At 44.5% G+C, this 72,089-nt stretch overlaps 1 long non-coding RNA gene across 1 annotated transcript; it reads left to right on the forward strand.

Annotated features, from left to right (window-relative positions):
* Nucleotides 1-18,967: 18,967 nt before the first annotated feature.
* LOC129541171 (uncharacterized) lies at nt 18,968-46,906 on the forward strand. The gene is made up of 4 exons (XR_008682777.2): nt 18,968-19,267; nt 35,397-35,666; nt 37,093-37,166; nt 37,850-46,906. It is a non-coding gene; the product is annotated as an uncharacterized LOC129541171 (long non-coding RNA).
* The last annotated feature ends 25,183 nt before the right edge of the window (nt 46,907-72,089 follow it).

Raw genomic sequence — 72,089 nt, forward strand, 5'->3', positions numbered from 1 at the left:
AAAGAACTGGAAATGATATTTACAAAGTGCATAGCCCAAAGGCAGGTACATATTAACTAGGTACTCAAGAGATGGAAGCTATAGTTTCTGGTCTCTCTTCCTGCCTTTGCCTGGTTTCCAGCTCTGGATCAATAGATGCAGCAATTTAGATTTTGGGGTGCTTCTCTGACGGCACTGGGAGGGGGTGAGGGCACCAACTGGAAATTGCAACCTGGAAGTGAACTTCCCTAATCAGTGCTGCAGGATTCCAACAGCTGGTTCTACTTAGGAATCAATTGGAACCTCCTGGGCCCCTTGCTCTTTTTCTGCAGGAGCAAATGCCATCCCACAGCTAAGATTTAGAAATTTGCCACGCCGTATCAGAAACAGATCCAGCCTCCGGCAAGGTCAAGGTTCCCTAGGCTGAGGCCTCAGCTCTGGAGCCTCTCAAACTTCCCAGTGGCCTTGGAGGCAGAGGCTCTGGATTGAGGTCAGGGCTGCCTGTGGTACTGCCAGCAAGCACTGTCCTGTTGCTGGCTGTTAAGAACCGCCACCCAAACTCCAAAGTGCCCAGATTTCCATTTCAGAGAGTGAGTCAAGTTCGGATGTGGAGAGCCCATTAAACAACAATTTTTAGGATATGAGTGTTAGAGTGCAAGAATGCATTTGATTTGGAAAGGAATTGCTTCCTAAATGCCTGCCTTATAATTTCTTCCATCTGTCCACATTTCTGGGGGGCCCTTGAAGGTTTTTTGGGGCCTCTAGAGTGGCCAGTTCTGGCCTTGGGTTCTATAGGTACCAGAGGATGTTGGTGAATAGCCTTTGTCATCACTGCCTGAGGCTTGATGAGTCATTAGGTTAATGAGCAGCAGGCTGAGTGAAGTTCTAGCTCTATCAGCTGTGTGACCTCAGGAAAATCCCTTGCCTTCTCTGAGCTTTCGTTTCCTGATTTGAAGAACCTAGGGCAGGGCTATATGCTCTTAAAACTCCTTCGCATCATATTGATTTTCAGTTCCCAAGTGATCACAGATGCTATAATTGCTCAAAGGATGAAAAATATCAGTTGCTATTCCTTGAGTCATGATAAGTACTTTACTATGTCAATAAATGAATGAATGCAAATATCTATGATTTCTTTTGGGAAAGAGTGATAAGGGAGATAAAGTGGCATTTTGAGCACCCATTATATATTAGACACTAGTCTAAAAGACCTAACACCTTTTGTTTTATCCTCTTTTCACAGGATTGGTGGGTGGTATTTTCACAACTTATAGATGCTCCCAGGTGTTGCTAGTGGTAAAGAGTCTGCCTGCCAATGCAGGAGATGAAAGAGACACAGTTTCCACCCCTGGGTCAGGAAGATTCCCTGGAGTAGGAAATGGCAAACCACTTCAGTATTCGTGCCTGGAAAATTCCATGAACAGAACAGCTTGACGGCTACAGTCCATGGGGTTGCAAGGAGTTGGACATGACTGAGTGACTGAACACAGAGAGGTTAAATAACTTGCACATAAGTAGTGCAGTCAAGGACTTCAACTCAGTTTTGTTACTTGGAAAGGGTATATGGACGTGTCTTCCTCCTGGATTTTGAGCCCTCCTCCTGTGTGTTGCTGATAAGCAGGACGTGCTCAGGCCCAGGGAAGTCCTGAATCAAGACTGGTTCAATGGATAATGCAGATCTCAGTGACCCTTTTGGAGAGGAGCAGGTTCTGCCCAGGCTGCACAGGGGGTGGAGGGGGTGGGAACCGGTAGAGCCCAACCTCCTGAGTCCCCTGGCCTCACAGCAGTTCCCTCCCTGACATCTCTGAGCCTACCCACTGCTTCTGCAGCAGAATCAGGGAGAAGTGTCACAAAAACAAAAAGGAAGAGAGGAGGAGAAGGAAACAGGAGGCAGCAGACTGGGCCCAGCTGGACTAGAGCCTGGAATTATGGGAAGCATCCTTTCCCTTTCATCAGGGCACCTCACCACTCCTGTTTACCCACCTGTGTGGGTAAACCTGGTGCCAGCCTCTGAAGACTCCTGGGAGGAAGCCTCAGGCCCACTTTACAAACTGGGAGATGGATACCCAAATGCACTCCCCCCCTCTCCCTCCCCAAGCCATCTCCCTCCACCCCACCTCACCACCCTAAAAGTTGTGCTGCTAATCCTACGGACTATATCCTGTTGAGAGCAACAGGACAGAGAACCCAGGATTCTTTGCTCTGACTCAAGAGACTTCCCTGACTGCAAGCATCTGAAATTTGGTTAGTCATGCTTTCAGTTTTTTTCAACAAACAATTTCCATGCTCCTACTTTGACTCTGGCACTTCTAGACTCTGCTGCTACTGCTAAGTCACTTCAGTCGTGTCCAACTCTGTGTGACCCCATAGACGGAAGCCCACCAGGCTCCCCCGTCCCTGGGATTCTCCAGGCAAGAACACTGAAGTGGGTTGCCATTTCCTTCTCCAATGTGTGAAAGTGAAAAGTGAAAGTGAAGTCGCTCAGTCGTGTCTGACCCATAGCGACCCCACGGACTGCAGCCTACCAGGCTCCTCCATCCATGGGATTTTCTAGGCAAGAGTACTGGAGTGGCTTGACCTTGCCATCTTCTAGACTCTAGATCCAATAAAATAGTGAACAAAATAGAATGGATGACTGCCCCTGTGGCTCTTACAGTCTAATTGGAGGCTGAAGTGGAGGTAGGGGGTATTTTAGTGTCCTGTGGCTGCTATAACAAGCAACTCAGAACTGGATGTCTTAAAATAACAGAAATTTTTATCCTTTCAAAGTTCTGGAGGCTAGAAGCCTAAAGTAAGATGTTGATGAAGTTGGTCCCCTCTGTAGACTCTGAGGATAATCGGTTCCAGGCCCCTCTCCTAGCTTCTTACTGGCAAGCCTCCATATTCCTTGGCTTGCAGACCATCACTCCAATCTCATCCTCCAACTACACATTACCTTCTCCTCTGTGTGCCTTCTCTCCTTCTCTTATTAGGACGTTTGTCACTGGATTTAGGGTCCACCCTGATCTAGGATGGTCTCCTTTCAAGATCTCTATCTACAAAGATCCTTTTCTAAATGAGGTCACATTTGCCTGGGTCCCAGGTGGACCTATCTTTTGGGGCACTTTATACAACTCATTGAGAGTGGCAAGAATAAAATGAAATAAACAAACAGGGATGTAATGGTGCATGGTGGTAAGTGGTGAGACAGGAAAAGAAACCTGGAAAGTTGTGGAATGAAGATATAGTCTACCTGTTGGATACTTCACTTCTCTGAACCTCACATTATTAACCTTGAAAAATGAGGATATTAATGCCTAACTGACAAAATCAAGGGCTTCCCTGATAGCTCGCTGATAAAAAATCCACCAGTAATGCAGGAGACCCCGGTTCAATGCCTGGGTCGAGAAGATCCCTTGAGGAAGTGATAGGCTACCCACTCCAGTATTCTTGGGCTTCCCTTGTGGCTCAGTTGGTAAAGAATCTGCCTGCAATGCAAGAGACCTGGGTTCAATCCCTGGGTTGGGAAGATCCCCTGGAGAAAGGGAAAGGGAAAGTCGCTCAGTCATGTGCAAGTCTTTGCAACTCATAGACTATACAGTCCATGGGATTCTCCAGGCCAGAACTGGAGTGGGTAGCCTTTCCCTTCTCCAGGGGATCTTCCCAACCCAGGGATTGAGCCCAGGTCCCCTGCATTGCAGACGGATTCTTTACCAGTTAAGCCACAAGGGATCCTCTGGAGAAGGGAATGGCTACCCACTCCAGTATTCTGGCCTGGAGAATTCCATGGACTGTGTAGTCCATGATGGCACAAAGAGTCGGACATGACTGAGAGAATATCACTTTCACAAAGTCAATATTGGGATTCAGTTGCTAGAATGTTAATATCTGTAGTTGTTGATTGAACAAATGACCAAAGTCCCTGGCAGATGTGTATGGGATTTCTTTTTCCACTAGCCTCAAATGTTCCTTCTCCTCCTCATTCATTCGTTCAATATGTTTTGAGCCCCTATTCTGCACTAAACTTCCCCCACTTCCCAGTCCCAAAAAATACTACAGGAAATAAAATAGACAAAAATTTGGTTCCGTCATTTTCATCATTATGATGATTAACTTAAATTGGTTAACTTGACTGGGCTACAGGATGTCCAGCTCTTTGGTCAAGCGTGATTCTGAGGTTGTCTGTGAAGGTGTTTTTGGACAAAGTTCACATTTACATCAGTAGGCTGAGTAACGCAGACTGCCCTCCCTAATGTGGGTGGGCCTCACTCATCCAATCAGGTGAACGCTTCATGCTAGGTCTCTTCAGTCATGTCCAATTCTTTGCGACCCTATGGACTGTAGCCTACCAGGCTACTCTGTCCACAAGATTCTCCTACAAGCATATTGGAGTGGGTTGCCGTGCCCTTCTACAGAGTATCTTCGTGACCCAGTCTCCTGCATTGGCAGGCAGGTTCTTTACCGCTAGTGCCACCTGGGAATCCCTTAAATAGAACAAAAAGACAGACACCCAAACCCCACCCCAACCCCCACCATAAGTGAGAGAGACTTCTTGAGAGACCACCTACTTGATGATCTTTGAACTGAGACATGGGCTTTTTTCCCACTTTATGACTCAACCTGAAATATCAGTTCTTCCTGGGTCTTCAGCCTACCAGCTTTCAGACTAGAACTTACACCATCAGCTCTTATTCCCAAGCCTCTGGACTCAGACTGGAACTACACCGTTAGCTCTCCTGGGCCCCAGCTTGCTGACTGCAGATCTTGAGGCTTGTCAGCCTCCATAATCATGTGAGTCAGCTCCTCATAATCAAGCCCTCTCTCTCTCTCTGGTTCTGTTTATCTAGAGAATTGTACAGTCGCCATAATCTCCTTTGAATTTGTCTAGCATCTTCTTCATCTTTTATCTCTGTTTACCTACCAACAACCTTGTAAAGTAGGCAGAGCAAAGTTGTGAAAATCCCCATTTTACAGAGGAGGAAACTGAGGCCAAGGGAAGATTCTCTTTAGCTGCTGTGCCCCAGGGCTGATCTTGCCACAAGAGGAACATCCTTGTGTCCTTGCAGTCAGAAGACATGTAGGAAGATGGATAAAAACATCATGCTCAAGTCAGGTTTTCTAAACCTCTTTAACAAGGGAGCAACATTTTGATTATGATTATCATTTTTCTTATTGTGGCCAGAGTGGAAAAACTATTACTCTCCTCTTTGATTTTTAATATAGCATTGGTCATCAATTAGAAACCTCTTAAGATTCCCTCAGGGAGAAATCTGAGACTGTTAAAATGTGGGCTAGGAAAGTCTTATGAAATAATATATTGATAGAGGCAAGATCTTTTAGAAAAGCTTCAAGTGGCCTTTAAAAAACAGTCTGGATGAGTCATGGCAACTCAGGTTGAAAGTGATTTTAGAGTTTGTCAGTTCCAGGCCCTTCCTTACACAGCAAGAACACTGAAGCCCAGAGAGGTCAACTGGCTGCCCAAGGTCTACAGCTTAAAAGGAGTATATTGATCCTGTTGCTCAGACGCCTGGACTTCCTATCCAGTCCTTTGTTCATTATTTACTGTGTATGTACGGAATGCAGACCACCCTCCCTACCCCTGCTCCCTCCCCTACACTTAGGTTCATTTCATGCTCACCCTGTGGAGTGGACTAAAATGGTGGAGGAAAGGATATTCATAGCCTTAAAATGCAGTTTAACATTTGTGATCCTGCATCTGTAAGCAAAATATTCTGAAGTCAGGCAGACCTGGGGTTCAAGCCTAGCTTGAGGAAAAGCAGCTATGTGCTTGGCATTGTGCTTGGTGCTGAGAAAATATTGGCAAACAAGATCTTGTCTCTGTCTTCTAGGATTTACAATTAAGTAAAGAGGAAATTTCAATATATGAAATGATGATAATTTTAATCATCATTGTCCTCAGATTTCCTGGGATAAATGAAAAATTTGGATGGCAGGGACCTTTATGAATGCTGTTGACAAAGCACGTCAGGGTGAAATCAGAAATGGCACAAATGAAACCTGCGGAATACGGTCAGGCCATTCCCCTGCTTAAGGTGCTTTGATGGTTCCAAGGATAAAATCCTAGATTCTGAGCAGAGTATTTTTTAAATTCCTTCTGCATGTTATTAATGCCTCATGGCTCAGCCCTCTGTAAATCTCACTTTTTGCTCCAGCCACACAAAGCTCCATTTAGATCCCTCATATTGTCGTTCCTGTCTTCATGCTGTTCTTTCTGCTGAAGATGCAATTCCTCTTCTCCTCTCTGCTTAACAAACCATTGTCTGTCCTGTAAGACATCGCCTCTTCTCAGCATCCCCTCAGACCCTCTGTGTGCTCAGTGGTCTCCTGGACTGCCTCCATGAAAGTAGCAAATACTATCACCTGTATTTTTGTCTGTGCCCTGCTTATGCCAACAACTCCCCGACACCCAGCATAGAATCTGGGGAAGAGAAGGGCTCAACAAATGTTGGTGGTATGAATGAGTGAATAAGTGGTAGTCATTCTTAGCCACCTCCTCAAGCCTTGGTCGAAGCGTGCTAGAAAACACATTAACCAAGCCTTCAGTCGAAGCGTGCTAGAAAACAGAAATCATTTTCCTGCTGTGTCCAAATGGGGATTTGATTTCACCCAGGGTCTAATGGAGCTGTCTAAATCTGTTGCCACCATTGATGTAGGTATGGATCTCTAGGATACCAAGGGAAGCCGGAACCTCCTGGCGGAGGGAGATTTTGAGACTCCATTCTCTTCCAAGAGGGCTCAGAAGTGGTTCTTGTATTGTCAACGTCAAGAAAGGAGAGAAACATCCCATTTCACCAAGTTTGCAATGTTAGACTAAGGGTTTTCATCCTATGGTCCAAGAAGAACCTCCTGTAACTTAACTTTCTCCTGGGATTCTCATGGTTTAATTTAAAGAATGAGTGCTTGGGGCTCAGAAGGACAGGACTGGAGTCTTTGATTCTTCCACATGCTGGCTGTGTAACTTGGGGACAATCTGAACCCTGGTACCTCCTTTGTAACATACCAACCTCACATCATGGTGGACCAGATCCAACAGGAGGTCATCTGGATCACTAGCCCAGCCTCCAGTGCCTCATGCACGGGGGTATGCTAAGTTGCTTCAGTTGTGTCCCCGTGGACTGTAGCCCACCAGGCTCCTCTGTCCATGGGATTCTCCAGGGAAGAATATTGGAGTGGGTTGCCATGCCTTCCTCCAGGAGATCTTCCCAACCCAGGGATCAAACCTGCATCTCTTCTGTCTCCTGCACTGGCAGGCAGGTTCTTTACCACTAGTGCCACCTGGGAAGCCCCCACCCCCACCCCCCCGCAATGCCTCGTACACATCCAGTAAATGTGACTTCCTTCCTTAGCACAGATACTCACTCTTCCAACTCATGCTTCAACTGTTACCCTTGACTAGCCATGTCTGAACTTGGGAAGATGCTTCCTAGAATCTGGTAAGAACAATGGCACGAGCATTTGCATTATAGAGTGGTTGCTATGGGCCAGGCACTGTGCCCACCGTATTCCTGTGGGGAGATGCCGTTGTTACCCAGTATTGTTACCCCCAGTTTTCAAATGAAGAGACCTAAGTACAAAGAGGGTCCAAATCTTGCTAAAGGCTACAAAGCTGCTGAGTCGTGAGCCAGGGATTCTAGCTCTAGAGCCCTGTGGCTCTAATAGAGCTGGTGCACCACACACATCTCAGGCAACTGGAAGTCTGGGTGAGTGGTAGCTAGCTAGTGGTGCTATAAAACCACTACAGTCTCAGCCTAAAGCAAGGAAACGTGATTATCCTGGGAGTTTGTGGAGGTCATGTATTGACAAGTGCAAATTTTCCCATACTTTTGGGAATTTTGAAAACACTTCTAGACACCCCTGTCTCATTGCTTTTACTTTCCTAATGCTTTCAGTCCAGGGATCTGAGGTAGGAAACCCCAACCAAATCTAAACTTCTCATGAAAAAGAACACAGAGAAAAAAAATTAAACAGTTGTAATCAAAGTGCTAATGACCACATTAAGCACCTCACTTGAGTTTAATAAGTAATACATTTTATCAAAAACAACGGCTTAAAATTTATCAATAACCTTCCATGTAGTGTCTCATTTGATGCTACTAAAAAACCATGATTCACTGAGAGCCTACTGAGTGCAAGACACTTTATTAGGCCATTTTAAAATGTTATCTACTCTTCACGATAATGAGAGATGTATATTATTTTCTCTGGCTTATAGAAGAGGAAGTAGGCTCACATACTCCCTAATCTGATCTTGGTCATAAGCCTTTGAGGCTGGCTCTCTAGTGATAACAGATGAGGAAACAGAAGTTCAGAGAGGCTAAGAACTTGCTCGAGGTCACACAGTGAATTAGAGGCAGAGCTGAGTCTCACACCCAGATTTTTCTGACTCAGAATTCTGAGTTTTGAACCACTGTACTGCAATTCTCAAAGTAACCCATAATGTAGGCAGGTATCATATCTGTTTTGCAGTGGGGAAATTGAGGTAGTGAGTTGGGGGTGGGGGGAGTGACTTAATATTCTCCCAGCTTCGCTGTGCTTTCTGCTTTCATCATGCTCTGTAATTGTACACAACAGCTTTGGAGCTATTGGCACTGAGCACAGTGTCGGGATCTGACGAGCAATCAGTAAATGGTAGCTGTTGTCGTTTGCAATGTGGCAGCTCAGCAGCCCATGACCTTGGGGACAGGCCTGGTACCTGCAACCTGGACTGTCTGCATTCCGTTTTCTGCCGGCTTGTGCTTAGACCACAGAACTTTTCTATCATTTCCATTCAATGCCCAGCACGCACCACCCCTAAGAAAAGCCACCTGAGTCTCTGCAAAGACAGCTCCATCCGTGTGGGTGGTGCATCTGAATGGATGTGGCTTGCCGGAGACTCTTGGAGCAGAGACCCAGCCCCTGACTCATGCTGAGCTGTTCCCCATCCGGCTGAGCCTGGCCCAGGAGTGGCCCCCTCTGCCTCAGAACCAAACCTGGCACCGTCTTCTTGGCACAGACCTCCAGCTGCAGCTTTTGGACTCCCGGCTACAGTATTACTCACTCACTGATTCTTCCCCTGGCATCTGCCAGGATCCAGGAAGAGGGTTATGTAGCCTCTCTTCTAACTCAGCTTTTTCTCTGCCTTCTTTATTATTGGTTGAACAGTGGGAGCCAAAGCTGAATTTCTCCCCCATTTCCTCCAAAAACAGTATCCGGCAGGAATCATCTCTGCTCTTGAGAGGCTCGGGAGAAGTCAAGAACCAGTGCTGGCTCTTGGCCTCCAGAGGAAGAGTTAGTCACTTGGTTACCGCTGGCTGAAATTGATCGGGGATGTCACGCGGAGGAAATGCGCTTCTTATGAGCTTAGTAGAGCATGGTCTTCATGGAAAAATGCCCTTTTCAGTGCACAGAGAAAGTGGCAAGCTGACTTCCTCTCGTGGGTGTTCTGACTCTAGTTTCCTAGGTACTGCCATGAAAGATTTCTTTCTACTCACCGCACAGAAGTTTGGGGAGGCATGTGACAAAAATGTGGAGTTGGGAAAAGGAAAATGAGATGTTTTAACACCTTGTCTCATTTTACCACCACACAGCCTATGACCATTATGCCCATTTTTCAAGCAAAGTAGGGTCTAAATTTGTCCTTGCCTGTCCAAGGTCACATAGTAACTGGCAGAGCTAACATATGGACCCAAGTCTGTCCAATGCCAAAGCCGCAGCAGGAAAAGCGGCTCTTCATCTCTGCCTCTCCCTGTGTCTCCTCTTTTTCTCTCTTTTCCGTTTGTCACCTCCTCTTATGCCTACCTTCCAAAAAGTCAGAGATTTTCCAAACGATTACCTAAGACAGCATACTGCCTTGCAAAAAGTAGGTTCTCAATAAGTATCCATTGAATCTGAATTGCTGTGTCATGCTTTTTAAGTATGTTTGCTTTTTTTTTTTTTTTTTTAGTATGTTTGCATTTTCTAAAAGTATTCCTGGAAAAGATAATACCTGACCCCTACAACTAAAAGGTGAATTTCTAGCACAGGGAATCTTTGCGCGGACATTTCTTCTACTGCCTTCTCTTCCCCTCCCTCACTTCTTTCCTTTCTTCCTTCTTTCCTCCCTTCCCTTCCCTTCCTGTTATCTCTTTCAAAACATTGGCACTAACCCAAGTGCTTTGTCAATATTTCCTAATTTAATCCTTTTCACCACTGTATGGCTTCCCTGCTGGCTCAGACGGTAAAGAATCTGCCTGTAATGCAGGAGACCTGGGTTTGATCCCTGGGTTGGGAAGATCCCCTGGAGAAGGGAATGGCAAGCCACTCCAGTATTCTTGCCTGGAGAATTCCATGGACAGAGGAGCCGAGGAGCCTGGTGGGGTACAGTCCATGGGGTCACAAAGAGTCAGACATGACTGAGCGACTAAAACTTGCACCACTGTATGAGGTAGGTACTGTTATTATCAGCAGCATCCCACTTTGCAGGTAAGTAAATGGAGTATGGAGAGCATGGCTTAGATTTCTGCCTAGGAACACACATCTTAAGCATCAGCAGAGGGGATGTTTGAAGGTGGACAGTCAGGTTCTTTAACTGCTGCCAGTGTGCTCTTCTGCCTGTCAAGGTGGGGATAATTTCCTGGAGCCACTCCCATCCCTCGTACCTACCTGACATTGTACAGTTTCCAAGGTATGTTCATGTCTCATTCCATTTAATCCTCAGCATCATTTATGAAGGTCAGACCATCATTCCTATTTGCCACAAAGGAAACTCAAGCTCTGAGAATTTAAGTGACTTGCTTAAGGTCACACAATTGGTAAGGTGCAGAGCTTGGGAACGCAACCAATGTGTGGTCCTTTTATTTCTATGAATGAGGCTGGTACCGGGAGTTAGAGCTGACTGGAGAAAAGACAAAGCTTTGAACAAGGGGAAAAAAAATGCTCAGTGTGTTCATTTTTCTTTCTTGATAGTTGGACACAGGAAATGTGTGTGTGTGTGTGTGTGTGTGTGTGTGTGTGTGTAATAACCATGAAAGTGTTCCTCAGACCTTGAGGTTTTAATAAAATGTGAAAAAAAATTTACCAGCATGTTCTCTTCCCTCCTGGTTTTTGGGCTCTGCATAATTTAAGGAAATGTAATCCATGTGTCTGATTATTCATACTTCCATCATCAAAAAATATTGTTGATTCTTTGAGTAGCGTTTGATGTTCTGGAAACCTTTTTTTTTTTTTTTTGAGGGCAGCAGAGAAGAGAGAAGAATTTTATTTTTTAACGCATCCTTCCTTTTCCCTACTATTTTATTTCCCTGGAAAAATATTTTATGGCATTTGAATAGGAGGTGGACAAGTGGTCACTAGAATATTCTACATTTTCCTATATATGTTTCTGCGTGATGAATCCAGGAATGCAGTTCTTGGCCTCAGGGGTCTGACATAGCGGGTAGGAGAATGAATACTTATGGAATTTCTACTCCAAGAAGCTACTTTACCTTCAAGGTCTTTTGCAGTATTAATGATCCACCAGGGATGAGGTGTAATTGGGTCTATTTTATGGAAGAGGGGAGTGAGGCCATAGTGTTTCCAGCTGAGATGCAAATCCAGTTTTGCCTGACTCTAAAACTGTGGTGCTCACACCCTACAGCTCCTTCAAGAGAACTTAAGGGTGTTTGCCATTCGGTCAATCCATTATCAATTCCATCCCCATCATCATCCTTATATCCTTAACTAACCCCTGCACCCAAGCCACGCCCTCCCTTGCTCTTGCCTAGAGGGAGTGAGAGTCAAGGTTCAAATTCAGTGTTCCCATTCATCAGTATTTACTGCATGCTGATTGCAGAATTTGGTGTGGGGAGCGACAGAGATGAACATGACCATCTCCTCTCTTCTGGAGCACCAAATCAAGCAGGGACAGCCAATGTACACCCACCACTGACAATCCCTCCAGGATTGGGAACACTGCAGCCTAAATGCCACCTCATCAAAGAGACCTTCCTGGGAGGAGCTCAACCTGGTGCTCTGTGACAGCCTGGGCAGGGGTGGGGGTGGGGGTGGAGGGGTGGTGGGGTGGTGGTGGGGGTTGTGGATGAGGTGAGAGGTGGGAGGGAGGTTCAAGAGGGAGGGGACATCTGTATACCTATGGTTGATTCATGTTGATTTATGGCAGAAACCAATACAGCATTGTAAAGCAATTATGCTCCAATTAAAAATAAATAAATTTTTAAAATATGGGAAGGAGAGAAGTGGATGGGGCACAAATGAAGCAAGATTGTCTATGAACTGACCATTTTTGAAGCTGGGTGATAGGGGGTTTTCATTATATTATTCTGTCTGCTTATTTTTATGTTTGAAATTCTCATAATAAAATAAATACTAAAACATATATATTATGAAAAAAGAGAGAGACCTTCTCTGGCCTCCCATCTAAAAAAACCCTCTACACTCTATCACTTCAATCTGTTGTAATTTGCAAAACAGCACTTTTAACAAAATGACATTTTTCTTGTTATTATACCTATTTGTTTGTTAATATCTATCTCTACTCCTCTCCCTTTCCCACTAGAACAGTCCCTGGTATATAGAAGGCACTTAAATATTTGTTGAAGGAAAGCTTGTCTTTTTTATCACTGAATCCTTACATCCTGAAACAGACGGGGCTTTTAATAATACTATCCAGGACTTATTGAGCACATTCCAAGAATTCTTTGAATGATTCTACATGTGTTACCTTGTCTGGTTCATCTCACTTAGCTTTACCAGAAACCTCTGTGGTAGTTGCAATCATTACTCCCATTTTGCAGATGAGGAAACTGAGGCATGAAACAGCCAAGATCCCACAGCTGACAAGAGGTGGGGTTGAATTACAAACACAGGTAGTCTTGATCCCAGAGCTGGGTTCTTAACCATGATTCTAAATGTTTAATAAACACATGTATGATTGAAACAACTACAGCTAAGCAGAATGTGGGACTTAGAAGGCCTTTGGAAGCAATGTGCTATGTGTAGAGAAGAAAATCAATGCAGTGTAGCTGACAGAATCAAACTGTTGATTGAGCTCAGTCATTGGTTGGGTAGGATAGAAATGTGTGTATTCCAGAGTAGAGTCCAGAATTAGAACCACAGTGAGGATGAAGGAGAGATTAAGCACAGAGAAGAGAGATGGGTGAGGTGGAGTGGGCAGTAAGGCTGAAAAGGCCCAAGGGTCCAGAAAGTGGAGGGCTTGGTATGGAAACAGGTTGCCAGGGAATGTTTCCGCACGGGGGAGCCTCCTGTTTTAGGCTGTGATTAGCCTTGTGTTTCTTTTATTCATTTACTTGGCTGCACAGGGTCTTAGTTATGGCACGCTGGATCTTCATGTGTCATGTGAGATCTTCATTGCAGCATAAGGACTCTCTAGTTGTGGCATGGGGGCTTATTGCTCCTCGGCATGTGGGATCTTAGTTCCCTGACTAGGGATCAAACCTGCGTAGCCTGCATGGCAAGGCAGATTCTTAACCAATGGACCACCAGGGAAGTCCCCAGGCTTCTGTTTCAACTCCAGTACAGATTACATGTCATATCTCAATTAATTGTTCATCTCAGGAGTCATCTCAGGAGGTCTCCATTACTGTTTCCATTGTACTCAGGACCCTGTGGATGCTCAGAGAGCTGGATTTTCCCAAGTTTGTGTGTGTTCAGTCACTTCAGTTGTGTCTGACTCTTTGAGACCCTAGGGACTGTAGCCTGCCAGGCTCCTCTGTCCATGGGATTCTCCAGGCAAGAATACTGGAGTGGGTAGCCATGCTTCCTCCAGGGGATCTTCCCGACCTGGGATCAAAAGTGCATCTCCTGCATTGGCAGGTGAATTCTTTGCTCACTGAGCCACCTGGAAGCCCCTTTCCCAAGTTTCAGTTCAGTTCAGTTCAGTTGCTCAGTTGTGTCCTACTCTCCGCGACCCCATGAATCACAGCACGCCAGGCCTCCCTGTCCATCACCAACTCCCGGAGTTCACTCAAACTCATGTCCACAGAGTTGGTGATGCCATCCAGCCATCTCATTCTCTGTGGTCCCCTTCTCCTCCCACCCCCAACCTTTCCCAGCATCAGCTTTGTTAAATGGCAGAATTAGAGCTCTATCTCCTGCCTACCCAGGCTGTAAGCATTCCTACCACTTCAAGGAGAAAGAAAGGATGCCTTTTTTTTCCATGCTTTCCTCAACCTCCTGAGGGAAAGGGAGAGAATTCATGACTCCTCTCCCTTCTCAACATTTGAGGCTGCTTCCTGGGGACAGAGTTTCTGATGTGGAGGGAGGGGTGAGAGGGTGGGCATGGTGTGGTTGGCTGGGGCCTTAGTGGTGAGAGAGCCTGGTGGAGGAGGGGAAAACAAGAGGAGAGACAGCAAATTGTTTCTGGATGGAATTTTCCAGACGGGGCCTCAGTCAGAGAACAAATGTGCCTTCTGAATTTTCACTATAATTGTTATTGACCTTTAGTGCAATGAGCAAAATTGCTCTCCCGTACCCCTCCGCCCCCACCCCTTTTTACCAAATTGTTTTCTCTGACTTTTCAAAAATGAAATTTGGCCAGCCCAGCCCCAACTGCCGACTGTGGGAAAACAAAGCAACTCCTTATGGCCCCAAATGGAGCGTTGGCAATTAATCCATTGATCTCAGTAGAAAACCCTATTGTATCAGGGCCCGCCAGGAGAAAGCTGCATCCTGCCCCTCTCCCGCCCTGCACAGAACGTTCATTGAAGTCAACCCCCAAATTGATGGCAGGATATGGCCCTAAAAGCCTCCAAATTAAAGGGGCCCAGAAAATAATGTTGGCTGGGCAGCGGAAGCCAGGCTGGAGGAGGTGGGGGAGAATGGGGGAAGGGGCTGGGCTTCCTCTGGAATCCATGGGTAGGAGCAGAGTAGCCGGGTGTAGAGTTTCTGGTCACCCTTGACTCTCTATGCTCTTTAGCTTGCTCTGCAGCCTCAGACCCTCAGACGTCTCCTCTGCTGATTGTTTGGCTTTTTGTTGATGCTGTTGCGTGTGTGATCAGTCATGTCCCACTCTTTGTGGCCCCATGGACTGTAGCCCTCCAGGCTCCTCTGTCCATGGGATTCTCCAGGCAAGAATACTGGAGCAGGTTGCCTTTCCTTTTCTCCGAGGGATCTTCCCATCCCAGGGATCCAACAAGTGTCTCTTGCATTGCAGGCAGATTCTTTACCTTCTGAGCCACCAGGGGAGCAAATAAATACTAAACAAACATTCAAAGGATGTTAAGCCTTCAAAGAGCACCTACAGTATCAGTCTTGTCCTGTTGGTAGGTGTTATTTTCATTTTACAGTTGGAGAAATTGGGGCACCCCAAGATGGAATGACTTGCTTAAAGACACACAATTAAGTAGTTGATTCTGATCCAAAGAGTGTAAGCTCTAGGAAAACCAGGATACTTTTTGTCTTATTCAGAGATACAGCTCCAGTGTCTATAGACCTGTATCTAAACTGTGTCTAGTGTGGTACTGGCCATGTAGATGGTGAGCAAGAAATATCGGTTACATAAATGAAAAAACTGTATTCTGCTCTTTTCTAGGATATGTGGGGCTCTGATTCTTCTCTGCCTGCCTCATTGCTATATTGCAATTTATCTAGTCCTTACATTTTTTCACTAATCTTTCTATAAGGATCTTCTGATAAATCCCCCATAAAGTTCAGTTATAGGAGGGAATTGAGTTTCTTCAGGCAAATAAAAGAGGTAAACTTACTTTAATCTGAAAACCAGAACTATAATAGTCTTCAAATTTCCCATTCTATCTTGGCTTCCAAGGAGTTCAGAATTGAATTTGGTGCTTCATTTCATATTTTCCTTGAGTTAGATTTTGAGTAGAGTTTCTTCATGAATTCTGTGGTTTCAGTTCTTTCTCTGATTCAATTTTTGAATGTTGAGAAGACAGTCTAGTAATAATAGTGCCCACGATGTCAGTAGGACTGTATGATGTCCAGAGCCTCCTACATGCCCAAGATCTCTTCTGGGAAGCCCTAGCCAAGCTCAGACTTGACTATAAGTTTCATTATTCTCTAGACCAGTAGTTCTCCATTTGAGGTGGGGGTGGGGGTGGGTGATTTTGCCCCTCCAGGGATGTTCGGTAACGTTTGGAGGGATATTTGATTGTCACTGGCATTAGTGAGCAGAGACCAGGGATGCTACTTAACCTCCTGCAGTGCACAGGATGGCCCCACAACAAAGAATCATCTCGCACCAAATGTTGATATTGTCAAGGGTTGATAAACCTTAATCTATACCTGTGAACTGTCATGAAGCACCTCGTGGAAAGAACTTTACCATTTTTTTCTCCTTTCTTGGCTGAGAGCACTCATGGAAAGCCTTTGGCCAGGCTTCCCATATATTCTCTTCTGAGCAGACTTTCTACCCCCATCCCCCCACCACCAGCTTCTGTCTTGCTTACACATGAGAGGAACCCAGACAAATGAGGGCCCCATCTTATCCATCTTCCGATCTTCCATTTTTGCACAGTTTGTAGCATGGAGACTTTTCTATTTAAGGTACAAGGTGATCTCACATCTTTGGCACTGAGAGAAGAGAGATAATTTCAGAATGAAATAATTTTCTTTTTCTGATTGCCTTCAATTACACAGTCCCAAAGAGGAAGTTAATAAAAATATAGCTCCCCGGAGATCTGTACTGATAAGTTTTAAACAGAGTTTGAGTATTTTTGCTGTGTTAGCATCATTGTGATGAAGGCATTCCCCATGTCCGCTTCTGCCATCCTGTGTTCTCTCAGTTGACTGTCAGCAGCAGCAGACGTTTGGGCCAAGGGACAATTTTACTGCCAACAAGCTAGATCCATCCTGGCACCCTCACAACCTCTAAGCTATCATTTTTCTTCCTCACATCAAGCTGTCTAGTCTAAATACCCGGGCATCTGCCTTACTTTCCCTGCTTGACACCTCAGGTCTTCCTGGGGCAAAAGTTAGACTTGAACTCGAGCCTCATGAGCTGGAACCCTGCTGCCCATTCTCTTTTCCTTGGTGTGGGCAGAGAGAGGGAAGGGGCTGGTCTTGCTTTCCCTACTCATCCTCCACTGACTGGGTCCTTCCTGCCATGAACCATGAATGGGATGATTTCCACAACTCCATGTAGTTACCACCCATCTGATTTTCAGCATTACTTGTGACTGTGTCCCAGTGAGGGACAGTACCTCCTTGGTACTGCTATTGGGAGAGGTGAGTTCAGGCTCACTTAATCAAGTTGACACAGACACCAAATCATTCCAGAGCATTTAACATTTTGGGCAAAAGTACTGTATGACAAGCACTATGCCCACTGTTGGGCTCACAAGATTAGTAATTTCCCATCACTTGCTCACAAAGAGAACAACTGGAAACATACAGTGCCCCATGAGTAAGTGTTGTGATTGAAGTGAGCACAGGGGATTGGTGCCTGGAAGGTACCCATCTCAGGCTGGAGGATGTGGTCAGGGAAGCCTTCCTGGAGGAGGAGATGCCTGAGCCAGGTTTTAAAGGGCTTCTATTGGCTCAACTTGGTGGCTCAGCAGTAAAGAATCCACCTGCAATGCAGGATCTGTGGGAGATGCAGGTTTGATCCCTGGGTCAGGAAGATCCCCTGGAGCAGGGCATGGCAACCTGCTCCAGTATTCTTGCCTGAAGAATCCCATGGAGAGAGGAGCCTGGTGGGCTACAGTACATAGGGTTGCAAAGAGTTGGCCACGACTGAAACAACTTAGCTCAGCTTGGCTCAGCCAGCTCGCCTAGCCAGTCTGGTCTCCCCAGCAACTGTGTCACACTGGTTCTCTTCCTCCTCATTCTTCTCAGCAATCACTGCCGACAACCTCAGTGTTACTGTACTTGTGGTAGTTCTTTATTCCTAGACCAAAAAATAAAACGAAAGAGTGGTGGACCCCTTGATTTGGGGAACCTTACCATTGGAGAAGTTATATCCCAGCCTGTGAGAAAGTTGTGGATCTCGAAGATTCAACTTGGGATGACTTCAAGTCGATAGCCAACAGCTTCAAGGAGCTCACTGTTTCTTGTTAGAAGCAGCTGCGGGGGTGGGGTGGGGCCACCACACCTGTCAACCAGCTCCAGCCCTGCACCCCGTCAAAGAAACCAGCCCTGAGAGGCCAAACCAGGAGGCAAAGTGGTTTTTAATGTACAGGATAAAGGTACTTTAAAAAAAGATTTGTTTATTTATTTGGCTGCAGCCCGTCTCAGTTGTGGCACATGGGATCTTTAGTTGTGGCATGTGGTATCCAGCCCCCTGAACAGGGATTGAACCTGGGTCCCCTGCATTGGGAGTGCAGAGTCTTAGCCACTGGACCACCAGGGAAGTCCCAGACACAGTATTTTTGGATCTTCTCGCCAGCTCTGAGAGATGGAGGTAACTGTCCGCATTGCCTGGCTGAAGAAACCAAGAGTCAGATGGGTTGACTCACTTGCTAATAAATGCAGGAGACAGGCTGCAAAAGCAGGGCTTTTCAGTTCAAATCTGCTTCCTTCACACCACCCCATTTTCTTCACATGACTGAGACTCCACAACCGATGAAGAGCAAAGCAGAGCCCTGCCCTAGATTCCCCTCGGGCTTGCTTTTCACCAGGTTGCTTGGGAAATGAAACAGAACCAGAGCAGAGCTTATGCGTTCTGTTATGTCACACCTCTTTTTCCCAAGATCTCAAAGGCCTGGGTACATTTATCTAGATACTCAAATTCTCAACAGGGGCGTTAGATAGACGCTGGAGAGGGAAATGCTGTTTTGGAAAGAATGAAACCATTCTTGCAGTGTTTATATTCGATTCCGGAGACCTGGTTAGAAAAATATTTTTAACAAACGGAAGGAAGAGTAACTATGCTCTCACAAAATGTGGGCTGCTCATCACGGTGAACCTTTGCCCTGGGAGTCTGTTCCCAGGACAGGGCATGTGCAGCCCCAAACGGCCGTTAGAAGATGAAAGGGAATCTTTCAACATTTCCTCCCATTGTCTGAGCTTTCTCCCTGCTTTGTCACCATAACATTCTTTTTTGGAATTCCATTAACATGAAGTTTTTCCCTCCCCCAGAAACAATTAAAAAGAGGAGCTGGCAAAGCCAGTCAGGAAAGACCTGTGGCTCACTCCTAAGTGAGTAACTGTCATGTGTCTTGGAAAGGTTTGCTGCTTTCAGTCGAAGAGATTGGAGCTCGAAGAGGAAAACAGAAGTATCCTCTCTACTGACTGCAGGATGTTCTTTAGACTCTACAGTGAGGCGCTGGGAGGGCTGAATATGACCTGGGGACCAGAAGACCTAGGCCCAGTCTAAATAGGAAGCTTTAAGCAGTGGCAACTCCATTTAACTAATAAGGTAACTAACAACTTCAACTGGCTACTACATTTGTATATGTGTATCTGTGAAGCAGTGATTTGTAAGTAAAAGAAAAGGGTACTTGATTGAAGCCTCAATCTGTCCAATAATGTGGTTTTCATCATTGATCTGAGTACTAATCAGGATGATATATATATGACTATACAGAATATATATGTATATTTTCGTAAAATAAGTCTGTCATTTATAAAGTAATTGTTGTATTCTGGATACTTTGTGAATATTATCTTGGTTAAACCTTATAACCATATTATGTAGTAGGAATTTTTATCCAAAGGTCCATATAAGGAATTAAGGCTAAGAGATCTCGTCAGTAGTGGAGTTAGAATATTTTTTTAAGAGCAGTTTTAGATATACAACAAAATTGAGAGGAAGGTACAGAGGTTGCTAATAATAGCCCTGCCCCTACACTTGCTCAGCCCCTTGCCAACATCACTTATTGAAATGGCACTTTTTTACCAAGGACAAACCTGTATGGACTCATCATTATCACCCAAAGTCCATAATTTACCTTAGAGTTCACTCTTGGTGTTGTACCTTCTATGGGTTTGGGTGAATGTATAATGATTTATCTCTTTCATTATAATATCATACAGAGTATTTTCAGGACCCTAAAAATCCTCTGTGCTCTGTCTATCTCCTCTTCCTCCTCACCCTTGCCTGCTCTGGCAACTAGTAATCTTTTACTAGTCTCCATAGTTTTACCTTTGGTAGAATATCATATAGCTGTAATCATAGTGTGTAGCCTTTTCAGATTGACTTCTTTCACTTAGTAATATGCATTTAAGTTTCATTCATGTCTTTGCATGGCTTGATAGCTCATTTCTTTTCAGCACTGAGTAATATTCCATTATCTGGATGTACCACCGTGTATTTATTCACTCACCTGCTGAAGACATCTCAGTTGCCTCCAAATTTTTTTGCAATTATGAATAAAGCTGCTGTGAGCATCCATCCATGTGCAGGTTTTTGCGTGGACATAAGTTGTCAGCTCCATTGGGTAAATTCCAAGGATTGTGATCACTGGATCATTCAGTAACAGTATATTTTGTTTTTATAAGAAACTATCCAACTATCTTCCAAAGTGACTGTACCATTTTGTATTCCGATCAGCAATGAATGAGAATTCCTGTTGCTCCACATCCTCACTAGCATTTAGTATTGTCAGTGTTCTTGATTTTGGCTGTTCTAATAGGTGTGCAGTGGTATGTCATTATTTTAATTTGCATTTCCCTGATGACATATGATGTGGAGCATTGATTCATATATTGAGTGGGCCAAAAAGTTCATTTGAACTTTTCCGTAAGTTGTTACAAAGACCTGGATGAACTTTTTGGCCATCCCAATACTGATTTGCCGTATGTATATCTTTTTTGATGGGCTTCCCTGGTAGTTCAGCTGGTAAAGAATCCACCTGCAACACAGGAGATCCCAGTTTGATTCCTGGGTTGGGAAGATCCCCTGGAGAAGGGATGGACTACCCACTTCAGTATTCATGGGCTTCTCTGGTGGCTCAGATGGTAAAGAATCCGCCTGCAATGTGGGAGACCTGGGTTTGATCCCTTGGTCGGGAAGATTCCCCTGGAGGAGGGCATGGCAACCCACTCCAGTATTCTTGCCTGGAGAATATCCAAGGATAGAGGAGCCTGGTGGGGTACAGTCCATAGGGTCGCAAAAAGTCGGACGTGACTGAGCAACTAAGCACAGCATAGCATCTTCTTTGATGACCTCTCTCTTAAAATTGGGCTTGTTTTCTTATTGTTGAGTTTTAAGTGTTCTTCATATATTTTGTATAATAGTCTATTACTAGATGTGTCTTTTACAAATATTTTCTCCTAGTCTGTGGCTCATTCTTTTAACATTGTCTTTCACAGAGCAGAAGCTTTTACTTTTCATGAACTTCAGCTTATCAATTATTTCTTTCAGGGATTTTGTTTTTGGTCATGTATCTAAAAAGGCATGACCATATTCAAAGTTATCTAGGTTTTCTCCTATGTATTTTCTAAGAGTTTTATAGTTTTGCATTTTACATTTAGGTCTGTGATCTATTTTGAGTTAATTTTTGTGAAGGAGTTTGTGTAAAGATTCTTCTTCTTCTTTTCTTTTTTTGCATATGGATGGATGGCTGGTTGTCCCAGCATCATTGGTTGAGAAGACTGTCTTTGTTCCATTGTAGTCCCTTGGCTTCTTTGTCACAGATCAGTTGATAGTATTTATGCGGATATGTTTCTGGGATCTCTGTTTTGCTCCTCTGATCAATTTGCAATTCTTTTACCAATACCACACTGTCTTGATGACTGTAGTATTATAGTAAGTTTTGAAGTTGGGTAGGATCAGTCCTTCAATTTTGTTCTCCTTCAATAATGTGTTGGCTTCTCTGGGTCTTTTGCCTTTCCATATAAACTTTAGAATCAATTTGTTGTTATCTACAAAAAACTTACTGGGATTGTGATTGGAATTGCACTGAATCTGTAGCTCAAGTTGGGAAGAATTGACATCTTGGATACATTTTGTCTTCCTATCCATAAGCATGGAGTATCTCTATATTTATTTAGTTCTTCTTTGATTTTATTCATCAAAGTTTTGTGGTCCTCATTTAGATCTTTTACATATTTTGAAAGATTTGTACCTAAGTATTTCATTTTCTTGAGTACTCAGTTCAGTTCAGTCACTCAGTCGTATCCCACTCTTTGCGACCCCATGAATCACAGCACGCCAGGCCTCCCTGTCCATCACCAACTCCCGGAGTTCACTCAAACTCATGTCCATCGAGTCGGTGATGCCATCCAGGCATCTCATTCTCTATTGTCCCCTTCTCCTCCTACCCCCAATCCCTCCCAGCATCAGAGTCTTTTCCAGTGAGTCAACTCGTCACATGAGGTGGCCAAAGTATTGGAGTTTCAGCTTTAGCATCAGTCCTTCCAGTGAACACCCAGGACTGATCTCCTTTAGAATGAACTGGTTGGATCTCCTTTCTGTCCAAGGGACTCTCAAGAGTCTTCTCCAACACCACAGTTCAAAAGCATCAATTCTTCGGCACTCAGCTTTCTTCACAGTCCAACTCTCACATCCATGCATGACCACTGGAAAAACCATAGCCTTGACTAGATGGACCTTGGTTGGCAAAGTAATGTCTCTGCTTTTTAATATGCTATCAAGGTTGGTCATAACTTTCCTTCCAAGGAGTAAGCGTCTTTTAATTTCCTGGCTGCAATCAGCATCTGCAGTGATTTTGGAGCCCCCCAAAATAAAGTCTGACACTGTTTCCACTGTTTCCCCATCTAGTTCCCATGAAGTGATGGGACCAGATGCTGTGATCTTAGTTTTCTGAATGTTGAGCTTCAAACCAACTTTTTCACTCTCCTCTTTCACTTTCATCAAGAGGCTTTTGAGTTCCTCTTCACTTTCTGCCATAAGGGTGGTGTCATCTGCATATCTGAGGTTATTGATATTTCTCCCGGCAGTCTTGATTCCAGCTTGTGCTTCTTCCAGGCCATCATTCCTCATGATGTACTCTGCGTATAAGTTAAACAAACAGGGTGACAATATACAACCTTGACGTACTCCTTTTCCTATTTGGAACCAGTCTGTTGTACCATATCCAGTTTTAACTGTTGCTTCCTGACCTGCATACAGGTTTCTCAAGAGGCAGGTCAGGTGGTCTGGTATTCCCATCTCTTTCAGAATTTTCCACAGTTTATTGCAATCCACACAGTCAAAGGCTTTGGCATAGTCAATGAAGCAGAAATAGATGTTTTTCTGGAACTCTCTTGCTTTTTCCGTGATCCAGCAGATGTTGGCAATTTGATCTCTGGTTCTTCTGCCTTTTCTAAAACCAGCTTGAACATCTGGAAGTTCACGGTTCACATATTGCTGAAGCCTGGCTTGGAGAATTTTGAGCATGACTTTACTAGCATGTGAGATGAGTGCAATTGTGCGGTAGTTTGAGCATTCTTTGGCATTGCCTTTCTGTGGGATTGGAATGAAGACTGACCTTTTCCAGTCCTGTGGCCACTGCTGAGTTTTCCAAATTTGCTGGCATATTGAGTGCAGCACTTTCACAGCATCATCTTTCAGGATTTCAAATAGCTCAACTGGAATTCCATCACCTCCACTAGCTTGGTTCGTAGTGATGCTCTCTAAGGCCCACTTGACTTCACATTCCAGGATGTTTGGCTCTAGGTCAGTGATCACACTATCATGATTATCTTGGTCGTGAAGATCTTTTTTGTACAGTTCTTCTGTGTATTCTTGCCACCTCTTCTTAATATCTTCTGCTTCTGTTAGGTCCATACCATTTCTGTCCTTTATTGAGCCCATCTTTGCATGAAATGTTCCCTTGGAATCTCTAATTTTCTTGGAGATCTCTTGTTTTTCCTATTCTGTTGTTTTCCTCTATTTCTTTGCTTTGATTGCTGAGGAAGGCTTTCTTATCTCTCCTTGCTATTCTTTGGAACTCTGCATTCAAATGCTTATATCTTTCCTTTTCTCCTTTGCTTTTCACTTCTCTTCTTTTCACAGCTATTTGTAAGGCCTACTCAGACAGCCATTTTGCTTTTTTGCATTTCTTTTCCATGGGGATGGTCTTGGTCCCTGTCTCCTGTACAATGTCATGAACCTCCGTCCATAGTTCATCAGGCACTCTATCTATCAGATCTAGTCCCTTAAATCTATTTCTCACTTCCACTGAATAATCTTAAGGGATTATAATTTAGGTCATATCTGAATGGTCTAGTGGTTGTTTTAATTTCAAATTCCACTTATTCATTGTTGGTATATAGGAAAGGAACTGACTTTATACATTAACTTTATATCTGCAACTTTTCTATGATCACTTAATAGTTCCAGGAGTTTTTTTTTCTTTTTCTTTTTTGTTAGTTATTCTCAGTTTTTTACTTAGATGATCATGTCATCTGCAAACAGTTTTATGTCTTCCTTCCTAAACTGTGTACTTTTAAATTTCTTATTCTTGTCTTATTGCATTAGTAAAGACTTCCAGTATGACGTTAAATGGAGCAATGAGAAGGGACATCCTTGCCTTGTACCTGAACTTCGTGGGAAAATTTCAGTTTCTTATCATTAAATATGATGTATAAGCTGTAGGATTTTTGTAGATAGTCTTTATCAAGTTGAGAAAGTTCCTGCACATTCCTAGTTTACTCAGTTTTTATCAAGAATGGGGTTTTTAATTTTTTTAATTTTTAAAATTTTTAAAAAAATTTTATTGAAGTATAGTTGATTTACAATGCTGTGTTAGTTTCAGGTGTATAGCAAGGTGAATCAGTTATACATATATCCACTCTTTTCTAAGATTCTTTCCCCATATAGGCCATTATAGAGTATTGAGGAGCTCTCTGTGATATACAGTAGATATCTATTTTATATATAGTAGTGTCTGTATAGCCTGGTGGGCTGCAGTCCATGGGGTCACAGAGAGTCGACATGGATGAACAGTGCACAAGAGGAGGAAGAGTGTATTTATATCAATCCCTGTCTCCCAATATATCTCTTTTCCTTCTACCCCTTTGACAACCGTAAGTTTGTTTTCTATGTCAGTTACTCAATATCTGTTTTGTAAGTTCATTTGTACCCTTTTTTTTAAAAAAAAGATTCCACACAATAAGTGATATCGTATTATATTTATCTTTCTGTGTCTGACTTACTTTACTCAGTGTGACAATCCCTAGGTCCCTTCATGTTCACGAATGGGTTTTATCATGAGTTGGATTTTTTCAAATAGTTTTTCTTTCTTTATTGATATGATTATGTGATTTTCCTTTTTTAGTTTGTTGATACGATGGATTATATTAAGTATTGAACCAGCCCTGCATACCTGGAATAAACCCCACTTGGTTGAATTAGGATTCTGCTCTTTGTGATTCAGAAGCCACTCCTCCCGCCACTGCATTTCCAACACCCCTATGATCTCTAATGCTCATATTCGCGTTTAGCATGCACAGTCTTGTAGTCATTCATACATTCAGTCAAGGAATTGTCAGGTACTATTCTAAATAGAAAGATTCCAAGTTGTAGAAGATGGACTTCACCAGTTATCTAAAACTTGTGAACTTCACGTATGTTTATTTTAATTTTTTTGAACTTCATGTATGTTTAAAATTTGTAAATGGAAATATTAATATTTACCTGAAGATTTGTTTGGGAGGATTACTTGAAAGCCATGTATGTAAAATATCTCAGATTGTGCTTAGCATAAGGTAGGTGTTCATATAAGATTCTTGGCACACTCAAACTGGTCAATTGGAGAAGAATAATTATTTAAGGAGTTACAGACAGGGTTAGAGAAAGCAACAAAGGACAGTGCTCAATCCTATCTAGCACCACCTAGCTAGATAGGGCTAACAACAGAAGGGGGATTTTAACTGTCCTCAGGCCTAAAGGAGGAGAGGAAGGACATGTTATGCAACTAGAAGGTGTAGCCATATAGAGAGGACCACTTTTCAGGAGCTGTGGCCTTCGGTAGAGGAATATCATTAACCCACAGCCACCTGACACAGAAGGAGCCAGGGAGCCAATATCTGAACTTCACTCTCCTCTCACTTCCTGATCTCCTACTGGTGGTTCCCACTGGCCAAATCCAACTGAAAGCCAGAGCACAAGGGAGCCAATTGATGTTCTTTATAAGGTCAGCTGTCTGGGGCAGAGAGTCAGATGAGATATGGAGAAAGTAGACCTGGATGGGCAAATGGAGAATATCCAGCAGAACATATTGAATCCAAATTCCCACTCTGAAATTGTGTGTTTCCAGTCAAATCAACATCCCCAACACAGGGAAGAGTCTATTACAGTAGGTTTGAGCTGGATGAACTGCCATTTCATGTTTGTCACAAGATGTCATGGTTCTCCAGTGTCTAACAAAATGTAGACTCCAAGCACACCTTAAAGATCCGCTATAATGGGACTTGGATTGTGTTCAGTCTTCCTCTCACTTGATATTGTGATTGATGTTGATGCTGTGACCAAACTGGATTGCTCACCGTAGCAGTCATGTAAGTCATAAGCCCTGTCATGACTCCATGCTTTGACTGCGCTGTTTCTGACAGCCCAGCAGGCCCTGGCCTCTTGCCATTGCCCCTGCTTTTCTAGCTCTTGGGGCACACCCCACTCCTCCCAGCTCCCTTATAACCTTAGGATCATTTTTCCTTTGCTTCTGTAGTTTGGGGCCTGCTTGTCATGATAAGATATACTCCATTCAACAAATATTTTGCTCCACAAATACTCAATACCCATTGAGCTCGTGGCCCTAAACAAAAAAGGAATTATGTGGGGAATTAGGACTGATTCTTGCCCCTAAGGAGCTTATGTTCTTCCCAGGATTAGAACTCTCCTGTTACTTGGCCATCTTCCTTCTAGACTGTGGATGTCTTGAGGACAGGCTATCTGTTTAATTCTCTTTGTATTTCCAGTGCTTAGTAACTGTATGGCATAGGAGTCCTTCAGAAAATGTGAAGCCATAGAAAAAACAAGGATGGAAAGAGGGAGGAAGGAAGGAAAAAAGAAATGAATTAATTTATTCCACAGTGATTTGCTAAGTGCTTACAATGTGCCAGGCCCTGATATACAATGAATAGCGCAGGTTACACCCATGGAGGGTGTGTTTGTGTGTGTGTGTGTGAGCACACACATGTGCATGAAGTCTGAGGAATTGGTGATGAATACCTGTGGAGTCCTGAGGACAAATCAGAGGATGCTCTCTTGACTTCAGCTTTCTGAACTGAAGCTTTTATAATCCAGACGAGAGAAGAGAAGGGATCTGTTTCAATGTCCGATTGAGTGATTGAGGGATGGTATGAGAGGACTCTTCAAACAGTTTCTGAAAGCAGGTGATTTTTTTGCAAATGAGGGCTTGTCGGCATATGGTATTTGGATGATATAATTTCTTTAATTGAAAGTGTTATCTTAACCAGAGAGTTTTGCAAAACCCCAAAACAAAGACATCTGTTGCTGTTTTTGTTCTTTTCCCCAGCAAACAATCTGGTGGTGAAAAATAGGAATGACTAAATGGAACGCCAGGGAAAATTATGGACATGAAAAACAAACCCCTGAATCTTTAAAAGCGGGGCAATTAATCAAGGCACAAGGCAAGCAGCTTGTCACCAGAGCCTTCATGTGACATCTTGAGTCCTGATAGCTCTACTTCTTTATATTTCAGTAGTTATTAAGACAGGACCAAGGGGAGGGGTTTGTGGCAAATTTAATGCATTTCTCTGTTATTTGTGGACCTTAACTATCAGCTCTGTGCTGCCGGTATCTTGGCTTTGTCTCCAGGTGCAGACCCTTTGATCCACTGGTCTCCTGGACATCTCTTCCTGAAGCACCTCAAACTCAGGTGATCAAACCTGACCTCACCAATCCACCAGAACAGCTTCTCATGAATTCTCCATTTTGGGGAGTGCCCCACCACTTATTCAGTCCCCCAGGACTTTCCCCCTCCCAGCACAAGCCGAAATCAAGACGCATGGCTTCCCTTGGAACGACCCTCCACTCTGCTCCCTTTTCCTCACCCCCACTGCCACAGCATCCCTCCCTCAGATCGTGGCCGTGGCCCTGCCTCGCTCCAGACCTGTATCTCACCTTGACGCCTGAATCAGGCAGGCTCATGGCAGGAGGCAGAACTCATCTCACATGGTTCAACTGAAGAGCCATTAATGAAGGGACAGAGAAGTGGGGTCAGGGTTAGCGTTATGAACAAGGGATGTCAAGGCACCCAGAGACTAGCAAGCGCCGGAAGCTCTTACCACCTCTAGGATTGAAGAGACAAGGGAATAAATAAAGATGATGTAGCTCAGAGAGAACTAGAACCATGGAGGAAGGACTCCTTGGTGGGAAATACTGGAAAGGCTATGCAGAAGCAGGGAGGGAACAGGGGAGAAATCACATGATGACTGCCTCCTCTGCCCTGCCTGGAGCTTCCTTCCCATTGTTTGAACACAGAAGTCTGGTTCTAGGGGGTGCAGAAGGTGCGGTCAGCAGAGGTCAGTCTCCTGGGGCACAGAGCTGCAGAGAAGGGCTGAGGCTGGATCTGGGCATGTGGAAGAGAAGGACTGTGAATGCATCGCCTCTTCCCTCTTACCTGTTCTACACTCTGATATCCATGTGCTCATTCTAAGACCCTGATGATGCCTCTTCTTGAACTGAACCACTTTTTTTTCTCGAGTCGTTTGGTTCCAATTCAGTCCACACACACAGCATTCAGCATCACACTAGTGACTGGGAGTCGCCTCTCTAATTCATGTAACATGTCACTCTTGGTCTCTTCTCTGAGACCACTAATCTCTTACTCTGCCGTGAAACCATCCTGTCCTTCAAACCCTCTCTTTAGCCTCTCACCCACTCCTCCACCCCCACCAGGAGCTGAACCACTTTCAAAACTCTCCAAAGCTCCTTAAATTGACATTGAATATTCCTTTGACCCTTTCTGACCTCCGTCGTCCTGTCTCTTACAACTCCTGGTCCTTGCTCAATACAGTAGCTCTACTGTATTACTCCTAAATACACCATGTTGGCCCACATCTCCATGCCTTAGTAAATGTTCCCTTCTTTCCGTGGAATACCCTCTTCTTCCTGCCCAAACTTTCTTAACACCTGCCTGGGAAACTGTAAGTCTTCCAAACCTAGTTTAGATGTCACCTCCTCCAAGAAGACTTTAACTGTCCCACTTGCCTTCCTGAATTAATCACACCTGCCTCAGAGCAAACTTCATTATATCTATTTTTGCACTGTTGATACACTTGTGGATTGTTTTTAAACCTATCTGTAACCCCCAGCCAGACTGGCAGCTTCTTGAAGGCAAAGACTGTATATCATGCATCTTTGCATCCCAGCTGATTGTCGTAGTGCTTGGAACTTTAAATCTGTTCAGTAAATATTTTAGGAAGAAAAGAAAGCAAGAGAAGGAAGGAGGGAAGAGGGAGGAAGGAAGGAAATAATTTCAGCTGCTCAAAGCCTTTTCAAGTACCTTGCCTCATCTGACCTTCACAAGCAGTTTAAATGCTGGGGTAGGAATGTCTCGGGGAAGGCAATGGCAAGCCACTCCAGTACTCTTGCCTAGAAAATCCCATGGATGGAGGAACCTGGTAGGCTGCAGTCCGTGGGGTCGCTAATAAGGAAATGGCAACCCACTCCAGTGTTCTTGCCTGGAGAATCCCAGGGACGGGGGAGCCTGGTGGGCTGCTGTCTATGGGGTCACACAGAGTCGGACACGACTGAAGTGACTTAGCAGCAGCAGCAGCAGGAATGTCTGGGTTTCCCTAGTGGCTCAATGGTAAAGAATCCGCCTGCAATGCAGGAGATGACGATTTGCTCCCTGGGTGGGGAAGATCCCCTGGAGAAGGAAATGGCAACCCACTCCAGTATTCTTGCCTGGAGAATCCCATGGACATAGGAACCTGGCTACAGTCCATGGAGTTGCATAAGAGTCAGACATGACTTAGGGACTAAACAACAGGAATGGTTACCTAGGATAGGCACGAAGTCTCAGAAAAGATGGGAGGAGGCAGCAGTGAGAAGAGCTGAGATTTGCGAATCAGCAAATTGGATTTGAGCTCCAGGTCTCTGACTTATGGGATGTGAGTTCTTTTCTGAACTAAGAGCTTCTCTCTGAGTCTTCGCCTCATCTTTGCAAATTGGGCATAATAATGATTTTTTACCTCCCAGAGCTGTGGGCGAGGCAATGTGTGAAGATGTTTCATGTACTACACAGGGACAGACAAATAAAAGGGATATTAGGACCACTTTTCAGCACGCACTGCCATTTTTAGTAGTTCTGATGGACTGATTGACATCTTCCCAGCTGTCCTACCTTTTATGCCCAAATGAACAGAAGGCTGAGAAGAATTCCCACAGTGGGAAAGTTTCTCCTTGGATTTTCAGAGTTGTAATGGAAGCCCCAGAAGACACCTGGAGACCACCTAGACCAATCGTTGGTCTGAAAACACTAAGGTCACCCACTACCAGCTTCTGTGACAAGGGGACACAGGTTTCACACACGAGTGGCCACTCACTCCAGTCCAGCCAGCCCCTTCCATCTTTGGAAGACTCTGGTTGTCAGAAACTTCTTCCTTTGAGCAAAATCTGTCTCTCTATAGTTTTTTCACATTGTTGTTCTAGGCTTTGGGGCCACCCAGGAGAGGTCTATCTATGCTCCTTCCAAGGGATTGTCTCTTCTGAAATGAAGGCAACTCTGTTGTCCTCTAAATTGTTTCTAAGCCAAGTATTTCTCATCCTTCAGATGTTCTTCATCATAGAGTCTTTGAAACCTTTATTACTCTGAGAGTCTCATCAGAATTTTTTGTCTGCTAGTAATTCCTCATTCAGACCTGTACCAGATCACTTGATTGTGTCTCTTTAGGATATTAACACCACAGCAAGCCACTGTATGTCTAAAACAATAACTCCATGTGTGGGGGAGGGGCTCCTATGTCCAGATAGATTAATTGAGGTTCTGTGAAGTGCCTGCTTGCCCTACTTCATGTAGATGGTAAATAGCAATGCAGGGCTTATATCCAAAGCCACCTGGCTTCCAGAGCCTTATGTTTTCTACTGCCAGTTATACCTTCCCTTGCTCCAGTCAAGAGATGGAAAAAAGAACAGAAGCGTTCACTGGTTAATCTCCCCTACTGAACAGCAGTCTCCTTCATGAGAAGATGTGATGGGGCTGGTTCCTAATCATCAACAGTGCCTTCCACATAAGAAGCACTTGAAAAATGATGCTCTCATCATCATCATTATTAAATGCTTTCCAAAGCTTGCCAGTTGATTAATTTTCCAAGTGATTCTGAGATCTCCATATAATATATAAGGAAGAGTTTTGGAATCGTGTTACTCAGACATGTTACTCGTGATCTGTGTACTGGGGTCAGTTGGGTGTCAATCTGCAAACTCTTATGGGTCCTTGATGAGATCAGTACAGAAATTGAGAGCAAACTGAGAAAAATTACAGAAATTTGGCATCCCTATGGCATACAATTATGTGATTTTGTATTTCACAAAAGATTGAGAATAAAAACCTGGCCCATCACCATAGACATGCTGAGAAACAGGGACGCAACCCATTTGCCCAATGATTGGTTCTATTAGGTTGGCCAGTGATTGGTTCTATTGGGTTGGCCAAAGAGTTTCTTTGGGTTTTTCCATAAGATGTTATAGAAAAACCCAAACAAACTTTATGGCCAGCACAGTAGTTTCTTTGTAGAAGAACTTGAACTTCATGTGGATAGTAGAATCAGTTTAGCTCAGTTTGGCAAAATGCCAGCCACACACACCTACTGTGTGTTGTGTGGTGTACCAGGGGCTGTGGGGAATGCAGGGATGAGAAAGGTGTTGGGTCTTCCACAAGTATCACTCAGCTCAACTGTGGGCACAGAATAGATGCTCAGGAAATGCTGTTGAATTCAAGCTTTACTTGAATGTACATTTGCAATCCTGCAGGCTACCAAAAGCGGGGCTATCTTCAGGACTCCTTAAAAACCTGGTGGAGAATCCCTGAACATGTGGCCTACGGTGGTGAGTTGTAAGCAATACAAAGTAGACTTCCCTTTTGTGGATCTCCAGGTGTTTTGCAGAAAAGGAGAGACCGAGACCCCCAATATTTAACCATGTACTTGCTTGGGCTGTTTTGCTCTCTTTTTCATCATAGTGGTCATATCTTGCCAATTGGGCTGCTTACTTTTGGAAAGTAGAGGCCACATCTTAAGACCACATTGTCTCAAATTTAAGGACATACATTTTCTTTCAAATTTAATTTTTCTGAAATCAGTATGGATCTTACAGTTGATATGTGCATGTTACATAATATCTTTTTCCTTCTCTTCAACCTAAAAGTTATTAAATCAGCAATATTTCTTAAAATCAATGTTATCTTAGAATTAAGAAATACTATAATTCTCTATGTGAGAGAATACAGTTATTAACTAACCTTGTTGTGGTAATCATTTTGCAAGATATGTGTGTATCAAATCATTAGATTGTATACTTTAAATTTACACATTATATATGTCAATATCTTAATAATATCTGGAAAATAAAAAAAAGAAATACTGAATTCCATGGTATTCAAATCACTCTCAGCACCTTGCTGGACACATATAGAATGCTCCATAAATATCCCCTGGTTGGTTTATTACCTTCTGTTTTTAGAAGCATAATTTGGAGTCATCCTAGAGCAGTATCTTTGTTGTTTTTGTTTAGTGGCTAAGTTGTATCTGATTCTTTGAGACCCCTTGGACTGTAGCCCACCAGGCTCTTCTGTCCATGAGATTCTCCAGGCAGGAATATTGGAGTAGGTTGCCATTTCCTTCTCCAGGGGATCTTCCTGGCCCATGGGTCAAATGAAAGTCTCCATCATTGCAGGCAGATTCTTTACCACTGAGCCACCTGGGAATCCCTACAGTTGAAATATATATTTGTTTACTAATTTAGCCCTAGAAGCAATCCATTCTCACTAGTAGCTTTATTCCTGCTCTATGGATGAGGAAACTGAGAGGGAGAAGCTATGGTTTGAGCAGGGCCAACAACAGGTCATTTGCTGAACTGAGAGTCCATGCCCTTTCCACTGTTCCAGGCTGGTCATCTGTGTGCCTAGCAAAGTCTGATTCAAAACTTACTCTTTCAGAAAGATGTCTGTGATTCCTTTCTTCAGGTATTGGTGACCTTTATCTTCTCGATACCTCTCTAACACTCTTCCTGTGCCCAGCTAACAGCCTTAGTGCTTTATGCCTTACCTTACAATATTTTATACATGTCCTGGTTCCCACCATTAGATACCAGTTCCTTGGGAGGCAACTAAGAGACCAGCCTCTGCTAGGAGATGTTAGCACCTTTCCACAGATTTTATATTTCCTCTGTAAAACATAATTTAAGGCATAACTCTGTCTAGGTGGCTTGTCTGTGATGGTAAGATGGGATTCTGGTTCCAACTGAGATTCTATCAGTCTACGTGTCCTGGAGTGATTTAGTTCTATTTTTTTTTTTTAAACTTTAAAATAACACAACTTACTCTCTGACAGTTGTGAAGGTCAAAAATCCAAAATAATTCTTAAGGGGTTAAAATCAAGGTGAAAGGAGAGTTACTTACTTCTGGAGGCCCTAGGGAGAGATCCATTCCTTGCTGAAAGATTCTAGAAGCAGCCAGCATTTCTTGGCTCCTGACTGCATCATGGAGTGATTTACTTTTAAATTCAGGCTGCCTCAATGTGATTGTTTGTTTCCTAGAAGTAATGAGGGCCTCCTATAAGGAACGAGGATTGGAGGCTATAAGTATAAGATAAACAAATTTCCTCTCAGTATAACAAAATGATATCACTAACAGTAATAAAAGTCAATGTTTCTGTAGCGTTTTATAAATTAAAACCACTTTCCATCTGTTATGTTGTTTCATTCTCATAATGACCTTATAGGGTAGGTAGCCCTATGCCCATAAAGGGAAACGGAAGCCAAGAGTTCTCCAAGGCCCCCACTGACAGCTGGTGAGTGGCAGGGCCAAAGCTAGAAAGCAGTCTTCAATGTCCATACTCACACTGCTTTTAACAATACAATACACGCTACCGTGGCAATTGTTATTCTTATAACAGCACCCTGCTGTTGTTTAGTCACTCAGTCGTGTCTGACTCTTTGCTACCCCTGGACTGTATAGCCTGCCAGGCTCCTCTGTCCATGGGCTTTCCCAGGCAAGAATACTGGAATTCTTGGTTGCCATTTCCTCCTCCAGGGGATCTTCCTGACCCAGGAATCAAACCCATGTCTCCTGCATTGGCAGGTGGATTCTTTACCACTGAGCCAGTTGGGAAGCCCAATTATATTAATACATGAATTTATATACGTTACTATATACACTATGTACTCTAGTTTTGCTTTCAAATTAATTAATTCTAGTTTTTGTAGTTTCTTTTCTATTTCCCAACACTCTTTCTCTAATGTGGAGGATTCATTAGAGAAAGAGTGGAGGATTCATTCATTACCAAACATGGTAAAAATGTTTACAAGTTTCATCTTCTTATTTATAAACAGTAAATTATCTAAGTAGAGTTTTAGCATTCTAAAATATAATACTTTTGGTTATTTTTAAAAATTGCTCTTTTTATGAGCTATGAGCTTGTTACTATACGTCTTTACTATCCTGTTAATTTTATCAATAAGAAATTATTATTTCTTTTACCTTTTGCCATCTGGAAATTGCTTTGTCTAATTTTTAACATCTCCTGCTTTTTCTTTATGTTTATCTGACTTACATAGTGGCATACTTATTATTTTAAACTTTCCATGACAGTTCATATACCAGTCTTTTTATATAAAGATATCAGTTTTTAGTTTTAAAATCTAATCAGAGAGTTTTTATCTTTACAAGCTTTTTTTCTGTTTATTCATGTATGCTTTATAGCTCCTTCAGCATCCTGGTTAATAGGGGGTTTATAAGAGTTTCATGTCTTTTTCAATTTCAACTTCCATGAAATCTTATTTTATTACCTCCAACCTCTTCATCTACTCTTCCCTTTGTTTCCAAATCTCTGCATATTTCCCCAAGGAAACCAGCAGATTGGATATATCAACAATTTAGAGATTTTATATAAGGGTAGTACTTCTCAGACTTTTGTATATAAGAAACATTTAAAAAATAGTGTATTTATGGATACCAAAGGACCTTATAAATATCATGTGCGTTTGAATGAAAATAGAGAGGAATAATAAGTTTTCTGGATGATCTATTTGTTGTAAGAAATGACCACATTTTGATCCATATGTTTAACATACAATAAACATTGAATAATATCAGAAATATATGGTGCTTTTATAAGAAATATATGTAACAAAGACCAACAATCATCCAAAAGGCAATATACATGAGCTGATTCAAGCTATGTATCATGCTGCCACGGAATGTTCCAGGTTTGTGAGTTCACCAGGCATTCTAATGTAGGGTGTGCTATTTCTCCATTTCTTCTGACCAGACCAGATTATGCTTTAATATAGTATAATCATACACTATATTAAAGCATACACACACACATATATGTGAACAACAAATGTGTTAAATTACATTTTAGAAAAAAAATCCCAAGAATTTTTTTTTATTCTTTATTGATTACCCTTTCAGGACAACAATTATTTCATGGATCTCAAGATTTCACAGAAGATAATTTGGGAAAGCTTACCTTAGGAAAAGCTAGGTTGTGATCACTCTGGAAAAGAGAAGACCACAGTGTGCTGATGAATGTGAAGAAGACGGTATTCATCCATCCAGTAACTCGTTCTTATGACAGACACTTACGAAGCACTCACTCTGGGTCAGACGTGGTGCTCAACTGCTACAGCTAAGACACTGAACAAGACATACTCCTGGCCCTCATGAAGATCACTGTCTCAAGTGAGTGGTCATAGGAAGGTGTGATGGGTGCCATAGTAACAGGATAAAGGAAGCACGGAGACGGTGGCTCACCTAACTGGGGCGCAAGAAGGCAGTCTTACAGGCAGCCTGAATGACTCAGGAAGCGTGTTTTGTTTGTTTTTAAATATTTATTTATGACTTATTTATTTGAGTGTGTCAGGTCTTAGTTGCAGCATGTGAGCTCTTCATTGCTGGCAGTTGGCTTCTCTGTAGTTGAGGCATGTGGGCTTAGTCGCATGTGGCATATGGGATCTCAGTTCCCTGACCAGGGATCGAACACGTGTCTCCTGTGTTGAAAGGCGGATTCTTAACCACTGGACTACCAGGGAAGTCTCAGAAAAGATTCATAGAAGGGGACACCAGGGCCACCACTCAAGCAGAGAGGAAGTTCCTCTAGCTGTGCATGGTCTTTGAGGACACACCTAGCTGTCCATGGGTGAGAGAGCACGTGACCTCAGTGGCAGTGTGAGCAAAAGCCCCTCTCTGTTGAGCATCAGTGTCGTGTCCCAAACTTATATTCTTAGAGGAGTTTTAAGAATTTGGGATGTGGTGGGTCCCAGGGGCCTCAGGCAGATGATGATGGACAATATTGGTGATTTCCAGTCATTAAACGTCAAATATTATTGAAAGGGGCCGTCCAGTGGCTAGTAGGGTGCTATTCAGTGGCGGTATATTTTCTCAGATGCTAGTCGGGGTTTGACCCAAATGAGGGGAGAAGTCACAGCTGCCTAAGATCCTTTATACCAAAGCTAGATGTCTTTTCTAAGCCTTACAGATTGAATACTAGTAGATCTTTAGCTCATAGAAATGGCCTAATGATTATGTCCACATGATTCTCAGTCCTCTAAAAGGAAATTCACGATGTGACCTTAGACAGTTTATCTCTTTGGGTGCGAGTTTCACTGTCTATAATTTGAGATTCACAAACAGGATCAGGGATGACAAATACGTGCCTGGTGTGTTATTATTCTGCATTCACACATCCAGGACAGATATCCTTAATCAATTGCTACACATCCTCCGACTGAATCCAAACATGAACTCAGACTCCGTTTCAACACTGCTCCACACTGTCACTGTCAGATAAACCCTCATGTTTTCCCTGGGATCTGATGTTACTTTTGGTTCTAACATTTTGTTTTTAAGAAATGTAGGTAACTGTTCAGTGCATGTAGTCTGTATGTGAACAAAGAAAAGTTAAACCATCATGGCATTTTGAAGTCCTGGGGGTAAGAATGATTTCAGTTTCTGTACATTCAACAGGAATAAGAAGCAGCATGTATTTGTCTATTTGTTTACTTGAAATTGTATTGTACAACTGTGGGACATTTTTGACACTCCTGGCCCCCCAAGTGTGCCTGGTGTTTGCTGACAGTATCGCATTTCTGAAATCTAAATTTTTCAGAGTTGAGGGGTTGCTTGCCATTTAAAGAAAGATTGTGGTGATTCCATCCAATAGACAACTCTTATGTATTACAGGTAAGTACTCTGTGATTTTTCTGTGGTGTTTTTAAGATCTGTTCTTCTTAAATGGAACATACTGAGTATTAGCTGAATTAAGTAGCTCTTCACTGAGAACAGGAAATTTGGGGTTTTCAACTTTTGGTTTTATAAAATAATTTTAAAAAGGTTTAAAATCCAGAAATATTAACCTTTGGTAATGATGTTAGAGGTGTGGTAAACTGGTATTTGTGTCTGAGTGTTCAAAACCTCCCTTCTGCATAGAGATTGAGTTGCTCCCTGTCCTGCAGACTAATCCAAGTTTACAACAGTCTCCCAGCCACAGCAACTCTGCTGAGCTGGGAGAAGTTAATTGGTCCAGTCCCATAGCAGGAAACACCTAGCCTACCTGAGCCCTGTAATACATACTAAGTGTCCCCTGAAGAATTACTTCCAGGTTCTAGGAAGAATCCCAAAGGTGAGAGAAATTTGGGGAAAAAAAAAAATAGAAGGAATCTTTTTCCTTCACCTTTTGTCATCATCCTGCTCTTCTGATATCAGCATCCTTCTCCCAGAGCCTGGCTTACTCCAGCTCTCAAGGGGCAACATGGTGTTGTCCACAGGGAGCTTAAAATCTTCAGGGAAAGTCAACCCTATTAGAGGAAACCGTACAGTCATTTGTTCACTCAACATGTGTCTACTGTTGACCTCCTATGTTCCAGGTATAGAGGAAGGCAGAGATGAAGGTGTTGCCTTCTCTGCTGTCAAGAAGATCAGCCTGGGAGAGGAAGTAAGCCAATGAAGCAGGTGGTGCTGCAGTGGCAGAGGCTTGCAGTACAACAGGAACACAGGGGGATGGATGTGATCCGTCCCTCGGAGGGGATGGCCTCGTGATTGGCCAAGACACCTGGGGAGATGCTGACCATCTGAGTTTGATGGACTAGTAGGAGTTGGCTACTGTAGGGATAGAGAAACCAAAATGCAGATGTAGAGATCACAAATGTTAGGGCTTGTCTCTAGTCTTAGGAAACTTTCCATCTTCTAGCAGCAGGACTAGACTTCATTGATGAGTTCAGACGGGTCAACAGACTTTTTGGAGTTTTTGTTATGTAAAGCAGTGAAAAACTGCTAAATGAGAACACTAAATGGTGTATGATTAGGTGCCCATTCTAGGGATAACAATGGAAACATTGGCTGACTATTTTTTTGGCCTCCAAAATCACTGCAGATGGTGACTGTAGCCATGAAATTAAAAGATGCTTAACTCCTTGGAAAGAAAGTTATGACCAACCTAGACAGCATATTAAAAAACAGAATATTGCTTTGTCAACAAGGGTCTGTCTAGTCAAGGCAATGGTTTTTCCAACAATCATGTATGGATGTGAGAGTTGGGCTATAAAGAAAGCTAAGTGCTGAAGAATTGATGCTTTTGAACTGTGGTGTTGGAGAAGGCTCTTGAGAGTCCTTTGGACTACAAGGAGATCTAACCAGTCCATCCTAAAGGAGATCAATCCTGGGTGTTCACTGGAAGGACTGATATTGAAGCTGAAACTCCAATGCTTTGGCCACCTGATACAAAGAGCTGACTCATTTGAAAAGACCCTGATGTTGGGAAAGATCGAAGGCAGGAGGAGAAGGGAATGACAGAGGATGAGGTGGTTGGATGGCATCACCGACTCAACGGACATGGGTTTGAGTGAACTCAGGAGTTGGTGATGGACAGGGAGGCCTGGCGTGCTGCGGTTCATGGGGTCGCAAAGAGTCAGACATGACTGAGCAACTGAACTGAACTGAACTGAACTAGGGATAACATTATATTCTAAATGGTGGGAAACAGACCATGTGTGGTTGGACATACTTTGCTCTGAAGATGCAGGTCATTCAGCTGTTCAGAAGATGTGGTCAAGGTCATATGATCTACTGAGGGATCATCCCATGATGGAATTCTAACCCAGCTAGGATGACCAATTTGAGGACAGCATTCCTGCCCTGAGTTCATCTTTCCCACCTGTACATGTTTCTGTGGTTCCAGGAGTCACACTGTATGAAAGGTATTATTCGAGAGTCTGCATCTGCAGCAGTGAGTTCTTTGCTTCATCTGGCACCTAGTGAGAGACAAGGGCAAGTGGACTGAATAGGGAAAAGTCAGAAAGTACAAAGGGTTTTAAGAACACATGCCGGCTTCTCTGGAAGCTCAGTGGTGAAGAATCCGCTTGCCAACACAAGAGACACAGGCACGATCCCTGATCTGGGAAGTTCTCACGTGCCGCAGAGCAACTCAGCCCACGAGCCACAACTGTTAAGGCTGTGCCGTAGAGACCAGGAGCAGCAACTATTGAGCCCATGTGCCGCATCTACTGCCCGTGCACCCTAGAGCCTGTGCTCTGCAACAAGAGAAGCCAGCACAATGAGAAGACTGCACACCGCAGCTAGAGAGTAGACCCTGCTGTCTGCAGCTAGAGAAAGACCCACGCAGCAACAAAGACCCAGGAGAGCCAAAAGTAAATAAATAAATAATTAAACCATTTCCTCTTTTACAATGCAACTACAACAATAACACATGCTAACCCTGATTTTTGTAGCCATCATAGTCAACAAAATAGTCCAAAATGCAGTACTTGGATGCAATCACAGAAACGACAGAATGATCTCTATTCATTTCCAAGGCAAACCATTCAATATCACAGTAATCCAAGTCTATGCCCCAACCAGTAACGCTGAAGAAGCTGAAGTTGATTGGTTCTATGAAGACCTACAAGACCTTCTAGAACTAGCACCCCCAAAAGATGTCCTTTTCATTATAGGGGACTGGAATGCAAAAGTAGGAAGTCAAGAGATACCTGGAATAACAGGCAAATTTGGCTTTGGAGTACAAAGTGAAGCAGGGCAAAGGCTAACAGAGTTTTCCAATAGAATGCACTGGTCATAGCAAACACCGTCTTCCAGCAACACAAGAGAAGACTCTACACATGGACATCACTAGAGGGTCAATACCTAAATCAGATGATTATATTCTTTGCAGCCAAAGATGGAGAAACTCTACTGAGTCAGCAAAAACAAGACTGGGAGCTGACTGTGGCTCAGATCATGAACTTCTTATTGCCAAATTCAGACTTAAATTGAAGAAAGTAGGGAAGACTACCCGACCATTCAGATATGACCTAAATCAAATCCCTTATGATTATACAGTGGAAGTGACAAGCCTTTGACTGTGTGGATCACAATAAACTGTGGAAAATTCTGAAAGAGATGGGAATACCAGACCACCTCACCTGCCTCCTGAGAAATCTGTGTGAAGGTAAAGAAGCAATGGTTAGAACTGGACGTGGAACTAAAGACTGATTCCAAATCAGGAAAGGAGTACATCAAGGCTGCATATTGTCACCCTGCTTGTTTAACTTACATGCAGAGCACACTATGCAAAATTCCAGACTGAATGAAGCACCAGCTGGAATCAAGATTGCCGGGAGAAATATCAATGACCTTAGATACGCAGATGACACCACGCTTACGGCAGAAAGTGAAGAGGAACCAGAGAGCCTGTTGATGAAAGTGAAAGAGGAGAGTGAAGAAGTTGACCTAAAACTCAACATTCAGAAAACTAAGATCATGGCATCTGGTCCAATCACTTCATGGCAAATAGATTGGGAAACAATGGAAATAGTGGCTGACTTTATTTTTGGGGGCTCCAAAAGCACTGCAGATGGTGACTGCAGCCATGAAATTAACAGATGCTTGCTCCTTGGAAGAGAAGCTATGACCAACCTAGACAGCATATTAAAATTCAGAGACATTACTTTGCTGACAAAGGTCCATCTAGTCAAAGCTATGGTTTTTCCAGTAATCATGTATGGATGTGAGAGTTGGACTATAAAGAAAGTTGAGTGCCAAAGAATTGACGCTTTTGAACTGTGGTGTTGGAGAAGATTCTTGAGAGTCCCTTGGATTGCAAGGAGATTCAACCAGTCAATCCTAAAGGAAATCAGTCCTGAATATTCATTGGAAGGACTGATGCTGGGAAAGATTGAAGGCGGGAGGAGAAGGGGATGACAGAGGATGAGATGGTTGGATGGCATCACTGACTCAATGGAAATGAGTTTGAGTAAGCTCTGGGAGTTGGTGATGGACAGGGAAGCCTGGTGTACTGCAGTCCATGGGGTTGCAGAGTTGGACAAGACTGAGTGATTGAACTGAACCGTGATTTTTTATACAAAGTTTAGACTTTTTTCTTGATCCAAACAACAGTGATCGTAAAGCCAACAGTAACAGAAAAAACACCTAAAGCAACAAAGAGCAACAAAAGTAATTATTCCTAATGTTGAATTAGGTGAGCCTTTTGAAGCAGCTAAGCATCTCCTTGGAGAACTGTATCATGTTGGTTCCTGAATTCCTGCATCAAACACCTGGCATCTGGAGAGGACCAAACTGTGCTGGATGTTGACCAAACCATGAGTGTGGAAGTTAGGGGTACAATGACACAAGCTCTGGAAGTGCTTGACAGATTTGATAGACATTTATTGAGCATTTACTATGAGCTACATATTAGAGAGTTAAAAACAGCATATGTTTTGGTCCGAAAAAATACTCATTTTTCAAGGGTGCTAGAATTTATTGATGGTCTATGGTATGTGGATGCATTTCTATATCTGTTTGCTTTTGTAAGGATCCTAGCAATGTATTTTTAAAATATTTATTTGTTTGACTGCAGCACGTTGGATCTTGACTGAGTCCCGCGGGGCCTTTTGTTGCAGTGCATAGACTCCTCAGTTGTGATGCATGGGCTCAGTAGCTGTAGCACACAGGCTTAGCTGGTCCACAGCATGTGGGATCTTAGTTCCAGGACTAGGGATTGAACCTTCATCCTCTTCATTCCAAGGCGGGTTCTTAACCGCTGGACCACCAGGGAAGTCCCAGCATCCTAAGAACTTATGTAAGAGAAGATGGTGATGAAAGGTGAGCTCCCAGGGTGTACATAGGGGCAAAGACTCTTACTTTTGACCTTTACTTTTTCCCCACCATGCTGAGGAAGCTTCTGGTTGCACCAACAGTTAAGAGTTGGAGTGACTGCAGATGGAGCCTGAGAGAGGTGAAGAGCACCAGATCCTTGGGCTTTCAGAGGTGCTATCTCCCTTCAAGCTCACAGAATTCCCACTTCAGAGATGAAGACACTGAACCTCCCTGAGATTGGGAGACTGGCCCAGAGTCACTTTGCTTCAAAAATGATAGAACACTGTTCATAGGTTGGTCTTTGTTTAATCTCCTGTCTTCTACCCTGATGATTTAATGGCCCCTCTACTCCTCTCTCTGGGGGAAGCCAGGCCCTTCATCTTCACTGCCCTACCTGTTCAGGGTGCAGCGGTGCCCACTACCCTGGGAGCTCAGCACCTCTGAGTTTCTGCTCAATAGTTGTACGGCTTTGAGAAAGTCACTCAACATTCCGGCTCAGAGTCACTTCATTATAAAACAGGAATGGTGCTACCCAGATTCAGATCTTGATTCTGTCACCTTCTGGCTTTGTTTCCTTGGACTTCAGTTTCTTTGTCTGTGAAATCGTATCAGGTAGGTAACATGAGCTAAAGTGTACGAAAGTGACCTGCCAAACCTCCAGCACCTAGTTGGCACTCGTAAACTGTGCATTTCTCCCCTGTTTTAGGCAACCTGGCTTTCAAAGAGCTCACCAGAACTTACAGGAAACATCTGGGCTAAGGGTGTCTCTGTTTTCACCTCCCTTTCATTCTGTCCCTCCCCAGCCTCGCCACCCTTAATGTCTTTGTTTCTTATCTCCATTGTAGGTCTCTGCGTGGTTGATTGGGGAGGGGACAGAGCAAAGCCATAAAGAGAAGTCTTGAGGTAGTTGGGCCCCTGGGAGGGAGAGGGGGCAGGTCTCATTCTATTTGTACAGGTGCATTGTAATGCTGCCTATGGTGTGAACATTTTCCACTTCATTACTCCTGGCCTGGACCCAGGCCCTGTCTGCTCCCCTGGCCCCTGCCTTGGTTTAATTTCGGCGGTTCCTGGCCTTTGGAAGGCAGCAGTCACAGAAAGGAAAACAAATGAGGTCGCCATAAACATTTCTGCACATTGCCCAACTCGGGCAGATGGGTACATTCAAAGAGCAGGAGAGGGGGCCGGCTTGGCTGCACCCCCATCAAAGCACCTCAGTCCCCAAGAGCTTCTGTGTGCTGAGCTCAGTCTTTCTAACTGGAGTTGGCTTAGGTTTAAGGTATAAACATGGGCCATAACAGATACCCAAATGCCCAGGACACTGTTGGTGGAGTCTCTAAGAGACAATTGAACAGAATGAATAATGACTAATATTTATTGAGCACTTACTGTGTGCTAGGTGCTATCCTAAGCACTTTGGATGAATTTTAGAGTAAGGTTGTTGTTCAGTTGCCAAATTGTGTCTGACTGTTTGCAACCTGGTGGACTGCAGCATGCCAGGCTCCTCTGTCCTCCACTATCTCCCATCCTGTTATTATTCTAATTTTTTGCAGATGAGGAAACTGAGGCACATAATGTGATTCATAAATAGCAGAGGTAGCTTTTGTCCTCAACAGTTTGACTTCAGAATCTGCATATTTAAGTACTGTTCTATGGTGCCTTCTAACAAATTCTATGTGCTTATATTTTGATGATGAGAAACCTTGAGGTATGAATTATACAGTTACAGAATGATGTAACTTGGACCCATTGATTCCCATGATTGGATTGGACCATAGGCGATAAAACCTGATGATGCTAGGTTTCTCCTTATCCACACTCTGCTTACATACTTCCATGGATGGGAAGCTCACTACTGTATGAGGCACCCCATTTCATTACATGGCTATTTAACTCAATGGCAATGCTGATGACTCTGTACAAAATGCAACTTTTTCCTAATCATGTTGATTATCTATAAAAGAACTAATTCGTGTAACTGTGCCTAGCAGAGTGCCTAGAACGCTGTGGGCACTCAATAAATCTTTATTCCTTTCCCCCTTTTGCCTTTGTCATTTGCAAATTAAAAAGGAAGATATTGTTTACTTACTATACTATCAGGAAAGTATATTTGCAAAATAATATGAAGCTCATGCCTCATGTGAAAGGTGAAAGGTTTAGTAGAGCAGGAAGATCCAGTTCTCACCTTCTCTATTTTTATTTCTCCTTCCTTTCCCAAGTAGTTTGTGAATATACATATACTAATCATTTGCTAGTCATGGGGCTATAGAACGGAGAAATATCAATAACCTTAGATATGCAGATGACACCACCCTTATGGCAGAAAGTAAAGAGGAGCTAAAGAACCTCTTGATGAAAGTGAAAGAAGAGAGTGAAAAAGCTGGCTTAAAACTCAGCATTCAGAAAACTAAGATCATGACATCCAGTCCCATCACTTCATGGCAAATAGGTGGGGAAACAGTGGAAAGAGTGACAAACTATTTTCTTGTACTCCAAAATCACTGCAGATGGTGACTGCAGCCATGAAATTAAAAGACGCTTGCTGCTTGGAAGAAAACCTACGACCAACCTAGATAGCATATTAAAAAGCAGAGACATTACTTGGCCAACAAAGGTCCATCTAGTCAAAGCTATGGTTTTTCTAGCAGTCATGTATAGATGTGAGAGTTGAACCACAAAAAAGGCTAAGCACCAAAGAATTGATGCTTTTGAACTGTGGTGTTGGAGAAGACTCTTGAGAATCCCTTGGACTGCAAGGAGATCCAACCAGTCCATCCTAAAGGAAATCAGTCCTCAACATTCATTGGAAGGACTGATGCTGAAGCTGAAATTCCAATACTTTGGCCACCTGATGCAAAGAACCACTTTATTAGAAAAGACCCTGATGCTGGGAAAGATTGAGGGCAGGAGGAGAAGGGGACAACAGAGGATTAGATGGTTGGATGGTATCACCGACTCAATGGACGTGAGTTTGAGCAAGCTCCGGGAGATGGTGAAGGACCGGGAAGCCTGGTGTGCTGCAGTCCATGGGGTCACAAAGAGTTCTACACCACTGAGGGACTGAACAACCTGTCTCTGGGGACTTCTATCTACCCTTGGAGCCAGCCACATAAATACCCCGAAATCAAAAGTGTGTAGAAATGCTAGGGAAAGTCAGCAGTAGGACTGACCATCTCTCGATGTTCATCAAGACAGAGTCTCCAAGACCCAGTGGCAATATTTTTTTCATCTCCTGGTAAACTCACTCTATGTAATTGAAAGAAATGTTTGCATTTTAGAGCAGTTTAAAACTATAACCAAACATTTAATTGTGTTAATTGGGGGGCATGTTATTATAGTAGAAGACACAGCAGGGGTTGAAACTGATCCTATCACTCTCATCTTCTCAATGACATTGTCATCTGTCCGTCTCTGGCAGGCTGTAACAGTAACAATCTGTGAAGGCAACCATCTTTAAAAAGAAACCTTCCATTGATCTCAATTCTCTGTTCCTGTTTTGTTTTTTTTTTTAAATTTTTTGAGCTTTAAATTTTGTATTGGGGAATAGCCTATTAACAACATTGTGATAGTTATAGTTTCAGGTGAACAGTGAAGGGAATCCAACCGGACATATACACGTATCCATTCTCCCCCACACGCCCCTCATCCAGGCTGCCACATAACATTGAACAGAGTTCCCTGTGCTATACAGTAGGTCTTTGTTGGTTGTCCATTTTAAATACAGCAGTGTGTACATGACCTTCCCAAGCTCCCTAACCATCCCTTCCCACCAGCAACCGTGAGTTCATTTTCTAAGTCTGTGAGTCAACATGGATGGACCTAGAGAGTATAATGAAGGAGAAGTATTGTATGGCATCCCTTAGATGTGGAACAGTAAAGGATCTGCTTGCACTGCAGGAGACCTGGGCTCTGGGAGATCCCTGGGTTGGGAAGATCCTCTGGAGAAGGGAATGGCTACCCACTCGAGTATTCTTGCCTGCAGAATCCCCATGGACAGAGGCAGGCTACAGTCTATGGGGCTGCAAAGAGTTGGACATGGCTGAAGGACTAACACTGCTAACACTCCTAAAAAGAAGTGATGCAAATGAATTTACTTACAAAACAGAAAGAGACTCTGTTCCTCTTTCCAGACACACTCTCCAGAGGTGAGTCTACTCTCAGTCTCCACTTGCTCTCTTGTATTCTTTTTTGAACCCACTCAATCAGGCTTTTGCCCTCACCACATCACTGAAGCAAACGTTGTCAGTGTCACGATTTGCCATTTCCAGAGAGGGGGAATTGTGCCAAATTAGAAGGCCCTCATCCTAACCCATCACCAGTTTGATCTTGTGGGTCACTCTTTTCTTGAAACACCTTCTTCACTAAGGCTGGAATCTTTGTATTTTCCACCTTAAGGGAACTCTTCTGCACAGCTTTCCCGCTGGTCCCTTCCTCTCCACTAACTCTAGCCTTTGGAATACTCCATGGGTTGGTCCTCTCCTCTAGCTCCTCTCATTCCTTTGAGGATTTCAATCCTGAAAGTGAAAGAAAGAAAGGAAAGTGAAGTCACTCAGTCGTGTCCAATTCTTTGTGACCCCGTCCATGGACTGTAGCTTACCAGGCTCTACCATCCATGGGATTTTTCAGGCAAGAGTACTGGAATGGGTTGCCATTTCCTTCTCCAGGGGATCTTCCTGACCAGGGATTGAACCCAGGTCTTCCACATTGTAGGCAGATGCTTTTACCGTCTGAGCCAGACCATTTTCAATCCAGCCCGATGGCTTTATATAACACGTGTTCTGAACTGTTAGCTACTCAGTCGTGTCAGACTCTTTGTAACCCCATAGACTGTAGCCTGCCAGGCTCCTCTGTCCATGGAATTCTATAGTCAGAAATACTGGAATGGGTAGCCATTCTTTTCTCCAGGGGATCTTTCTGACCCAGGGATCAAACCCAGATCTCCTGCATTGAAGTTGGATTTTTTACTATCTAAGGGCTTCCCTGCTGGCTCAGCTGGTAAAGAATCCACCTGCAATGCTAGAGACCTGGGTTCGATCCCTGGGTTGGGAAGATCCCCTGGAGAAGAGAATGGCTACCCACTCCAGTATTCTAGCCAGGAGAAGTCCATGGACTGTATGGTCTATGGGATTGCGAAGGGTCAGACACGACTGAGCAACTTTCACTTCACTTCGCTTCCACCAGGGAAGCTGAAGAATGGTGAGTAAATATCTCCAGCTTGCCTTTCTCTCTACCGTCTCTGTTTTTACCATTGGTTCTCTAATATGCATCTCAAAGTACCATAATTAAAACAAAACTTTTTATCATCACCCCCAACCTGCTCCTCCTCTAGAATTTCCCATCTCTGGACATGGCAACTTTACTCTCCCTGTGACTCAGACCGAGAGCTGTGGTGTCATCACTGCCTCCTCCTGCTCACACTCCACATTCAGCCATCAGCAAATCCCGTTGCTTCTCTCTGAGAAACAGATCCAGACTCTGCCACCTCTCTCCACCCCACTGGCACCACTCTCTCTGAGAGAGAGAGTGCCACTGTCCTTTCCCACCTCCGTTGTGGCAACAGCTTCCTAACGATCTCCCTGTCCATCCGTGCTGCTCCCAGACAATTGCTCACTTTGGAGGCAGAGGGATCTTTTAGAAAGTCACGTCATAGCACGCCACTCCTTTGCCCAACGCCCTCCAGTGGCTCCAGTCTCTCTCTGGGTGGAATCCAAAGTTCATTCCATCCCCCAAGAGACTGTTATGAGCTAGATCCCTCACTTCTTCTCTAGCTTCAGCTCAAGGATGTTCTACTATAGTTCCCACATGCCTGGCTCCTCGCTTCTCTCAGGTCTCCTTAGATAGGACTTCCCAGATGACTCTATTGCAAAGTGATGCTCAGCATTAATATTTCCTTCCTTCTGCCTATTTCTTCTCCATAGTGCTTATCCTTCTCTGATAGAGTATGTTTTTATGTGATTGTTGACAGAATGCTTTTTCCTCTGGAACTTAAGCTTCTTAACAGAAGCTTGTTTTGTTCACTGCTTTTCTCCCAGTATCTAGAACAATGTTGGCACATAGTAGCTGCTCAAGAAATATTTTTGGAAAGAAGAAGTTGGGAACTGGGTGTTTGAATCCCAGCTTTGCCTCTAATTCCCTCTGTGACCCAGACAAATCACTTCCTTTGTGCCTCAACACCTTCGATTTAGAGTGGAAACAATGTCTTGGCCTTCCAGGTTCAGCAGAGAGTTTAGAAAATCCAATGAGACTGTGAAATCCTTGGATTGTGAAAGCATGCTGTAAGGAAGACATGGTGTATAAAATCAGCGAAAGATCAGTTACTCCCCATTTTGTCCAAATTGGTAAATGTGTCTCGGATATGAGAAGAACATTATGAAAATACATAGGATCTTCTTCATCTTTGAGGGCTTTGTTTGGAGTACCCCAGGATGAAGAAGGGAGAGAAAGGAACTTTTACAGGATGATTGGTCTCCACTGGGAGCCAGGAAAGGGGCATGTGGTGTGAGCCAATCTACTATTAATATTTAATACAGCTCTCCCTGGTAGGTTACATGAGCTCCTAGAGGGCAGTGTATGTGTGTGTGTTTTAAATTGAAGTGTCGGTTAGTCGGTCGGTTCAGTCGCTCAGTCGTGTCTGACTCTTTGCAACCCCATGAATCACAGCACACCAGGCCTCCCTGTCCATCACCAACTCCCAGAGTTCACTCAAACCCATGTCCATCGAGTCGGTGATGCCATCCAGCCATCTCATTCTTTGTCATCCCCGTCTCCTCCCACCCCCAATCCTTCCCAGCATCAGAGTCTGTAGGTGATTTATAATGCTTCAGGCATATAACAAAGTGATTCATTATGCATGTAGATATATCTATTTTTCAGATTCTTTTCCATTATAGGTTATTACAAGATATTGAATATAGTTCCCTGTGCTATACAGTAGGCTCTTATTATTTATCTATGTTATATATAGTACGGATAGTCCCTTACATGTGAACCTTCAAGTTTTGAGCTTTCCAAGATGTGAATGTGTGTGTTCCCATGTCTGGTCATGTAAGTTAGCTCTGTTTGAGGGGGCACCATTAGTTTTGGGGGCATAGGACCAGACCAGTACAGGAAGTTTGCAGCAGCCATTTGGAATGCAATTCAGTGCTACCATGTCATCTATGACAAGAAAAAAAGAGCTACTATTCAGATAAGGAGGTAGATAGAATTGAAGCCAGCAGGGAACCAGAACCTGCGCCAGCAGTGTCAGCCATGAGTGAAACTGCAGTTTGCCCTCCATCTCCTGTTGCTGATGATCCTTCCGCTTTACCATCTCCCACCTCCTCTCTCTCCGCCAGTCACTGACTCTTCTCGCGTGTTCACTCAGTGCCAGCCTCTGTATGTACTGTACTGTACCACCGTACTTCTCAAGATTGTGAGATTAAAGATGTGTTATTTTTTTTGTGTGTTGGCTTTTTATGTATTCATTTGTCTGAAAAATACTGTAAACCTATTATGTATGCTAAGTCACTTCAGTTGTGTCTGACTCTTTGCAACCCTATGGACTGTAGCCCACCAGGCTCCTCTGTCCATGAGATTCTCTTAGGCAAGAATACTGGAGTGGGTTGTTGTGCCTTCCTCCAAGGGATCTTTCCGACCCAGGGATCGAACCCATATCCTTTATGTCTCCTGCATTGGCATGCAGGTTCTTTACCACTAGCACCTCGTGGGAAGCAGATTCATTGTGGAGGGTGGTGGTTTAGTCAATAAGTAGTGTCTAACTCTTGTGACCCTATGTACTGTAGCCTGCCAGGCTCCTCTGTCCATGGAATTTCCCAGGCAAGACTACTGGAGTGGGTTGCCATTTCCTTCTCCAGGGGATCTTCCCAACCTAGGAATCGAACCTGCATCTCCTCCATTGTAGCCAGATTCTTTGCCAACTGAGCTATCAGGGAAGCCCATTACAGTACAGTACTATATAGCTGATTGTGTTAGTTGGGCACCTAGGCTAACTATGTTGGACTTAAGAACAAATTGGGACAGAACTCATTTGCATTGGGAGACTTACTGTACTGTACTGTGTACCCTTTCATCCCCAATTCCCTTCCCCTCAGTAGCCATGGGTTTTTTGTTTGTGGTTTTCAGTCCTCCATGTTTTGCTCTTTCTTTCTTTATTTCATTACTGCACATAGTTATAATTTTTTTCTGTGATAGAAACATAAGTCCCTACTCTCTTAGCCTCTTTCAAATATACAATAAATACAGTGTTGTTAACTATAATTACCGTGTGGAGTGTTACATAGCCAAGACTTACTTATCCTGAAACTGGAAGTTTGTATCTCTTGACCACTTTCACCCATGTTGCCCACACCCACCTGCTATTTCTGGCAACCACCGATCTGCCCTCTGTGTCTCCAAATTCACTTGTCTGTTTTGGATTTCATATATAAGTGGTATGATACAGTATTTGTCTATGCATAATGGGCTTCCCTGGTAGCTCAGTTGGTAAAGGATCTGCCTGCAATGCAAGAGACCCTGGGTTGGGAAGATCTGCTGGAGAAGGAATAGGCTACCCACTCCAGTATTCTTGGGCTTGCCTCATGGCTCAGCTGGTAAAGAATCCTCCTGCAATGTAGGAGACCTGGGTTAGATCCCTGGGTTGGGACGATCCCCTGGAGAAGGGAAAGGCTATCCACTCCAGTATTCTGGCCTGGAAAACTCCATGGATTGTATAGTCCATGGGGTCGCAAAGAGTCAGACATGACTGAGCAACTTTCGCTTCACTTCACTTCAATGCTGTCAAGGTCCACCCATGATGTTGCGAATGGCAGGATTTCCTCCTTTTCTTAATGGCTAAATAATCTTTCATATTATTATATGGAATAACGTATGGAATAACGTATGGTATAAAGAGCATACCACATTTTCTTTATCCATTTATCATTGACTCATGCAGTGATAGACAATTAGGTCGTTGCCACGGCTTGAATAGCCATGTGTTTTTAACTTTGCAATTCCAGCGTCTATTTCAGAGTGGGAAATCAATAAGAGTTTACTGGATTAAGAATTGGGTTTAATTTAAATGAATTTTTTGTTGTTATTAGGGAGAGGACTCATTGACTGAAATTGACTTGTCCAAGGTCACCCGGGTAAGTGGCATTGTTGTCCTGCGCCAGAACCAGAGTCAGTACACCATGCTGCTAAGCTCTGCAGCAACATCAGGCTGCTTGATTTGGTGTAAGTCTCTTAAGAACTGTCCTGGGCAGTTGGTACAGCTTTTGCACACATAACCTTCATGAGAGCCAGCAGTAGTCTAGGTGCGGCCAGTATAATAGCTTCTGTTTAATGCCTTTTGAAAGGAGCCCAGAAAACTCTCCAGTCAGATAGCAAGGGAAAGGTGCAGGAGAAAGCCTTCTTCCAATCAGGCCTGTCTTTGCAGCTCCTCCCAAGTTTCGATGTGCAGTTTCAAGGTTTCACTATGGCCAACGCCGTTGCCCTGGAGACACAACAACAAATACTGGGAGGCTGGTAACACCTCCCCTCCTCCAGCCCCTACTAAGCCCAGTAAAGGATGACTGGGACAAGGCCCCTGCCCATCAGGCTGCTGTTTGCAGCTGAATGCAGCCTTTGTGACCGGCCTCCTGGCCTGCCCCCAGGCTCCAAAGAGATGATTCGGCCCAGATCTTTCTAAATAGTGTTTGTGTTTTAGTTGTCCACAAGGAATGGAGGGAAAGCTCTAGATAATTCTAAGGAAATAATCCAGCCTGTCTGGTTGACAAGACCAAAATGATGCTAAGTCTCACTTTGCAAACGCCTTCAGTGGACAGCCTGGCAGAAACAAGGCAAGTTCACCCTCACTGGGCATATTCAAGGGACTCTGGTCTCCTAGGATCTTTGTAACTGCAGGGCCAGTTACTCCCAGCTAACCAATGAAGTTCATGATCAAGGAAGGGCCACAAGTTGCTTTGGGACATCATGTTAGCTAGCGGTGCTACTGAGGCTGACATGTCCGGCATTATGAATTTTATTGGTATTTTTGTGAAGTTCCCTAGACTTCTGTTGCACAATGGCTGGCAACTTTTCAGAAGCTCTCACCGTGCGCTGTGCTGAGTCAATTTTGAGAGAAAAAGGATATCGTCAACCAGAGAATTTAAGCCTTAAGCTGGGAATTCATTTTATTTGCTCATGGGAACTTGATCTGCCTCCTTATCTCTGCAGGCCAGGCGTTGTGCGCTTACCAGACTAAGCGGGCCCATGGCTTACGAGGTGGCTCCAGTTCTGTTTGGGGGTGGGGAGTGGGAAGGAGGTGGTGAAGGATACTTGACTTAACAGCAGGTGTTACTTTGAGGGCTAGAAAGGTGCCATTGTCTCCTCTGCAATAAACTGCCTGCTTTTCACCTGCTATCGAGTCACAAATTCACTTACCATTAAAATATTGGTATTTTAATACCAGTATTAAATGTATTAATACAGTATTAATACCATTAATTTAATACATCTTTATTAAATGCTTACTGAGGGTCAAGCTCTGGGCCGGGTATTGTGGATAGAGAAATGAATAATATTTGTTTAACAAGCACCAATTGAGTGTCTGCTCTGTGCTAGGTACTATGTACGTTAGGCCCTGAGGAGACCACACTTGCCCTCTCCTCAAGGGAGCTGCTTGTGGATAAGCCACACAAACAGATACTTGCCAAGGGAAAGATTACTTCTTCACTTGTAAGAACAGGGTGCCAGGGGAGCACCCAGAAAGGGCACATACATTAGTCTAAACTTGTAAGATCTACCTCAGTAGCCAGCAGCCACTTTAAACGTATCTGATCCAAACTGAGTTGTTCTGTAAATGTAAAATACAGACTGGATTTCAAAGTCTAAGTGTGAGTAAGTGAAGTAGGTCAGACAGAGAAAGACAAGGATCATGTGATATCACTTATATGTGGCATACAAAAAGAAATGATATAAAGAAACTTATTTATAAAAGAGAAATAGACTCAGACCCAGGAAACAAGGTTACCAAGAGGAAAGTCGGGGAGGGATAAATTGGGAATTTGAGATTAAAAGATATACACTACTATACATAAAATAGATAACCAGCAAGTACCTACTGTATAGCACAGGGAGCTAAATTCAATATCTTGTAATAACCTATAATGGAGAAGAATCTGAAAAATAGTATGTTTATATATATTCAGATGAATCACTTTGCTATATGCCTGCTGCTGCTTCTGCTGCTAAGTCACTTCAGTCGTGTCCGACTCTGTGCGACCCCATAGACGGCAGCCCGCCAGGCCCTTCTGTCCGTGGGATTCTCCAGGCAAGAATACTGGAGTGGGATGCCATTTCTTTCTCCGATGCATCCGTGCATGCTAAGTCACTTCAGTCGTGTCTGACTCTGTGCAACCCCATGGACAGCAGCCCACCAGGTTCCTCTGTTCATGGGATTCTCTAGGCAAAAATACTAGAGTGGGCTGCCATTTCCTTCTCCATTGCTATACGCCTGAAACATTGTAAATCAACTACACTTCAATAAAAAAAAAAAGAAGAGAAAAGCAAAGTCTAAGTATGAAAAACAGTGTTAAATATTCCATTGGCAATTTAAATTGGTTGCAGGTTGAAATGATAATAGTTTGAATATATTGGGTTAAATAAAATCTACTAACAAAATTAATTTCTCATGTTTCCATTTAAGCTGCCCAGCAAAATATTATTTTATTCTAGTCTTCATTTAACTGGTAGAAAACATGCTTCAGTTAGTCATGTCCAACTCTTTGAGACCCCATGGACTGCAGCACGCCAGGCTTTCCTGTCCTTCACCAACTCCCAGAGCTTACTCAAACTCACGTCCATTGAGCCGGTGATGCCATCCAACCACCTAATCCTCTGTCGTCCTCTTCTCCTCCCGCCTTCAATCTTTCCCAGCATCAGGGTCTTTTCCAATGTCAGTTCTTTGCATCAGGTGGTCAAAGTATTGGAGTTTCAGCTTCAGCATCAGTCCTTTCAATGAGTATTTAGGACTGGTCTCCTTTAGGATGGACTGGTTGTATCTCCTTGCAGTCCAAGAGACTCTCAAGAGTCTTCTCCAACACCACAGTTCAAAAGCAAACATGCTTTTGAAAAAGAAAACATGCTTACGGTGGTCAAATGACTTGCCTAAGGTCCTGTAGAAGCTTCCCTGGTGGCTCAAAGGTAAAGAATCCGCCTGCAATGAAGGAGATGCAGGTTTGATCCCTGGATTGGGAAGATCCCCTGGAGGAGGGCATGGCCATCCACTCCAGTATTCTTGCCTAAAGGACTGCAGTCCATAGCGTGACAAAGAATTGGACACAACTGAGCATGCATGCATAGTTGTGCACGCATGTTGTTCATATAGACTTGGGGAAGGTAACTGATTTGCCCAAGAACACATACCTGACCTTGTCTCAGAGAAGGACTATTGACCATTTGGTTCAGAAATTCAGTCTTTGGGACTTCCCTTATAGTCCAGTGGTTAAGACTATGCACTCCCATTATGGGGGACACAGGTTTGATACCTGGTCAGGGAACTAAGATCTCACACACGGCCCAGCCAAAAAAAATAAACCCAGAAATCTACAAGGACATCCCTGATGGTGCAGTGGTGAAGAATCCATCTTCTAAAGCAGAAATTGGGTCCTTGATGAGCAGTTGGTTGTCTTTCCTCAGTGTATATTAATCTCCTTCACAGAGGCTCAGAGTATCTCGGAAAGGTGAAACATTTCTAATCATGAATCAGTTTTAGTAAGCAGGGCAAACACATTCTGAAAACCAAACACTCATACCCATGTCAGGGAACAACTGGTTGTCCCCTTCTTCCTTAATAATAAAATCTCTGGTTTTCAGCTGGGTGTGCGTCTACTACAAGTGAAGTTGGTATTGTCTGACCTTCATTATGGCTAGGTGTTGCCGGGTATCTAAGTTCTGGTCCATGGGACGTAAGCAGAAGTGATGTAGGAGACTTCTGGGAGGTGTTCTTGATTGAAGGAAACATGCCCTCCATCCTGCTCTTTCTCCGTCTTGCTGGAGAGAGTAGCCGTGCTGGGCCTAAAAGTGGAAACTATGCATGAAGGAAAGCAGAGAAACAAGATAGAAGGAGCCTGGGCCTCTGCTTCCATGGAACGTATCACCTTCCTCTGGGCTTCTTTTATGTGTGAAAGAACCAGACCTCACAATGACTGTGAATTTTCTGTCATATGCAGCTGACCATAATAATAATACCATATATCAAAATTTTCTCCAAATAGGTCAGAAATGAGATGGTTATAATGGAATAGCCCCTGGATTCAGAAAACCCCAAATCTGAATTCTTCTCAAGATGTGTGATCTTCAAAAGTTTGTATAGGTTCATATTTCAAATCAACTATTTTATTTTTTGAAAAAGAAACACATGCAAATGTTTAAAAAATAATTTAATCGCAAAATTTAGATGATGAAAAGTTATTTAGCTTCTCTGGGCCTCTTTATTCCAGTGTAAAACGGGTCCAACAATACTTAAAAGAATGTGTTTTTGTGTGTGTGTGGATGTGGATGTAGGTATAGCAACTAGCCCTGGACTATACACAGTAAATGCTGATTAATTCTTGCTTTCTGTCTCACATCTAATATGTGTCAGATGCTATACAGAGTGCTAAAGGTGCTTAAGAAATAGTCCTCTGTTTTCAGGACGATCACAGCAGAAATGAGTAGATTAGCTCTGTAGGAAAAAAAAACATCTAGCAAGATGAGTGCCGCAAAAAGGTACAAAGAACTAGCTGAATAAGAACCAAAAATCATGGAGCAGCTTTGGAGGCAGGCAGACTAAAGTGTGAAATCCCATGAGGTGTGTGAGGTCAGGCAGGTTAGTTCTCCTTTCTGAGTCAGTTTCCACATCTATAAAAGGGGAATAGTGATATTCATGACTAAGACTGTGGGAAGCGTCGAATTAAAGGAAGCATGTCAAAGTATTAATCACTATGATTGGACAAAATATATGATCAGTAAATATAACTAGTGCTATCATTTGGGGCTGAAGAGATCAGAGAATGCTTCCTAAAGGGGGTGGGTTTTTTTTTTAATATTTATTTATTTGGCTACATTGGATCTTAGTTATGATACTCAGACTCTTCATTGCCAGGCATGAGCTTCTCTAGTTATGGCACATGGGCTTAGTTGCCCCTCAGCATATGGGATCTTAGTTCCCCAACCAGGGATCTAACATGGGTCCCCTGTATTGGAAGATGAATTCTTAGCCAATGGACCACCAGGGAAGTCCTCAGTCAGTGGCTTTTAAGCTCAGATGTGAAGGATGAGTAAGAGGGCCTTTGAAGGGAAAAAAAGTATTTTAGTCAGGGTGAGGGGAACAAAGTATAAAAGACAACTCTGAGGAATAACGATATATATCCTGAGCTAAAGTGGGGGCTTCCGGGAAATATGGACAGGAAGGAGACTGGGAAGGTAGGCTGTCTTCTAGAGAGCCTTGAATGCTGAGCCAGGGATTTGGACTTCATTCCCTACGTACTGGGGAGCTTCAGCATGACATAGTCATAAGGTATAACTAGGGCAAGTTACTTAATTTCTTTAAGGAAGGTCTGTAGAGTGGGGGCTGAGAGCCTAGTCAACACAAGAGATGGTGAGAGCTTTGGCCCTGGGAATGGCGGGGCAGGGATGCTTCTGTGTTAGAGGCCGTTGGACACAGCGACTGGCTGGGTGTTGCCCTTCAGACACTCTTGCGAGAGAGGGGAGTGGATCCAGTGTGACGTCTCTGTACCCAGCCCATTGCCACCCCCCACCCCATGAGGGATTTCCTGGGTGATGTGTTTGGCTGGCCTGAGGGATCCCTGGGCACACAGGCCCAGCAGGACCGCTCTGCTTTCTCTTCAAGTTCCAGGTTCACCTCCACCCATGACTCAGCGTGAGAGGCTGATGGATTGGCTTAGTGATCATGGAAAAGGGTGAGTCATGTCCAGTAGAGCAGTGTCATCCTACCTGAGCCAGTGGCTTGTGTTGTGGAATCTAGTAGAAAGGTCATCAGAACAGGTCTGAAGATGTCTGGTTCAATAACTGTTTGCCAAGAACTTGCTGAACCCTGTACACTGTTTTCTATCTACGAAATGGGTGGACCTCTCTGAGGTTGGGGAAATCAAATCAGATAATAAATTCTTCTATCAGTTCATTTAGCCAGTGTTGATTGGCACCTGCTCTGTCTCAATGTGCTGGGGACAGGGAGATGAGGGAGACATACGTTCTCCCTCAAGAGGACTGACTTCTAATGGGGAAATAGATAAATAAATAGATGCCGTAGGGGCTTCCTAGGTGGCACTAGTGGTAAAGAATCTGCCAGACAATGCAGGAGAAACAAGAGACATGGGTTTGATTCTTGGGTCAGGAAGATCCCCTGGAGTAGGAAATAGCAACCCGTCCCACTATTCTTGCCTGGAAAATTCCATGGACAGAAGAGCCTGGCGGGCTACACAGTCCATGGGGCCACAAAGAATCACACATGACTGAGTACACACAAAGTATAGAACTAAACCTTCCGACATATAGTTTCACATTTACTAACTCACTTAAGGCATCTCATGTGAGATAAAACCAAATTACATCCATTTGACAGATGAAAAATCTGAGGGCCAACAAGACAAAGTGATTGGTCTTTTCTGGCGTTCCTACATAGAGCTGAACATAATTCTGTCACAGTTCTTAGCCCTCTCTGTCAGGGTTAGAAGTTCAAACATTTATTTCACCTTCACCCCCGCCCCTGCAAACTTGAAACTCTCTATCGGTAGGGCTAGCTTATCATGTGTCTGTTGACTACCAGCATCTAGCCCAATCTTGGCATATGGTGATAGAGGCTGGCAGGAAGGGCGAGTGGTGGGGAAACACAGATAAAAGTTATGGGGAATCAGCCAAGAGCAGGCTTGGCTTCTCACCTTACCTTTGTTATTGGTTGACCTACTATAAAACTTCCACACTGTGGATATGAACGTATCTCTTTTATAGGAAATGTGCCAGAGGCTGAGATGAGTTATGGGATTTGCCCAAGGTCACACTGAGAGTAACCTGAGAAACTTCAAACTCAGAGATGACCCAGGAAATCATGTGCGTGTTGGGGTGGGGTGAAGCTGCTGGTGTGTCCAGCAGTCCAAACCCAGAACCAGAGCAAAGTTTCTGTAAGGCATCTGGGTGATTCCTGAAAGCACCTGTACTCATTAGATCCCTATCCTGCCCTCAAGCTTTTACTATCACCTTTGTTCCTTTCAGTTACCCCACAGACTCTGGGTGAATATTTGCTGTACAAATGCTTGAATGGGAAAGCAAAGACATGATAGAAATCTCCACAAATGCTGAACTCTTTTTCTGTGCCAGGGCACCGGGGTAAAACATTAATTTCTGCTTTCTCTTTTCATTCTCTCGATATCATGATGAAGTAAGTGCCATTATGGCTCCAGCATAAAGAAACTGAGGTTTTAAATGTGGGAACTTGGCCTAAAGTCACAATGCTGGTAAGTGGCTTTGAATCCAGGCCTGCCAGATTCCAAAGCCTGAACTACCAAGCACTGCTTTAAAGTGAATCTGTGCAGGAATGAACTATGGCTCCCCAACGCTTCCTGAAGTGAGCCTCACCCAAGGTCACAGCCTCATTGACTCCCTGTCAAGGGATGTTTTCCCATCATTTACTGGTCAGACTCTGTCTGCTGCTTGCCCAGCAGTCAGACAGCACTGTTTAGTCACCCACTGGATCCAGTGATCTTTGGGACTTCAAAGGCTTACGTTTGAGAATGCAGATTAGCCCCTAATCTGAGAGCTCCCCCAAGGTACCCTCAGAAGTGATCCCTTATGAATCCCAACATAATGCCAATGGGAGAGTCTTAAGGAATGGAATCAGGCCAAATAGAGGAGACGGCAACAGACAGGATCTCAGGACGTGAGAGTTGTGAGTCAGCAGTGTGTGGTGGCTGCCAAAAGAAAGAATGTAAACTTCAGTTGCATTAGTAGGAGCACAGTGTCAAATAACAAGGGGACATTGCATTTCCTCCTGGGTCAGACTGGAGCTGGAATGCGGGGTTAAAGCCTGCTTTCACGTTTTCAGATTATCATAGTCAAACCAGAACTTGTCCCAGAAGTGCGGAACCGGAACAGAGGCGGGCATACTGTTGTCATCCTTGTCAAGGCGGAAGGACCAGCATTTCTTTGTTACAAAGAAAAGAGGTGAGAAAGCTGGGGGAGTCCGTCCAGCACCCTGTGTTACTGTGCGCCAAGCTTGGCCTAGGTGCTTTTCCCCAGTTTTCCTCAGCTTCCCTTTGACCGAGACAGTAGATTTCTTCTCTTTGACCCAAATAGGACTCAAGTGAGGATGTAACAGGAAGCTACATTTGGACTCATTCTTAATGATGCTTTTCTACCAGTGAAAAAGACAAAGAAATAATTTGTTAAAAAAAAAATTTTTTTTTTAACATTGGAGTTCAGCCTATTAACAATGCTGTGTTAGTTTCAGGTAGACAGCAAAGGCACTCAGCCATACATATACGTGCATCCATTCTCCCCCAAACTCGCCTCCCATCCAGGCTGCCACATCAAAGGAGGAAATAATTTTGAAGTAAGAAAAACCTCAGCGAACCTCTGGTCTTTCCCTTGTGTGACACTGCACAATTACCTGATTTTCCTGGGTCTCACTTTCCTGTCTGAAAGATGCAGGGGGTGTACATGAGAATCTGACGGCATGCCATCTATGGGAGCAGTGCAGGGCAATGGTTACACACACAGCCCTGGGACCCAGACTGCTGGGATCTAACTCTCAGCTTAGGACAACCTTGTTGACTGATGTTAACTTCTCAGTGCCTCGGTTTCTTTATCTGCAAAATGGGGTTAAAGTGTGTAAGGCACTCAGAACTGTACCTGATAAAGTTAACCATCATCATCCTCACCCTCACTCTTTATACATGAAAATGATATAATAGTTGTTCAAAGAATGCTTATTTTCCCCTCCTCATTCTCTTAAGGGAACTCTTTCAGGGTATCTCTGGGTACCAGCTTCTTCTCATCTCTAGACATCTGGAGAACGTTTCTATAATAAATATTGTGTTTATGCTAGTCACTAAGTAATGCCCAATTCTTTTGCGACCTCATGGACTGTAGCCTGCCCGGCCTCTCTGTCTGTGGGATTTCCCAGGCAAGAATACTGGAGTGGATTGCCATTTCCTCCTCCAGGGTATCTTCCCAACCCAGAGACTGAACCTGCATCTCCTACTTTGCAGGTGGATTTTTTAAGACTGAGACACATGGGCAGACTGTCCAAATAGTACAACATCTATTTACATAGATTCAAAGGCAGCTATGTACCTCTGCCTAAACACTGTTTTGGTGAAGAGAGCAAAAAAAAAGCCACCCCCTGTTTTTAGAAGTTTCCAGTTGTTATTAGTGCCCTTTACAGATTACAATGTCTTCTACCTTCGTGACTTCATTCTCATACCAGCATGTGACTTGGCAGGCAGGAAGAACACCGATGAGGAAATCAGAGCAGTTCTCTGACTTACCCAGAACCAATAAAACCTGAATAGATGAACCAGGACTTGAATGCCGGACTTCCCTGGTAGCTTGGACAGTAAAGAATCGGCCTGCAATGTGGGAGACCTGGGTTCAGTCCCTGAGTTGGGAAGATTCCCCTGGAGGCTAGCAATTCACTCCAATATTCTTGCCTGGAGAATCCCCATAGAAAAAGGAGCCTAGCAGGTTACAGTCCATATGCAAAGAGTCAGAGATGACTGAGCGACTAAGCACACAGCACACAGGTGAAACAGGACTTGAATCAAGGCTTTCTGACTCTAAACAGTAGCACTTATGTCAAGCGTTGCCCTGACCCCACACATATTCTTGGTCTGGAGTTCTGCTCCAGGAAGCATGAGAAGGTCACTCAGCCAGGATCCAAACCTTGAAAACAAATCCCTATAGTATTAGAGAGGACTGAGAAGGAGAGATGAGCCTGGAACCCCAGATGGCCCTGCCTGGAGCCTGAACCCTTAGAGTTGAAGACTTCACCTGGACCACCCTCTGTTCTTAGATGGCAAGACCAGAAGTAAGTAACCAATGTCAAGAGCCTAGCGCCCCCAATAGCACTCTCCAATCCTATACCTGGACTATCCAATACAAGAGCTACTAGCAACTTGGGGTCTTGAGCACTTGTGGTTGAGCCATCATCACCCTTGTTTTATAAACATCTCGGTCAGGGAGTTTGTCAGCAAGCAGCATTGCCAGGACTCAGACTGTCTTGTCTTTCCCAAAGCCAAGCTCTTCCTTCACCATCAGCCGCTTGTCTTCCTTCATACCAGCTGCTTGTCCCACTCCCCAGGGAGGGTCTGTGTCCCCTTTTGAAACCAGACAGGTGATTGGGTCACGTTTGCCTATGCAGAGGGGGCCCCCCTTCCTGCTCAGCTCCACCTGGACCCAACTCCAGAAGCCACCTGTGTTGTTCTACTGATAACAATGTTTGCCCTTCCAAAGCTAGGGCCATAAAAGGCAGCTTTCAAAGTCACTGCCGCAGAAATGTCAACATGAGGGGAGGCCAGTTTCTGAAGTGGAATGTCACCTCTGGGCTGTCTCAAAGACTGCCAGAAAGATCTTCGAAGTCTAGGAGCCAAGAGTCTAGACTTGCTTCTACTATAATACAAACATGCTGTCCTGCCCTGGGCATGCTGCCTACTTTCTCTGGGACTTGTTTTTGTCATCAGTGTAAGAAGAGGCTTGAACTTTGAAGACTTTAGTGGGCACTTCTGTCCCTAGAATGTTTAGCTTTCTTTGCTCTGGATCCTGGGAGGATAACCCCCAAACTCTGCAGGTAATATCTGTGAAATGCTTTCTATAGCTGTCACCGAGCAGGGGGCTTTCCAGGTGGCACAGGGGTAAAGAATCTGTCTGCCAGTGTACAAGATATAAAAGACATGGGTTTGATTCCTGGATCAGGAGATCCCGTGGAGAAAGAGATGGCAACCCACTCCAGTATTCTTGCTGGTAGAATCCCATAGACAGAGGAGCCTGGCGGGCTGCGGTTCACGGGGTCACGAAGAGTTGGGCATAACTAAGTGTCTGAGCACAACTGAGCAGGACCTTATGAAGCCTTCCCAGGACAGGCCTTCCCCATATCCTCTGCTTTAGCTACTCTCTGAAGTGTAATACCTAGATAACAATATCTGATATACATTTCCTGAGTTGTTTTAAAGATGTAAAAACCTCCCACCAACTGGAAGATGCTAACTACTTGATGACTATAAGCACATAGCCCTAAGCCTCCTGGAGCCTAAGAACTGATAAACAGAATTGTGCACAAACTAATCACAGACCCAGCAACCACTGCCCCTCGCCCACCACCCTACTAATCTGGCTTTTAAAAATGCTTTGCTGAAACCCTTCTGGGAGCTTGGAACGTTTTAGGGCATGAGCCACCTGCCTCCTTGTACAGCCCTGCAATAAACCTTTCTCTGCTCCAAACTTCAACGTTTTGGTTTGTTTAGCGTCACTGTGCATGGGGGCATACGAATTTGCCCTAACATAGCGACGACCTTCAGAACAAAACCACCTCCAAACTTGAACCTGGATTTTTTTCAAGACCTTCAACAATGTTGCCATTGAAGCGGTAAAACTATTCATTAATATCTTGTAAAAAGCGATTTTGTGATTTTCTTAATGTATGAAAACAACGTCCCCCACTCCCGACATTGGGCCCAGAGCCCCAGAATAGAAACCACAGTCAGACCACTAGGATTCTACAGAGCTCAGGTGTTTGGACAAATTGCCCGCACTTGAGAACACAAGGCAATTTTCTCAACTTTTAAAACGTTTTCACCTTGCCCCCCCTTTTCTGGGGTTTTCACCCCTGCTTGTAACCTAAACCACAAATAAAGCTTTAAGCCTCTGGCTGCTAGGAGTGGAGCAGTGACTGCCAAGAACAGCATGGTTCACGTGGACCTTTTTTCTGCGGCTCTGGAAAACAGCTCTGCAGAGGACAGCAGAATGATCATTTTTCTTTTTCCCCTCTAATTACAAAAAATATTGCCTTGAGTGTAGGGTGGGGAAAGGGCAGATTGGTGTTGATTCGTATAGTGGGTAGACAGAGACTGGCTGTTTCAGGTGAGTCAGAACAGAGCCATGGTAGCCCCAAAGATTCACCTATTCCTCCTAGATGAACCCCCTAAGATTGGCTTCCATGAAGTCCTTTATAGAACTTGGGACATAGAGGTATTTGCTACATAGTTGCAGTTCAATGGATACATTTCTACATTTCTTTACACTTAACACTTGGCTAAGCATTCACATCTTCATTCTGTAGCTAAGGAAACCAAAACTCTGAGAAGCCAGCCAACTCATTCAGGGTCATTCTCAAGGTTACCTGGTAGGGCTGATGTGTGAACCCAGGCTGGCACCAGATTGGACTCCAAAATCCATGCTTTTTCTGCCTCTGCCTCTCAGCCACAGGTCCAAGAAACACTTTGTCCTCAGCTCCTGGTGAAGTCTGGGTATGATGGATGATGCATGTGAAACTAGATTTCTCTTCTCCAATCACCCTTTCCCATGACTGCCAGAATTATCCTGTGGGGATGACATTTACAACAGAAAGGCCAGCTCAACCCTCTTTCCTGCTGCCTGCTGGACATCACTGCCTGGATTTATGCTCAGTTCTCTGGACAGAGCATGCTCCATAGTTGGTGATTATTGTTAGTAAAATAAATAAGTCAGTAATGGTATATAGACGTTATCCAAATCTCAACTCACTTTATCCAGTATTAAGTTCCTAGTGCATAGAAAGAGCTTGGCAAATAATTGTTCAATGAATGAATGGATGGATGGATGAACCAATGGAGGGATGCATTTTGCCTTCTTCCACCCACCTCGCAACATAGTTTATCTTCTGGATGGCCTGCTTCTGCTAAAGACACCACCATCCTCCTCCCATCTCTCAAGCCAAAAGCTGGGGACTTCCCCTTGGACATCCCTTTTACGTGACTCATCAAATTGATTACCACATTCTTTTCATTCTGCTTGCGATGTGTCTTTCATGCCTATCTCCTCCTCTCCAAATCTGAACTTATGAACTTCTAGTTTTTATTGTTCAAACCTTTATTGGTAACAAGGAGCAAAATCCCAACTTAAACTTGCTTAAGCAAAATAAGAGGAGATTTAAATCAGAAGAATACAACTGCCACAAAGACGATGAAGATGATGGTAATGGTGATGGTAATGATGGTGATGTTTGATGTTGATCTTGGTGGTGATGATATGTTATCTGGATTGAGGCCTCTCTTGAATGGTTTTCCAGGCCTGTGTGGGTTTAAGGCACAGGCTTTTGACTTAGGAGATCTGGGCCCAAGTCTTTATTCTGCCATCTGAGTTACCTTAACTAAGCTAATTCCTTTTCTCCAAGATTTGTTTCTTTATTCATAAAGGAGTTCTGACGTCACTGAGTTGTAAAGAAGTCACAAAAGAGGGGACATTGAAGGAGCTATGAATTTTGGAACACTGTGCTCCTGGCCAAGGCTTCTTTTATCCCTAGAAGCTTAGTGTGGCAAATGGTTGTTGTTCAGTCGCTGAGTTGTGTCCAGCTCTTGGCAATCCCACTGACTGCAGCGTGCCAGACTTCCCTGTCCTTCACTGTCTCCAAGAGTTTGCTCAAACTCATGTCCACTGAATCATGATTTCAACACCGTGTTGTGAGAAAGGGGCTTGTATAACTCAATGAAGCTATAAGCCACACTGTGAGACCACGGAGGGTCCTGGGTTCTAAGCTGCAGGTGGTGAGGAGACCTTAATGGATTAAGCAGCAGAGAGACATGTCACAATCAGAGCTGTGTGCCAGAAAGATCACCACCTTGCTGCTGTGAGGTGGATGGGTTAGAAGGAGGAGGAACTGGAGGAAAGAACAGTCAAGAAGCTGTTGTAATGAGTTCAGGCCAGGAAGGGTTTCAGGCAGTGGCCATAGAACTGGAGAAGAGGGTACGGGGGGAGAGGGAAGGGCCAAGCCAAAGAGCAGCATCAGTAGGTTGGCAGCTGCTACAGGGGATGAGCTGCCAGCCTGCAAGCTCTCCTGCTGGCCCACACCTCTCAGCCTTTGAGGAAGCCCCTCCCCCTTCCTGGGATTTCTGCTCCTCCCATGTGGCCCCTCTTTCTCAGGTCGGATCACCTCCCGAGCTTCACCTCTTCATCTTGCTGGAAGCCTCTGTAGAGGTGACAGGTCATCTCTGAGCTGCTGCTTGAGCACAAGAAGCCCTTGCCCAGCTCTGTGGAGACACCTAAGCTCCCCATCCATCTGGGCAGAGGCCCTCTGAGCCTCTTGGGGTCCTTTCCTTGACACGAGTCTCAGAGCCTGAGCAACCAAGGCAGGACCTGAGGCCCTCAGCGGGGTGATCCTGGAGAGCTGCCTGTCCATCTGTGAGCCAACAACAGTCACACTGGAATCAACAAGGGAAATGGGAAGGGAGAGACCCAGACTCCACAGGGGCGCCCGCCCTGGGCCCCGCGCCAGGGTGAGCAGGGCTTTCCGGGCGAGGATTTCCCTTCTGGAATGGGAATAGCTGCTGAGGGCGGCGACGAGGGACTGGGAACAGTGTGTGCTTTCCAAAGGGGGCTTCCTTCCACAGCATCTTATTTACCTCAGCTTCATAACAACCCGTGTGTGTGTGTATGTACCCTCATGCACACACGTACACACACATGCACCCTCTTTCTCTGATTGACAGGTGAAGGAGATCAAGCCACAGAAGCTAAAGGACTTGTGTGAGATCACTAGTTAGTAACGAGCAGAAAGTGAGTAAGGAAGAGGGTTGAGAATGAGTACATCCTTGGGAAAGTTTCAGTTTTGCCAAGTCCAGGGGCTTAGAAGGAGGGATTAGGGATTGAGGAGGTTCAAGGGGCAAGAAGTGTCACTCTGTCCCGGGAGTTCTCCCTGCTGGTAATCTCGCCTTCTTGCAACTCAGTCTGACATCCTAGCTGAGGCGCCCTGATGCAGAATGGTCCAATCCTGGGTCTCCAGATTACTGTCCTGATCTTCTCCCTTGCTAGCAACCTACACTCCAGCTACACCTGTTATCTTTTGCCAGATGGCACCATTATTCTTTCAGGCTTGTGCGTGCATGTGTGCTAAGTTGCTTCAGTCGTGTCCAACTCTTTGTGACATTATGGACTGTAGCCCGCCAGGCTCCACTGTCCATGGGATTCTCCAGGCAAGAATACTGGAGTGGGTTGCTGTTTCCTTCTCCAGGGGCTTGAACCTGCATCTCTTATGTCTCTTGCATTGGCACGCAGGTTCTTTACCACTAGCACCATCTGGGAAGCTTTTCTTAGGCTTTAAATAAGCCGTTTCTTTTGCCTAGTGGTCAGGGGAAGGGGACCTGGGTGGGATGCATCTTTCTGTAACCACATTCTCCAAAGGTGGGCAAACAGTAAAATGACATGAGGGAAATGTGAATGCAGGACTTTGAGGCAGTAGAGAAGGTGGTCAAAGGCAACACCTTTTAAATTTACAAGTTCCTCAACCAACTAGGAGGGCCACCCTGACCCCAGCTCACTGGGCTAACTAGCCTGTGGTGTTCCCACCTGGCCATACCTCTAAGTGGTAGGCCCAGTGCCTGGAGCATCAGAGGCCACCAGGATGTCTTTGTAGAAGGTCTGGAGAAGGAGGAGGCTGCACAGGGAAGTCAAGTGCTCTCCCCTCTGCTGGGACTTCCCTGCTCAGGAAGATAGTAGGCCATCACTTGGTCAAAAGCACAGCTGTGGAGAGGAGGAGGAGGAAGGAAAAGGGCTGGGAGCGGAAGTGGGAAACAGAAGGGGCAGAGTAGGATGGAGGAGGAGGGAGAAGGAAGCATGGTGGGAGTTTAGCCGACTCTAGGAACAATCCCTGAACCTCTTTCAGCTCCTAGAGGAGAAGTCCAGCCTGCCCAAGGGACCGAGGGGATTGGCAATTCTTCTGAGGAGCCTAGAGGCCCTGTCATCATCTCACCCATGTCCCAGGGAAGCTTGGATGAGGGCTGGGCCATTTGGGCCTAGCTTCCCACCAGCCCTGCCAGCTTGGGATCAGATCCTGGGAAGACCGGCTTGCCTGGGTCAGGTCCAGCTGCGCTGGGTCTGGATGACAATGCGTCTGAAGAGCCAGTGGGGATGGGGGACAAATGGACAGCCTGTCTGGGAAGCTGCAGGACTGTGACTCAGAGAAAGCACATCCAATGTCTGCAGTGAGACTCCTGAGCCATAGGGGGACCAGGACACAGGGCTGGGTGAGAAGGAATAAACAATTTCAGAGAAAGCATAGCTAGAAGGGAGGTTTATGTAGACTTGAGATGAAAGAGCCCTGAACTATAAGAATAAAGGAAAGCATGCCTTGTGAAGACCTGACTTTGTGCTGGACACTGTGTTAAAGAGCTGGAGGTATGGAATTATTACCATGGTCTTAGATAGTACATACCCACAGTGTCCACCCCACTTATTTGATACCACCAGTACCGCCTGAGGGGGCCTAGGTATCCTCTGCTAGTCACGGAGGAGGCGCAGACATTCAGTCAGTGAGTGGGGAGCCCCACTGAGCCTTCCACACTCTGTAGCTGCAGAAAGAGGGGCTGAGACAGGAGTGACTTGTCACAGTTCAGAGTCCCTCGAGTACATGCTAAGAGCTGGAGCCATGCTCTGTGGCCTCTTTATCTGCTACACACAACTTCTGAGAAGTTCTCGGGTCCAGGACAGCAAGGCTCAGAAACTATTATTTCAGAGGAGAAAAGTCCATTTGTAGGGTCCATCACCAGCTGCCAGCCCCATCTTCCCAACTGATGGCAACTTCTTGGTTTCTCCACTGCAGGAGGGGTTCAACGCCATGGGCTGCAGCTCTGCTCCACTGCCTCCCAGGGCAGTAATGACAGCGCACCCACAGGCCAAGGAAATCCACCTGTGACAGAGAGCACGGGAGAGGGGCAGCCAGGAGGGAGGGGTGGCAGGTGGGGCCGGCCAGGACTCCCCACACCCCCCTTAGAGAGAGGGAAGGCTCTGGGGACTGGCTTCCTTGTAAACAGTGCAGCCAACTCTAAAAATACTCTTGCTCTAGGCAGGCACCCTGAGCACCTTGGGTCTCCTCCAGAACCTTCAAGGGCCTCAGCCTGTTCCCTGAAAGGTCAAGGGGATGGGAAGAAAGTTCACTTGTAAAGAATAGGATTTCCTTAGCGAGGAGAGTATAACAATAATTCCTTCCTCTGCTAAGCAGAGGGACCCTCTGTGGGTTTCAGCAAAAACAACTACGGCAAAAGGCAAGAAGCAGCTTCACCGGTTCCCGTGTGAGTTATTGGAGGCCTGGGCCCAGCTCAGGCCAGGGGCCTAAAGGTCCATTCATAGCCAAGGATCAGGGAGCCGGGATAAGGGGCTGGGCGGGAAACTCTAGCTGTTCCCCTTATTAGGGGTGTGACCTGTGACTCAACCACTCAATGCCTCAGTTTCCACAGTTAGAAAAGGGAATACAATAGTGTTTACTTCACTAGGGTGTGGAAAGGACTAAATGAGATGCTATATTTATCTCGTAGCACACGTTGCTTGACATGTGGCAGACTGTGAAAATGCTCATTATTATGGCATATGGAAGGCTATAACTATGCCTGAATTCTAACTGAAATGTAGTTTAAAGGGAAACTGAGTCAGAAGACTGAGAGAGTGGTAGCAGATAAAAAGAGGTGGGAAGGGACAGAATCATAGAAAACTCAAATCAATATTTGATATATAGGGAACCTGAGACCCAGGGAGCAGAAAGAAGGAGTCACCCTAGGTCTGGCCTTGCATTAACCGCTGCCTGTAGGTTTAATATAAAATAACAGGGTGTGAGACCCCTAAAACTCTGGACGACTGAAAGTCTGCCCCAGTAGGAATTAGGAGAAAAAGGCCTTGCATTTATATAACATTTTAGTGTTGGGAGGCTTCCCTGGTGGCTCAGACAATAAAGAATCTGCCTGCAGCACAGGAGACCCAAGGTCGATCCCTGGGTTAGGAAGATTCCCTGAAGAAGGGAATGGTTACCACTCCAGTATTCTTGCCTGGAGAACACCACGGACAGAGGAGCCTGGCGGGCTACAGTCCCTGGACTCACAGAGTCGGACACGAGTGAGTGACTAACACTTTCACTTAGTGTTGGGAAGCCCTTTCCAAGGCAGACCCAGCACCCGGCAGATCACTCACCAAGGGTGAACTCCATCATGGGCGCAAGGACGTGGCCAGACAGGACTCATTCTCGGGGCTGGTGGCTGTGATGATGGTGCCCTTGGACCCAAGGTCATGGGAGGGGGCACAGGGAGGAAGAGCTTGGCTCAGCCCAAAGAAGAAGCTTCCAGCCTTGTGCTCTCCGGGGTGGTAGCCACTAGCTAAAGGCAGCCAGGGAGCACTTGAAATGTGGCTACTCTGGATTTTAAGGACAATTTAAAAAGGAAAAAAAATCTCATTCATCATTTGTTTATTGGTTCCATAAAAATGATATTTTTAGATCCATTGGGTTAAATAATATATCAAAGACTCCACCTGCCAATGCAGGAGATACAAAGAGATGCCTGTTGGATACCTAGGTTGGGAAGATCCCTTGGAGGCGGAAATGGCAACCCACTCCAGTATTCTTGTCTGGAGAATCCCATGGACAGAGGAGCCTGGTGGGCTACAGTCCATAGGGTCACAAAGAGTCGGACAGGACTGAAACAACTTAGCGTGCACACTAGAAGATTTACAGTATCTTTCTTTTGGGCAGTGCTATTCTAACCACTGCATTTGTACAACAATGGAGCAGGCTGTCTGATCAGGTGATGAGCTTCTCATCCCTGGAGATGTTTCAAAAAGGTGTTGTTCATGGAATTCTTATGGTTAGTAGGATAAACTCTGTAATCCCTTTAATGCTGCTTCAATTGTGGCTCCCCACTGTGAATCTCTGAGGAATATTATTCCTTAGACTTTGAATAGATGTTACAGGGAAAAAGATTGATGATCAATTTAACACGGAAAATTCTTGGTTAAAAAAAAAGTAAGTTCTTCTATTCTGGGACTTCTCAGAATCTTACAGACACACAAAAGTACATCATGGTTCTTTATGACAAGGACACTGTAGGCAGCATTCCTCATATTAAATGAGCTTAATTATTAAGTTCATTCCTTGAGCATTGCTGTCCTCAGGTTCTCAAAAGAATGTAGATTCTGTTGTCAGATGGCACTAAGTTCATATTTGGGCTCAAATCCCAGATGAGTTTGGACAGGTTATCAAAATGGGAGGAAGAATATTCACCTCTTGGTATAGTTTTGAGGGTTACACTGAAAAAGTATATAGAAAGTGTTGCCATATAGTATATAGCAGGGTTGGGACTTCCCTGGTGGTCCAGTGGTTAAGAATCCACACTTCCAATGCAGGGGGCACAGGTTTGTTCCCCTGGTTGGAGAATGAAAATCACATATACCACCTGGAACAGCAAAAAAAAAAAAAGCAGAGTCATGCCTGATGCATAGTAGGTATTCGACAAATGGTAACTCTAAATTAACTAAAGCCCCAGGAGGGAGAGGGAAGTGGCCTTGCCAAGCACACACAAGAAATAACATTCCCAGAACTTGAACCTCCTTCTCTGGGTCCTTCTGGTTCACCTCACCCCTCTTTACTAATCAACAGTAAAAAAGGAACCCAGTTCATGGAAGGAGATAGAAGTTTCCTCAAATCTGTGTGATTTTATAGGTCAAGTGGGTTTTAAATGGGAGATGACTATTTCCTTCCCTCCCTCCTGCTTTGTCGCCTCCAGACAATCTCTGACAAAGGAAGCTGCGGCCAGGCCTGGCAGGCTCCCCAACCCCCTCCTGCTCCTGGTTCCTGTTCCTGAGGTTCTTAGAGCCCCCAGCAGATGGGCTGCCCTTATCAGCCGGCTCCAGGCCAGAGGAGGAATCCTCAGGTCACATGCGGTTCTCTGAAGGGAGGGAGGCCTTGTAAATAAACACTGCCCCAGTGGAGGAAGGGGGGAGGGCCACTGGAAAAGCATCCTTGACATTTTGGTGACTGGACCAGGATGAAAGGCCACCGGGCACCGCTCCTATTGGCCATTTCTGGGGGGAATTGCCAATCCAGGCATCTTCCCAGGATTCAGGGTGGCCTTTAAATAGCCCTGGAGCTGGGGCATTCCCAGCGTGCTGCTGCCTTGATCCAGGCCTAATCCCTCGCCCAGGACTGACCTTTCACAGTTTACAGAGCACTTGATCTCTTGGCTCAGTGGAGTCTCACAGAGCTCTCCCAAGAGAAGGGAGTTCATCATCAACCCCAATTTATAAATGAGGAAACTGAGGCTTGGGTTGCGAATGACTCCCTCCGGGCTACACAGCTGGCAGTGAGCGGCTGAATCTGGGCTGAGAACCAAGTTCGTTCTGGTGCCACATCCCAAGGTCTGTGCATCACACCAGTGTCCTTGGTGGGAGCTGTCTTCCTTCATGCTTGCTTCCATACCCCGCCACCACAGCCCAGAAACCCACATTCCAGGGAGCAGTGAAGGTGGAATGGGTGAATCTCAACATAATTCAGTGAATGAGCTGTGTGTTCTCACTCAGTCGTGTCCGACTCTTTGAGACCCCATGGACTGTAGTCCATCAGGCACATCTGTCCATGGGATTCTCCAGGCAAGAATCCTGGAGTGGTTTGCCATGCCCTCCTCCAGGGGATCTTTCCAACCCAGGGATTGAACCCAGGTCTCCTGCATTGCAGGTGGGGTCTTTATCAGCTGAGCTACCAGGGAAGCATAAGACAGTCAAAATATAGTCCTGCTGTATCTTTCCATCACTCCCTGGTGGCACAGTGGTTAAGAATCTGCTTGCAGTACAGGAGACCCGGGTTTGATCCCTGGGTCAGGAAGATCCCCTGGAGAAGGAAATGGAAACCCACACCAGTATTGTTGCCTGGGAGATCTCATGGACAGAGGAGCCTGGTGGGCTGCAGTCCATGGGGTCACAAAGAGGAGGACACGACTGAGTGACTTGGCATGCACGCGTACACAGCACATACCTCTCTAAAGCTATTAATGAAGAGAAAGA

This window comes from Moschus berezovskii, chromosome 4 (genome assembly GCF_049115385.1).
Source record: "Moschus berezovskii isolate FMDL1 chromosome 4, NW_MosBer_1.0, whole genome shotgun sequence".
NCBI lineage: Eukaryota > Metazoa > Chordata > Mammalia > Artiodactyla > Moschidae > Moschus > Moschus berezovskii.